A 70,805-nucleotide genomic window follows, 5' to 3' on the forward strand; every position below is an offset into this window, starting at 1 on the left:
GTTGCGAGGGGTGACACAGCCAAAGGTACGCATAACGGTCGCTGTTCAAGATGGAACTCGAATTTCCATTGTATAAGTGGCGAGTGTAATTGAATCATAGCTAATGGACCTTGAGCGCATCCTCTCGTTGGTAATCTCGTTTCGGTGTCTATTGTGGCGTGTATCGTACAGCTATAGATTGACGCGCATACTATCTCGCCGCGTCGCGACGCGTCGCATCGGTTCGATGCGCTTGCCTCGACGACTTATAAAACTAATTGACCAGGTATCGAGTCACAACTTGCAATTAACGATGTGCGTCAAACTGTTCAGCGGCAGTCTGATACGAAAGCATTTCTTTAGCGCTTACGTTACCACGATAACGTTGCGCCGATAGTAATAGCCTAGTGTTTTTTGCACTAGACAGAAATCATAGACGTTGTATGCACGTTTCATCGCGGCCAACCTTGTTACCGGTATTGGAAACGCGAATGAATTTTGAAAGAATAGCGTTGAAAGGAAAGCTTAAACAATGAGGAGCCGTTGAAAGAATTTCGTAGAATAGACGTATTATTTCATGGAACGAAAGGAACGGAACGGAATGGAACAGTCTGCCGGTCCTCCGGCATAGAACGGAACGTTTCGAAAGCTTTTTCCCTCGGCCGAGAAGCCGGTTGGTCGATCGTTCGAACAGAGGAAAAAAAAAGAGAAGAAAAAGAATATAGAAACGACGAGTATCATTAAAAGAATCGCAATTAATCTATCTACCCCTTATGCGCCTAGCCTTCGCTACTTGTACGTGCTTCGTGTAACGATCGAGTATCCTTATTACCGTTATTATCGGTCCAATTATTGTTCACGCTTTTTTTTTCAGTCCTATATTCCAAATAACAAAGTTACGAGCGCACGTACAGGAATCGGATTCGTTTCGCTGAACGTACCTGTTAATTATGGAACGATCGGACGAGTTTTTGCCATTTTCTGGAAGACGACGATATTCTTACTCGTTTGACAAGAAAACAGAGAAAAAGAATCGGTAAAAAAGATTCCCATGCTTGTGTAACAAGCAAGAATACAAGATCGTCGAAGCCTTGAATGATAGTATCGAACTCGTTGTCGGGTTACCGGTTCAACTACTTATTTGTCGCCGAAATTCTGAACGAGGATATAGAAAATGAAACGTTAACGCGCCACGTTTTAACGATGATTCTGACTCGCGAGCGTATAAAGTTTTAAGCACATATTCCCGAATCCGAACAGAGACGGGCAGCGTTAACGTGTCAGCGAGGTATAGAGGTTGCCACGGCTCGATATTAAAGTTCTTGTCGCGAACCGAACGGCTACAAAAGTTTAGCAATTCAATTTCGTGCCAGCCGCATCGGTTCGAGGTCCAACGCGTTGGGCGTTCTCAACGATTCGCGAGATTTGTGCGAAAACTCTGCGAAAAAGTTTCCTTTAATGTATGTATCCGCGATAGAGCCTCCCTTGGCCAGAAGATACGACGGCAGAAGTATCTGCGGCGATTCGCGTGCCGCTACGATGTATTTCTCTTGAAAACAATCGTATTTCTTCCCAAGAAACGCGACCGAGAGTTTCCAGCACATTTTTCCCGGGAGCGAGTTGAAACGACGCGACGGAAAATTTCACGAACGAATCTGGCAAAAATTATTTGCCACGCGATCAATCACTCTTGCACCGTCTATTTGATCCTCGCTGGTTCAATTATTTTTCCAAGCCGTTGAAAAATTAATGCGAGACTCGATGCGAAATAATCTCGATGCCTCTTCGAACGAAAGGTACTTCGACGGTACAGAAGACGACGCGTGGAGCCTCGAGAATTCGTAAAATCGTATTTTCCTTTTCTGTCGACGAGTTCAACTTTCTTCTTTCTTTCGCTTAAAAGTTCACCGTGAAGGGAAGCGAACGTTCAAGAATTGATTTTTGCCACTCCGATCTCGGATTTCTTTCGAGACTCGTATACAGGGCACGAAGAACCTTAACCCCATAACCCTTTACGAACAGAGTATTTCGAATCTCAAAATGATCGGTTCTACGAGTCGACTCGAACTTTCCACAGAAATTGTACACAACGAATATCTGCTCGGCAGATTTACGCTACGAGACTTTGGCTTGCTCTCGAAATTCTAAAGTCGAGTCTTCTCTATCGAACTCGTTTCTCGAGTCGATTGTTGAGACAAAGAAAAGACCGACAAGGACGTTTTCGACTGTTTAACAAAAAAAAAACGCATAAGCAGGATACAGGATTTACGTAAAGAGGAAAATGGTTGAAATCGGTGAAGTCGCGTGACGACCAACGTATCCTGTTTAATCGAACGAAACTCGCGAGCAACGTTCTCGTACTCTCACCGGCGATATTCAAATTTCTTTCGCGAGAGTTTTAACGAAGTCTAAGGAAAAGTTCGGGGTCGGCTTCGTCTTCGATGGAATAATAGGTGGCTTAACCGAAGTGGCTTAAACTTTGGCCCTGCCCTCGAACGTCGATTCCTCCCACGACTCTCGGCGAGAGAAGGCCGCGAATTTTAATCGGGAACCCACGCCGAGAACTTGGCCACCTCAAACTTTCGACTCTCCTTCGTCCCGCAACACTCGACTATTCCTACCTTGCGAATATATTATTTTCTCACGGCGAATCGACTCGGTTACCGAACCGTGTGATCGCTTCCGAAGTAACTCGGAACCGACGGAAACCAAAGAGCTTCGTTATCTCGGTACTCTCGTATCGAATATTTCGCGAGAAATCTTGATCGTTCAGTTTTTTCATCGATAACGATACGCGTATCGAACGCGCGCGACGCATAGATGTCTCGGTCCAACGATCGCTTCCTTTCTCGAGGACGGAGAAAACGAAATCGAGCTGTTCGCAAATAAAATTTCTCCGCGCAATTTAATCCGGGCTTCCTACCAATTATCTTCGTCCTTCTCGCAGCAATTACTTCGATAGTTTCCCTTTCCACTTTGCTTTCTTCTACTCGACTACACCCCCGTTCGACGATTACCGCGAATTTTACCGAGAAACCAAACGAATCGAACCGCTTCGAGTTCCATTTTCCTTCGTTGCTCGTCTTTCGACTTTAACTCGGAAAACAGCGATTACACGAAAGTAATCGCGATTCCTCTTTATTTCTCATCGGGACAATTCGCCGCGTCTTCAAAAACATTGCTCCCCCCTCGAGGGTAATACTCGACTTATCGAGCAGGAATCCGTTTGCCTTGACCGTGTCTCAGCCATTAAATTCTTTCCGTGCGACTCAACAACCGTATTAGTAAAATTGATCGGCGTAGTATAGGATCTGGTCGGAGTCGCGGTTGGTCGCGATCGAATCGAGTTGTTGGAACGACGAGAGTGCCGAGTCTGCGGGAGTGCTCGACTCGTGCTCGGTTCCTCTGGCAAACGCGAATAGTGGGGATAAGTGGATACGCGTACGAGTCTGGCGAAGGGAGAAGCAACAAAGTCGGATCTCGAGTAAGAGGCAGACGGAGTTTACGAACGGCTCATCGAATCCCGATGTAAACCAAGAGACGGCATTTCGAACTCGCTCGTTCTCGCACGAGGGCGGTTTTTTCTCGTTTCACGATCATCGAGGCTTCGCGATCGGTGATCACGAATCGCGCTGCTCGACATTGCATCTCGTAACGCGGTCGTCGTTCGGTCCTAACGAGTGCCTCTGTGAAATTCTCGATAGCCATGCCGTTCTTCAAGAAACTGAGAAGATTTTCAAGACACAAGAGTAAGTCTCCTCCTTTTTGGTTTATCCTTATATTTAAATAGCTATTCGATTACGCTCCGATCATCGTTGGTTGTCGTCGAAACGCGAAAGAGCACGCAACGCGCGTTCGCTTCGTCGACAAAAACCGCTACCTTAGAACGTTCCAAGAGAATTTCGTCGTTCCGGTTCGAAAGCTTGATCAGCATCCGAGAGAGGTCGAGGAAAAAAAGATTCCGCAGCTTTGTCCGGGAGGTTGAACTCGTTTCGAGAGTAATTACATTTTCGTAAGATAGCGCGTCGTTCCTGGCCGAGTTTCGCGTAATGGAATTCCAGCGACGCGGCGAGGGAAGTCTCCTGGGGAAGAAGTTGCTCGAGCTCCCGTCTCTTTCCCCGTTCCCGTTCCCGTTCCTCTTCCCATTCCCGTTCGATTCGATCTCCTTCTTAACGTAGTTTCCAACTAGTCGCGACGTCCTGTTTTCTCGACAACGAATCGGCCATCGCTTCGAGCAGCCTGCGAAACGCGATCTCCGGACAACACGATTTTCCTCCTTTTCCGGTTAAATTCGTATCTAAACCTTTCTTTCCTCCGCGAAAACCTCGCCCACTTTCCACGATCGCGTACACTATAACGAGCCAGCCTTTCTTTTTTCTCTCGTCGCGTCGCTACAGAAAGGACGATCTCGTTTTCCGAATCTCGAAGAGTAACTTTTTCGCTTCGCGTCGGTCGATCGTAACTCGTGCAGTTTTCGGCGGTACCGAAAATCAAAAATGTACGATCGCGCAACGGGGGGAATCGCGCGGAAAACAAATGACCAGAAGTAACGCCGGACTCGAGAAACTTGCAACAATCATTCGCCGTCCAACAGTTCGATCGATGTTCCTGGAAATTACTGTTTCTCGCGGTGCGGTGAATGAATTCGTCTCGCGCAAGGAAAATGTTACGACGCGACGCGTCGTAGAGGTTCGATCGGCGTTGCCAATGATGTATCGGAATGTTCGTTTCCTACGAATACTTTTCTTTCCACCTAGGTAACGCGCGTTTCTTAATTATATCTCTACCCAGCTTCGGAACCGTTTTCCTTTCACTTACGAACGCCAAGCATCATTTTCTACACCGATTATTCGATACCGACGTAATTTTTCTGTTTAATAACGAAACTACGATCACGCGAAATCGACGAGACAGAGTTAAAGGGGAGAAGTAACGAACGTAGTACGCTTAGATGAGATGGTCGTGAATTACGGATCCGCGGATGTTAAATTAAATTCGATCGATTACTTTCGTCGTAAACGGTGAAAAAGCGAGGAAGCGAGCAAAGCACCGGGTATCGTTAGCCCTTTATCCTTCGATCCGGAGGCGTGGCTCGTCGAGATAAAGCGTCAAATTTATACACCTTCTTCGAGAAGATTTTTTTTCAACCATCGAATTATACCGCTTCCTTCGAGATGTTCGCCGGTGAAATTTATTCGGCTTAAACGCGACAGTTTTCTCGATCGTCGAAGAAAAACGTTAAACTATAGGGTAGCACGGGTATAACAGCGGTAGGGTATACCAGAAGACTCGATTAAAGCTCAAGGGAATAGGCAACTCGCGTTGCGAATCTTTTCCGCTTTCTCGCCGTATCGTTTCTATATTTACGCTGTCCAGTTCTTCTTCTTCTTCGATAACGGTTTATTTCGAGAGTTGAAAGCGCACTTTGTATCCGTGTCACGGCGTTATGCAATTTATTTCGATGATTCGTATGCGCCAGTCGGTCGCGATCAGATTGATCTTTGTTCGGTTTCGTGCATCGATCGAAACGAAGCCGCGTTTACACAACGCTAAGCGAGCGAATACCGCTTTTCCGATCACGGTGTCAAGTTCAGGATAGACAAAGTCGCGTTCCGGAACAGATTACTCCGGAACGCTTCGACTCCGCGTATTTAGAATTTTCGTACCTTCGCTGCGACACCGACTGTTCGCGAATCGCTCTCGAAAATACGTTGAATTATTTTTTTCGTCGTTCGCGTTCGATTCGATTCGATGTCGTTTCGACGTCGCTTCGATTCTACTAAGGCGATATCCGATTCGATTAACGATTCGAGTAAATCGAGCATTTTTTTCGCGAAACGGTAAAAGGCGAGCGAAAGCGGAAGAAAGCGTGGGCAGAAGAGTATCGCCAAGGACGGTTTCCGCGTCGGGAAGCGAATTTAATTTACCGTCAACACGTTCGCGATGTCGAGCAGAAAATGCACGAATGAACAGCGTTGGCTCTGGCTTTTGAACAGAAAGAAATTGGATCGGCGCGTGACGATGCCGGTTCTTGCGTCGATAGCGAAAAAAGAACAGACGGAAAAAGGATTCCGAGCAACGGGAGTCGGATAGATGAACGGAAAAGGTAAATCGAGCATGTCTTCCCTGATGGATTTTCCTCTCGTGCCACGTTCGTCTTCTCGCGTTTCTTTGCTCTCCGCCTTTTCCATTAGACTTATACAAAATTAATTTCATCGATATTCTAATTCCTAACCGATCGCGGAATCCTCGACGAATTCGAATCGCTCGTTAACGCCTATCATTTATCCCCAAATCGCCGTCGCCAAAATTTCGTCGATCACGTTCCACGCGGAGGTAACAACCGGTCTCGGATTTCGTTGACGACTAACTGCTCGTTGTTCGACGACCGAAAGAAATACGAATACGACGATCGATTTGTCAGCGGGAAAAGTCGATTTACGCGCGACGTTCGTTCTTTACGCGAGGTAAATCGAAACTAGCTCGACGAATAAATATGAGGACGACGCGAGACCGCGGATATCGAATTCAGAGCGCCGGTAGCGAGCAAGAGGAATGTCAATTATGCAAATTTCACGAGAGACCCGAGCGGAATGGTAAAAAGTGGCAAAGGTTGGATCGAAGTCTTCGTCGCTGAAGAATTCCGTATTTGTTTATTTATTTTTTCGAGATGAACTTTTTGCACTCGAGCCGACCAACGAAACTTGTCATTTTCAAAAGTAGGGGAAATGCGCGAGCTCGACGGTGGAGGTAAAAAACAAAACGTTGTAATTTCAACTTAAAACGGTTGTTTTATACGAGTACCTACCCCTTATACATATAATACCGTTTCGACTTTCAACTTTTTTTTCGAATTATCCTCGACTACTGACCAACCTGGAATTTTAAGATCGAAAAAACTTGAAATTTTGCCGCTCGTACGGTGTGTCGAGTGCTCGATCGTTCGACGCGAGTTCCAACAGTGACACGATACGTAAGCCCGCGATGTCCACGAGTTTGCGGGCAACGAGTCGACGAGCATAGGCAAATACTCGATGAGTGTAGCGTGTACTCGAGGGATACGGAAATAACACTGCTGACCACGGTACGCGAACGGGTGTTCGCCGTCCCTCGAGAAATTACTCGATTTTCCTGCACTCTCCGTTCTCCGTTTTCCAGCCTTTCGCTCGCGCGTCCTTCCAGGAACAAGTATTCCTCGCTTGCCACGAGATTTACGGCCTTTTCGTGGATCAACGTAGCGAAGCTTCCGCTAGCGAAACAAAGAGGAAAAGCGTTTCCATCTCTTTTTTTTTCTTCTAAATCCGATTTTTTTTTTTTTTTTTTTTTCGTTCTAACGAAGAAGGATAGCGTTTACGCCGAACGAAGAAATCCGAATCGCGCAACGATGAACCGCCCGACAGTCCCGTGCGTCCTGTTTTCTCTCTTACGCTTTCGGTAAAATTAATTTAACGCCTCGATTCGCTATCTCGAATTACTGGCGCAACTTGAACGGTACGCTTAACGTTTCAGCTAACTCGTGACAGCGAAGAAAGAGATTAATCGCAGACGCAGCGGAGTGTCGCGATGAAAAATCGAGAGAGCGGCGCGTACGCGGCCGAACAGATAGGTAACAATCATTTTCTCGACTTCCTTCCGAGACGCGTTTCCGAGAAGGAAATACCTGCCAGAGACTCGATTCTTGCATCAGCCAAGTTCGTACTCTCGTTCAGCCCAATTACTCCCTCCGTGCGTTCCCTTTTCCCTCTTCGCTGTTGCCCAGGCGTCGCCCGTTCATCGTCCCCTTCTCGCTCTTTTCCCTCGGCGCGCCTGTAATCGGCCTTCCAGACAACACACGCCGACGACTCGTTATACTTACACACTTTCAACCCTGAATTCTTTCGCGTGCCTTTCCATCGCGAGAGACTGCATCGAACTTGCATCAGCCGGCTCGAGACAGTCGACGAATCGAGGAGACGCGATATATCCACCTGCAGCGGCCTAACGGTCGCCACTTTTTTCTTACTTTACTCCGGTCGATCGATCTCCTTCTCTCCATTCCGTTCCCTTCTTCTTTTCTCTTCGCGCGTTTGCACGATCGGTTATGAAATTCTCGAAAGTCGTCGTCGTCGGCCGTTCGCAACGGGCGTAAGTACTCGCGACTAGGCCGAACAAACGCGTACAATACGCTAAGGACAAGCGCGCGTCATGGCAATTTTCCCGAGTCTCTCTACTCGTCCTTCGCGCGTTCGAACAGTTGAAACTTTATTAGTCCCGTTTCCGTTCCCTGTCCTCGCGATCCTACGAAGCTCTTTCAGGAGGAATCGATCGTGTCGGTGTACGAACGATCAGAAAACAACTATCGAGAGGTAACGGCTTTGATCCCCGTAATTATTTTCAGTTCAGAGTTCGCTTAGGCGAATCGCTATAGAGGATCTCGATACAAACGATAGATACTCGTTTACGTCAAGCCGTCGTTCTCTTTTTCGATAGAAAAACAGATTATGTTACACGAAGGAAAAGCAGGATGGACAGTTTCGATGGCCGAAGAGTGGAGCCGATTGAAAGAAGAAACACGACAAAGAGACTTTGCCGTGGCCTCGACATCGTCGAAGGTTCGTGTCGGTGGATCGAGGTTAGCCGAAACAACTAAAAGAGACCAAAACGATCGAATCCGCAACCGGACCTGACCCACCGAGCTAAAGAACGCGAAGAGGAAAAGAGACCGGAGAAATAAGAATGACGGAAAGACGAAGAGGCTCGAACAGTCAGCGAGAAGGAAGAGAAACGATTGGATCGACAGGAACGAAATGGCCAACATCAGCAAAATAACCGGCAACGAAGAGAAGAGAAGACATGGAAAAATGACCGGTGCATCGGTCACGCAACACTTTCGACTTCGCAACCTTCCAATCTTTACAGAATAAAGCTCGAGTTGGGAAACGGTTGATACGCATCTATGACAGCTATCGTGCACGGATCCTTAATATTCCTTAAAAGTTAAAAGACTACGTCGAATCCGCAAAGACATCGTGATCCGTGTTTCGTCGACACGTAAATTTCCCATTTTTCTCTATCGCGTGTTCGACGAAAGCTTTCTACCACTAGGGAGATGTGCGTGCTTCCGCGCGATCACGCACCGTTCGTATAGTCGAAATATGTAGCCCCTCGATGTGTAGCACGATCGAAACATCTTCGATCGCTAACCGCCTCTCGATGCACTCTCGTCCGCGTCGCAGATATTTCGTCACGTTTCGAACTTTTCTACCGTTACGAATCATCGATTCGATCGACGAGTCACGATCGCAAAGAGAACGCCGGGACTCGAAAGTAATTTTTGCGCGCAATCGTCTATTTGCTCGTTCGAAAAATCGATGGTCGATCGTATACGAAGACTCTCGTACTCGGAATACTTAGCGTAATAGACGCGTAACAAACAGCGAAAACTCTTCGGTCTCTCAGGTAAAATTCAACTCATCGAGGTATCGTACTCGTTTCGAGGAGCGATCCGAGAGAAGTTCGAAACCGCGTATCGAACATTCCGTACATATCGTACACGGCAACGTTTAACCGCTCTTGATGGAATTCGTGGAACGTTTCGGTAATGCGGTACAGTCATAATCCGAAATATGTACAAGCGTATAGAGTCTAAGAAGAGTGTATCATTCCGAATAAGATGTCGCGGCCGAAGAAGATCGACCAGTGTAGATGCAATGATTTTATACATCTGTCTGAACTGTAGCGTCTACATGTAAGGTACAAGTTAAATAATAATAGCGTATAAACGCGAAACTGACCATGAGACTTTAAGGTACAAGTTTTTCGAACGAGCGCGAAGAATCGTTCATTAAAGACAGTTTGCAGGTTTTTAACTGGATGGTACTGGTCGATCGATAATTTCGTTCGCGCCTCGCGAGTTCCTTCCTCGCCGTCAACGAAATATTCTTCGAGAAACGAAAGTACAAGATCGTGGACCGCTTCGTTTTCATTTTCATCCTCGTTGCTTTCCGAGCTGAACGACCAGCTACGAATCTGGTCGGCGACCATTTCGCGAGTACGCTGACACCGAATTAAAAACCTTTCTGCCAGATATCCTTTGAATACGCGAGAAACCCTCGACGCTCGTAACAATCTGAAAGTACGCTTGGTTTCTTGTTTTGACAGAAGCGCGATGGTAACCGATAATTATTATTTTCCAGAATGTAGCTTTTCCAAAGCGCTCGTTTTCCGAAAGGAAACGCGACGAGCGTCTTTGTTCGCGCAAGTTCTATTCGAGGAACTCCGAAATGCTTTGTTCAACGCGTTTCTTTCGTCCTTCGCGACTCTTTTCAAGTAGCCCGTTTCGTTCTCGAGCGAAATCAAAACTCGACACCTAACACGTGCGATTCGTCGACATAAATCGCGACGGTGGCTATAAAGGTGGCAGTTTCGTCTAGGCGAGTTCCAAGCAAAAGACAAAAACTTGCCGCCGACTGGTGCTCGAAGAACGTTCTCGCGTCGAGTCGTAGCGGCCTCTCTTGCCGATCGTCCCGAGTCGTTCTCTTTTTACTCTCTTTCTACTCTCTTTCTACTTTCGAGCTTTTTCGTCTTCGAGAAACGAATCGTTGCTTCATCGATATTCGATACTTTCGACGCAGTCGTTTCACCGTTTTCCTGCTATTGTTTCCTCTCGATAGCGCGGTAAATTTCTTACTCCGCTAACAGTTTGGACGGTTACCCGATTCTTTTGTGCGCGATACGAAATTGGCTCGCTAAAAATTTCAACTCCGGTACGCTTGCTACCAGTCGTAAGCCCTCGTTCGATATCTGCCTAAACGAACCATTAATCACCACTCTCTGGATTAATCGTCATCCTCGAACCCTGATACTTTCTCGATCGGTAATCGATCGTTCGTTTTCGACTCGCGAATACCTGACCATCCTCTATAACGGCAAACTACTCAGTTTTCTGCCTCGACTACTTTTTCACGAATCGTTCACGCAGGACCGAGTATCGAAGAATATATTCATCATCGTACGCGAACGATTCCGTCAACTTCGAATACGTTTTACTTCCAGATAAGAGTCGCGTTTAATTCTGTTCCGCGACGGGAAGCACAAAAAAGAACACGGGAGACTGACGAAATCGCGTTACAAGTTCCAAGGAACGTTATCGTTCTCGAAGATTGGAGGAGCAAATTTGACTCTGGCAAATTTACCAAGGATATCTTGCACGAAATTAGGAGCCGGAACGCTATGTATTTGTTCCTTATACTAGCACGATTTTTGCTCGTGGATCTCGCAGCTCGTCCTGTTTCGGACAAAATCGGCTACTTTACGATTCGTGGAAACGGCTTAAAAAGTACGACGCGACGATGGAAATTTTCATCGGATTCTCGTTTTTCAATATTTACAACCGGATGATTCTGCCGGATGCGGTATAAAATCGGATTAGGAGACTAATCGCAGAGATCGGATCAGTAGAATAGTCTCCCGTAAAACGTTTAAACTCGCGAGTCACGAAATTACCAAAGCAGAATTCAAACATTTTCTTTAATCCTATCTATAACGAAGCCCAAAATTAACTGCGCCCTATTCGACGTAATCTCTATTTTATAATTTTTCTTGCGAAAAACGCAAGTTTCATTCGTCGATTTAATGACCCGTACAAAAAGATCGGTGTATTCCCGAAACGTTGCGAAAAACGTTTACGACTCGCTGCGATATCTGTTCGAAGCGAACGGTATTCGAAAAATATGTATAATTACTCGATCCGACCAACCGAAAGCGACTTTGAAAGTTAACGATACGCGAATGTTCGATGTATTATACTAACCTCCGAACCTTCAAAAAAATGTCGAATTTCGATTGCACCAGCCTTTCGACGAGTTTGATAAAAATACTGAAAGGAACGATAACGTAACGCGAACCGCGAATGCGTGAAAATAATCTTTATCCTTTCGACGAGGATCCGATTCGGAAGCGGAACCGGAATCGAGGAAGGGGCAAAGGTACTGGAACGGTAGGGTGTGGGGGAATGGGAAGGGGAAGGTGAAGGGGAAGAGGAACGGGAACGGGAGCGGGAACGGGAACGGGAATAGGAACAGGAACGGGGTTGGGAACGGGGTTGGGGATGCGCATGTACGCGACAGGGGAGCGGAATAAACTCCGTGGTGGACGCGCTCACATCGCGGCGCACGGTCTTCCCGATAACACGTTTCTACGCAGCTACCTTCTACCATCCTTTATCACCGTACCCGAATCCGTGCTTTCGTTTCCTCTTTGTCTTTGCGTGTTTTCTCCGCGTTCGAGATGTCAGCCAGCTCGATCGTTCGCCGAGATCGAAACACCGTTTCGCGACTCAAGCGGCGCAACAGCTCCTTGTGAAACTGCTCCGCGTCAGTCACATGTCATCGAGATCGAGACTCGCGTCGCGTCTCGCGAGTGAACGAGCTTGACGTCGCGTCAAATTCGCAGCCGACACGGAAAATCAAGTTTTCCGCCTAAGAGAAGATTTCGAATTTCCTCGGCTTTCTGCTAAGCTGCTTCGACAAGGATGTCGTTCTTCAGAGGATTATGGAAAAGCAGTTCGAAACACAAGAGTAAGCGCGTTCTTTTTCGATACACGTTAGATCCGCGAACAAGTAACGTTCGTTTCCTCGCTATACGTGGATATTGTGTAACAAGCGGATAAGATTACGCGGGAAATTTCTCGCGTAAATCCGAAATTCTATCTTAACGAGCGAGTTAACGAGATAAGAGGTTCTCGTTTTTCCGCGATCTTCCGCCGCGTTGCAGTTTTCTCTGATCAACTCTGATCAAAGGTGTACGATGCGAAAACTTCGCTGATAACGACGAATTAGTTTCGCGCATGCTTTTACCGATACTTCCGTCGATGATTCAGTTTTTCAGATTACTCCGTTGTTGCATTTACGCGCTCGACAACTCTCGTTGGCTGTCCAATCTCTCGTGTTCGTTTCCTACGATAAACTTTCTAATCGACGTTGAATGTAACGCAGAAACAAGGCAAAGTTCATGGTTTTCGATAAGCTCGTTATCGCGAATCGCTGTGAAAAACCGTGCGACACCATTGCAATTATATGTATCCACGGCGTAACGAATTACGAAAACAGTTGAACGTCGCCTATTAGATTCGTAGATAAGCGATCCGTCAAGATTCCCGAAAGGAAACTTCAAAGGAAAATGTTTGGCGGAACAGCTTGAAAGTTTCTTCCGGTTTCGGCGCGAGTTTCCCTCGTCGCGATAAACGCGCCGCTGAAATTCGCGAGCTACCGTTACGAGGCTGAAATCGTCCGTGAAACGCTCCTGTTAAACTGCGACGGTCGCCTCTTTCAAAGGCGAGACTATCGCCGTAATCGAAATTCCAGTCGAACGGGATCATCGGCGAAATTGCGATCTCTCCTCGAGACAGGAGAACGAGCAAGCTTATTTAGCTCGAGTCGATGATCGCTCGAAAGATTAACGATAATATCGTGCAGCTGCAAAACGTCGGCTCGGAACACGATAACGGAGACGAGTCAGCGGCACCGGTTAACGCGATTATTCCCGATTATTCGCGATTATTCGCGATTATTCGCAATAAACGGCGTAATAGAGAGACGCGTTTAAGATTATGCTAATCCGCGTTCAGTCGTTTCGCGTTAGATGCGCGATGTGACCTCCCTCCGAGCACCGATTATCGATCATCGAATTAACACGATCTCGCTAGGCGGATCACGATTCGCGACCAGCAAACGATCCCTGTTCGCTTCGGATGTTCGCTGCCTCCACGGCGACCGATTATTCGTCTTTCCACATAAAATCGAACATCTATCGAGGCCGTGTACCGTGAGCGATATCGAACACGGTACTATCGGTTAAAGTCACGAATATACGGTATCATCGCCAATGTCGAGTCGAATCTACGCGCGTAGGTGTACCGACGGTAAAAGGAGGAAGTGTCGCGTTAAACGTATATACAAGAAGACCTTGCACAGCCGGGAACGTCTAAAGCAGAATGTATTCCAACGAATATAGAGGTTCGATTCGCTTTCGATTCGAACGAACATGCTCGATTTCCACTCGAATACGCAATGTTTTTTCGTATATCGTTCGCTCCGATTCCGTGATTTTCTCGCAAAATCCTACAGAAAGTTCGCGCTCCATTACAAGATCGACGAAATAACTGAAAACCATCGTGTCGCGAAAGTAACTCTGGATGCGATCTGATTCCGTAATTATACTTTCTGTTTTAGAGGTTTCATTTTTCCGTAAATATGTCGCCGAGACCGTGACCGTTTGAATATCGTTCGTCTCTTGACTCGTTGATTCGAACCGCGATCGTCCCGAAATGGTTGCAGGTGGCAATTTAGCCGGTGTGCCAGTTCGACGTCCCCGGAAAGAAACTCTATCGCTATTGTTATCGAGATTCGTCCAGGGATTTTCGAGAATGCTCCGCTAGGATTGCGGCGCGCCGGTTGAATTTCGGAGACTGGTACTGCAGGATGTTTCGGTGATCGAGGGGACCATCGTCGCCAACGGTTCGTTTTACGTTGGCAGAAATTGAACCGTTAACGCGAAAGAATCGTGCCAGCTGCGCAACCTCTGCACGTACCAACGTGTACGAACACCTAAATACACCGATTCGCTTTAACGCCGACAAACGACAGCGATTTAGACTAACGAAGATCCTTCCGGTGATATTTACCTGTTATAAATTTGCCGAGTAAGCGAGACGAAAGGTCCTGCGAATGATAAAAGTTTATTGGATCGCTTCGTAAATTTCGTTTCGGGCTATAAATTGACCGCTTAGCGTACGCGGTGCGTGCTTACGCGAGTTTCGGAGATACGTTGAAATAGAGGCGAGTTTCGCGTACAACTAGCGGCACCGTTCGACGTCGAACTCGTATTAAGCTTAACGAATACTCGTAATAAAACGGGAATACGAGACACGCTGGAAAAGATCGTTTATCCGACGAATTTATCGCGCGATCCCATAAAGTTCTATACATTTTAATTCGACATATTTCCCCGGCGATCACGCGCAAAATTATGCATGTAACCGTCACGGCTGACGTATCACCGGAACGGTTGGAAACGCGCCATAAATTGTTGCCGAAAAACGTACAGGTAGCGTCGAAAGCGAACGAACGCTCGCAAAACTCAGGATTCAAATACGATTGTACGTTCGGAGGTAACCGGAGAATACTATTCGGCCCTCTATAAATTAAATCCACCCTTGAGAATGTTAAATTTCGAAATTTCACCAAGCATTCGTGGTAGGTAGGTATGGGATCTTAAATCTCACGAAATGCAATGCCACGAGCGAAGAAGGTTTCGCAGTCGAGACAGCGAAAGCACGGAGTAATTTTCGTCCGTCGTGGCCAACTTTTAACTCTCTACACTCTAGATTCTAGATCGTAGAAGAACGAAAGTTCTCTATGTCGAATATTCGTAACGTCCGTTAAAGTTCCGATTCCGGTTAACGCGATATCTTTTAACGCCGAGTTACGCATTTAACGGTCGAAAACGTGACAGACCCGTAATCGTAATTATAATTGGTACGAGCAAGGTTCGTTAAATTCAAGTTCAAACACTCGATCGCAACGATTCGCGAGAAATAATCGAGAACCGCGCGTTCTCTCGACGCAACGATCACGAAATATTTTTCTTCGTTGATCAAATAAACGCGTTGAAAGGTTCGGTCGGTTCATCGAACATCTATCTCGCAAATTATTCGTTCGATTACGTTCGATCGCATCGAGAAATTCTACGAAGTGATTAAACGGGGAAACGAGAATTCGACATCTGGTAGGAACGAACCGTTTTAAACTGCGCATTAGCCTTCATTAAATTTCGTTTGTCCCGCAAATTAATCCTCGTTGACATTACCTTCTCTTCGACGTTAACCCCTTACTCGCGACGAGTTTCGAACGAAGACTATTCTCGAACTTTCGTTACCACGATTTCGTTCCTCTTCAAATCATTTCTCATTTGGCTTTATCGTTAACAACGTTTAATAGTTATAATAAATAATTTTACGGATAAATACGGAGACGAAAGTTGGTCGAAAACAAAGTACGTAAGGCTAACCGACTAATCTCGAAAGATTTAAGCAGTTTTCGATATTTCGGGAGAGTTCGAAATTCCACTTAAATGCGAGTTAAAATGGCAATCTAGTGCAATTTTTCTTTATATTTCGAGCATGAAAATTCGATTTTTCGAATTCGTTCTCGCTTTCGGTTATCGCAAAACTTAACCACTGCAAAGTTATTCGCGCGTCAAAAATGTATCCCTGTTGATTAAATTAACCGTCAACCGGAACTTCGAAGAGAACGAATACGCGTTTTGGATCCTCGCCAAAGCGCCGTCTCCGTTCACTTCTTGTCAGCTTTCCGCGTTTCCGTCGCAAGCTTTCTAGTTTCTTCGACCGTTTCGCGTTGGCTAAAGCGTCCACGACGACGACGACGTTTCTGTCCCGAGGCACTTTACTCGCGAATTCGATTGTACGCTCGGAAAATTTTTTTCAGGCGCGAGCTAACTTTAAATTTCAAGCTTAAAAACGACCTCCTTTCATTTTGCGACATCGTACGATGAAAAACGAATTTGCTTTTCCCAACGCTGTACAAATACTCGCAGATTTTTCCAAGCTTCGTATTCCGGAAATTCCGTTGTAAATGATTCTATTACGTGCACTTTATTCCTCGCGAAACGATCGCTTTTCTCCGCGTTCTTTTCGTATGCAACAGTTTCTCCGCGGGGATGAAAAACTTTTCACCGAGAAACGATCTTCTCTGGAAAATCTGCGACGCGGCTACGAAGAGAGGAGCTAAATCCTGGCAAAAGAACGAACGAAAATTCCTTGGATCGCATCGACGCGTTATAGTTGGTGATTTACGATCGAAATCACGAGCGCCGCGAGTTTAATCGTTCTCGATAGAAACGAGCGCGTTGTACCAACGTTTAGTCGCGTAAAACGAAGTTAGTTTAGCCGATTAAGCGTGTTCCCTTTGTGCACGTTTCCAGCGATGCCGTGTACGTATTTAGTGCGGCTCGATTTCGCGAACGCTAGCAAAAGTTAAACATCCCCTTTGCGCGAAAATCAATGTTTCGTTCGGTGCGAATTCATCGTTCGCGTAATCTTCCACGCTTTTCGAAACGATCCGTTACGTTCGAACCTCCGTACAAGCAAACACTGAAATTTTATCGGGATCGCGGACACTCGCCGGCAGAAATATCTTTAATCGTTTCAACCGGACTAATTGAATTCGTAGCTTAATGCTGGCGGAACGATAGTTCCGAGGTTGATACATAACCGCGAAGCAACAGAAGTTGCGATTGCGAGCAAACATTTATCGGTCGAACTCTTTTACCTATAAAATATACTAGCTGCGATGTAACGGTTAGATCATTGGTCACCTAACCGTAGGTACAAGTAAAAGAATGGTAATGGTAATCGTAGCCGAGAAAGAGGAACTCGTGGCTGGTTTATATTTATCGTGCCTAACGCGAGAACACCACCGTTCGTAGAGGCGAGCTCCTGTAAATTTTCCGAATTTACCGTCTCGGTTTCGGTAAGGTACGTTCGTACGTGCAACCGCGAACAGGGAAAGTTGGATCCCACTCCGGAAGAATAACGACCGGTATAAACGTTTTTACGAGCTAACTGCTTCCACTTAAATGACGCTTTACATATCGCGTTGCGGTTTCGGTAACGTCTCGTTCGACTACTGTTCGCTTCCACCGAAATCTACTATTCTCTCGTCTAGCTTGAACATTTCTTCGGGCGAATCGAAAGCGTATAGTGCTTGGAAGGAAATTTATGGTGTAGGTTGAGACAAACCAAATGAAATTTTCATTCCAAAGCTAATTATAATAAATACCGATTATCTTGTACGCGCAATAAAATTCAAAATTTATTCGTGACAGGTTCAATTTCTGTCGCGACACGACGTCGCAAATTAGAGACGCAAAGTTTTCTCGATATCTGTTGTGCCTGGACAACGATTTACGAATGCGACACGACAACTCGTTGCCGAGAATATCTTTTCCGGAGCGAAACGTACAAAAGTTGAACGAAAAAGTGCTACGAGAATTTTTGTCCTTTCAACGGAAATAAAATGACGAGACTCGGATAGGAAGTTCCTTCCATCATATTTCGTGGAACTTGTCTGACAAATCCTTATACACCGCAACAAAACCTACCTTCCGGGCACGGTCGAGTACCGAACTATGAGATATGGACAACCACTCCAACTTGATTTTATTCGTTGAAGGAACCACGATCCTTTTCTACCTTACCTGACTGGAGCAACGTATCTCGATTCGTACGAGTCATTGTAACGAACGTAATTCTATTTCACGGACAAGAAAATCAAGTATAACAGGAGCTAAAGTTCGTCCGTTCGTTCACCATCCGTTTCGTTATCCATATTTATTGTCGCGTTACATCCGTTTCTCAATTTCTTGTCGATCGTTTTAAACTGTCGATTTTACCTGCTGATAATAATTATTATGTCGGTCGCTTCGACATCTTTTTCGTTAAAAAAAGAGGAAAATCATGTAGCGATCACAGATTTAAATAAGAGACGAAGGAAGGCAAAATAAGATGTCTTTCGTACAAAAAACAAAGATAAAGTCGTTCCACACACGACGCTTTCTGTGCGAATATTCGTAAACGCGACAAGGGACCATAAATAGTCGCAGCCACCGCGTTCGGAATTCGAATAGATCGTTTCTCGCCGCTACGTTATTACCTTTGACTATGATACCTCGAGAATAGGTCGTCGAAAACGACGCGTTCGATTTTTTCGCGATTTACATACGTTTCAAAGTTTTCCACCGAGTAAACGAGACGTCTTTCCAACCGATTCCTATCCGAAGAATGCTTCGTTGGTCTAAAGCGAAACGTTGAAAACGTTTTAATCGCAACGTACTGCAGCTCGAGAGGAACGTGTTTCCGTCGCGTTTCAAAAATTTCGTTGCTCCTTCGTGTACGAAGAAAGTGTCAATTATTCTTGCCCATTGGACAAGGAGAAGAATCTTCGAAGAGACGACTACGTGAAACGAAAAGGATAGCCACAATGCCAGTCGGTACGAAGCGATTTCTTCTTCTCGACGTTCTAAGGAGGGCAGCTGAAAGAACAGATTTTTCTCTTTCGACGGACGGAAAATCCACGATCTACATACAGATTTTTCTCCCTATGGTTCTCGTCGGATGTGAAAAGTTCATGGCCGATCGCGTTATCGGTTCTCGGTCTCGATGGAAGGGACGGAAAATTGACTGGAAGCATTAGCAGTTATTGGATCGGTGCAGTTCGATAATTAAAACTAAAACATACGGTGCTGCATCCTTTGGCCCGTTCGGCCACAAAACCGCCTATGTTCGAAATCTAATTATTCGCGGGGTAAAATGGATCTGAAAACGCAGTGGCGGCACAATGAAACTCGATTAAATCTCTCCGCGGTCTGTGGTGGTAACGCGTCGTACGGGTGGATGGAAAAGCTCCGGTGGAAAAGAGGAGCTTCACAAAGGTTCAGAAAATCGCGTCGAAAAGAGGAAAAACGACAGATTTCGTTCTTCCTTCGTCCCTTGTTTCCGCTATCCTGAATTTTATTTACATATACTTATTTCCTGTTCGGCAACTCGGCTCGCCGACTATTTAACTAAAGTGGCAAAGGCTGCCCGTCGCTTCGTCTGCTTACATATTCTTTTTAAATCTGCTGGAACTAATTTCCAATCGTCCTGATCCTCGCTGACTTCGCTTCGTCCGATTACGACGCAGAGAAATTTTCTTTTCCCAGACAAATAGAGTAATGTCTTTTGTCTAGTCGAATTTTACGTCGAGAACACGCGCTTCGACGTGTAAATTTTTCAAGAGAAAAGAAGATACGAGTCAAGAGATAACGTTCTCCAGCGAATAGCGCCTCTGAAACGATAAAAACAAAGAATTTTATTTGTAATTTGTCGCCGAAAGTGTACGCGTTTCTTCGGAGAAAGCGTCCATCGAGTTATTTCCAACTCGTTGATACGTATCTTTTAATTATTCGCGTAGCAACGAGATCGTTTGCAGGGTCCGGAGCTTAATTAGTCGGCTCTGTAACGCGACTTTTAAAATGTTGTCGGCGCGAGTACGTCGTACTCGGTGATTCGTCTTCTGTTTCTCGTTTTCTTTTGTCCCGTTCGCATAATCGAGAAAAACGTACCTCTCACACGTTCCAATTCACCGCGGAAAATCAACGCGACAAATCGTTATTCTTTCCCGCGTAATCATTTTTTACGACGTACACGGGTTCGCGTTCGCGAACGGTTAACGGCAACAGTCTTAATTAAGAAAGACAATTTTTTTCCTTTCGTTCTCGAATCGAACATTAAATCCGAACGTTTTTAAAGAAGAGAAAGAAAGAAAAGGAGGATCAGGCATAGCAAAGTTTTTATTTTGTAACTCGGAAATAGAGGAAACGAAAAGTTATGCAACTCGATGCCGGTACTTTTCGTTTCGTTTATTTTTTTCTGCTTTCCTATTATCAAGAGCGTTCATCGATCGATTATAGGTTGCCACGCGAGTAACGGGGCTTCGTACAGAAACGATTAATCATTTTTTTAATAGCAATGCATTTTTTCGCCAAAAAACACCTAACGATCTAACGTTCGCGCGTGGTTTATTTTTCCGTCGAATTTTTCAAGACGTTCGACTCGAATTAAACGGCAAGTGCAGTTCGAGAAATTTCGGTTAATAAATCGACTCGCGTGATTAGCTTTGTTCGCGTAATGTAGGGAAACTACCTGGTTACCGCGAAACAGCGGTGCAGCGTTGTTAAAAAGCAACGATGATTCTCTACTCTGAACTTTGATCGTTGGTCCCCTAATTTTCTCGACGATCGCGAACGAAAAAATGAAATTACGCGTTACCGTGAACTTAACGATTAGAGGTAAACTCGAAATTCGATCGAACTCTAAATAAAATTCGGACGCGTCGCGTACGCGCGATCAGATATTTCGAGTTTCGAGGCGAAAGGTTACATATCGTTGCGGGCGAAGTTTCGTTAAAAAATTTCGAGCTATTCGTATTCGAGCGTCGCGACAGAACAACGCGGAGAAGAGAGAAGAGAACGACGGGAACTCGTTCATAGAGCGAATCGGGTCTGAAATAAAAGAGAACTAAATCCGTTATCGAAGGGTTACGTAGGTCTCGTGGTAAAAGGCCTCGAGGAAGATTTAATTTGCGGTTCGCCACTCGATAGTCGGGTTAACGGAAAATCTCGACTCGTTATTTTTCACCTTCCTTTATTGTTTCCCCTTTTCCCGTTCGAATGTCCCGCGGCGTTCTTTTTATCAAATTTCCATCGTTTAGGAAGATTCGTCGGGAACGGTGGCTTCGCGAAAAGACTGCATCGGCGACGTTGAAAAGTATCAAAACCGATTTTCTTTCGGCTAGAGCCGCGTCGAAAGTTGCGAAAACTTTGTCGAACTTTGTCGGAACTTGTACGGTTTCCCCGAGGAATAAAAGTTGCTTTTGTTGTTCGTTAGGTCGTGCGACGGTACGATAATACCCACTTACGCGTTCTCGCTCCTCGCGCGGAAAGCCGTTACAGAACTTTTGATACGGCTCAATCTGACGTAAACGATTCTCGCACCGCGAACGCGGCAATTATCGACTGTCGAATTTTATCGAATTTTATATAGAAAAAAATATGACGATGCGCGAGGTTGATTTCGTTTCTTGGAGCGGTTTCTCGTCGGTGCCAGCAACTCCACCGCAGCCCGTATTAAAAACCAAAGAGGTCTATTCGATTTCCCCCGAACAGAATTGGCCGACGCGACGCGACGCGCGTCCGATCGATAGAAGGTGCGCCCACCGATGGGAGACGCATCAAAGGAGAGAATACCGAGAGCGCACGATACGTATGGACATCCATTATTGGCACACGTGCTACTCCTGACACGACGTCGAGAACGAGAATGGTTTACGCGGTTTCACGAACCAGCACTAATGTTTCACCCTGCTCATCTTCCATTCCGTCTACCGTGGTATTTAATCTCTGTTCAGCTGTTACGCGTTCGCGCATTGTTATCTCGAACAGAGGACACCTTATCCTTCGCTAGAAATTCCCGATTTCTTCGTAAACGATGCCATGTAATCGTTACGTTTTCGAAATCACTTTCAGGATTTTTCTCGAACGAAGGTAGCGGGACGAGTATCGATATAGCGTACTATGTTATCTTCCAGAACTGTGCGAGGAATGGGCTTTAGCGAGCAGTCGCGAATGCGTGGAAGGCGGAGTTTCCTCGAGTGGCGGGACGCAAGAAGAATCCGAGGATGCGTCGGAAGCAAGGTTCACTCTCAAATATTTGGGCAGCACCCTCGTCGAGACGCCCTCGAGCGAAGAGGCCACGGCGGAAGCCATCAAGACCGTTATTACGATGGTAGGTAAAGGTAGAAACGCGCGCGCGCGCGAGCGATCGTTACACCGAAATCCTTTCACTCTCCAGTCATTGATTCTCCGGTTAAGCAAATTATTTTCGATGCACGATCGACACTCTAAACGTCGTTCTTCGAACGATTCGAATAAATGCGAAAATCGATTAAATCGAAGAAGCCTGCGTTATTGTATGTACACACGGTATCACGGTATCGCTTCGTATAACATTATAGGTTTGTATCGGTGCACGATCGATTTAGCGCGTAACCGGAAAATGAAAGCCGTTCTTCGAGAAAAATTGCTTCGGTACGAAGCGTGATCGAGGCGTTTCCGAGAAAATAGAACGACGTCTAAAGTTGCGCATAAATCTTCGAAACGCGTAACCCCTGTCGCAGCAAACTCATTAATTTCTCGACGAAGCAAACTATCATACTAGACGAGGTTAATAAATCTTATCGTCGAATCCAACGAAGAAGAACACTCTTCGCCAACTTTTTTCCATCCCGATCAACGATATTTTTTATTTCTTTTTCTCGTTCGTAACCGACTGTTCGTGCGTTCCCGTGCAATCGGTTCCGTGAAAAGCAATTGAAACTTTTCTCGCGATGCGATTGAACGGGACCAATACATTAGCCGGATTAATTCATTTCATTCGCCACGATAGTTAACGACATTGTTAACGATGTTGATTATGCGCTCGTGTTATTCTATCCGTTAATACCATGCTGAACGTCGAACAATCATATTTTCTACAACGTTCGCGTTCCGCGCAAATTAAATTGTTCGCCGTTATTAAACGGGCATAAGAGTAACAATCGCGGAACTTCTATACGAACTAATCTTGCAAGGGAGTCGAGATTAAGGGGGCGTGGAGGGAGCTCGTGCAATCTGCGATCGAGTTCATTCGTCTAGTGGCACGTTTGGTTCGCTTACGCTTTACGCTTACGTTTACGTTACTTGCAAAAAACCTCGCGACCACCGCTACTACCCGAGATACCGGATTAACCCCCTCTCCCTCTTCCTTTCGTTCGCTTCAAATCGCCTTTCGACTAACGCGTTCGCGACGACGTACCGAACGTTTCACCCTATTTTCAATTTTACGCGTATTTCGTCGTCAACGTGGCGGAACGATCGCGGCGAGAAACTCTTCGCGACGAAGAGGACACTTCTCCGTCGGAAACGTTTTCTACCGTGCATTTACTTCCGCCTAGCTGTAAAAGCCCCGTCTCGAGAGTTCCTCGCGAGTCTCGTCGCGTCGTCTTCGAAGAATACCTATTGCGCGCGAAACATTCGATTTCTCGATATTTACGATCGACTAATGCTCGTTCTCGTTTTATGTCGCAGGCAAAGGCGAGCGGAAAGAAGTTACAAAGAGTTTCTTTGGCAGTGAGTTTGAAGGGTATCAGAATGACGGACCTAGCCACGGAAGAAGATCAGCTTCAGGTGTCTATATACAGGTAACCACGAAACCGGACAGATATCCATAAACGTATCGGAGACGTTTCCTGTTTCGAGAAACGCGTTACGTTCTACGCACGCCTGTCACCGCTGGAATCGTAATCGAACGAAACCGGATTTCTTGGCCCTGGCTCCAAGTACATTGTCCCTTCTATCGGTCGATCTAATATCCAATATTTCGGCTAAAATACTATTGCTAAATACTACGGCTAAAACGGTAATAATATCAACGAACAAACGTTGCGCGATTCGATACCGCATCGTCGCGTCGGGATGCGGAACAAAGAACGATATTCTTCCCTGATTTAAGAGAAAAAAGTTTGCCTTCGAAAGCGACTGTATCTTATTTTACGTAACGTCAATGAATTCGTTGCTACAAGTTCGAATCTGTATCGCGAAATTCTCGCTTGTTAATTATCTGCCTTTCAAGCTCTGTTTCGAGACGTCCTTCCGTGCATGTACCTCTACAGGAACCTCCTTTCCACTCGCTCCTTTGTTACTCGAGTAACGGAAATTCCGCGGACACGCCCATCCGTCGGACGAAAATAATCTACTCTCTGCTCGCTACTATTTAATCGTCTTATTAACCCTTTCGTATCGTAGCCTAAGAAAATTTGCTCGCCATGACTTTCGCTACTTATTATTCGCTTCGACCAGATCGATATCCTGTAGATATTTATCGTAGATCGATGGACCGAATTTTTTTTCCAGAATTTCGTACTGTTCGGCCGACGCGACCCACGATCACGTGTTCGCGTTTATCGCGACAAATTTGAACGAAACGATGGAATGCCACGCGTTTCTCTGTCCTAAAAGAAAAATGGCGCAAACGGTGACGCTGACGGTGGCCCAAGCCTTTAACACGGCTTACGAGGCTTGGCAACTGTCCCAGGCCGATCCTAGGATTCATCACGCTCAAGACAAGAGTCCTCCGTTAACCGACGACCGAAACGGTAAGTAAATTAATCTTCTTTTCTCGATCCTCTAACGACGCTGTACGATGCCGAATTTCCAAAACAACGCGGCACGCGTAGATTGCCTACGAACGCGGTTTACGATATAACGCGTCTCGGTTCATAATCCTCGCAATCGATTTTTAACACATTTTCTATTGAAATAGTCTACCTATCTAAAGGACGATGCGAGCGGCGAATCGAAGGCGTGAAATTTACGCGAGCGGCCGAAAGGGTAATCAATCTTTCGTGCTGGTTTGATTCGCGATACTAGTCAGCAGCGCGGTGCAATATCCACGTGGGTCGTGCACTTAACTCACGCAGAGTGCGGATATTGCGGAGTACTTCGGAGAATGTTACGAGTTAGGAGTGCAGTCGAGAAAACCGTCCGGCAATATTGGAGTCCGTACAGCGTATACCGTACAGGGTGTGCATACTCGCGCACACGCAGCAACCACGTCGCCAAATTGGAACAATTACCTACGACTCGTCCGTTTTCCTCGTTTGCGCAAACATTGTTTGGCACGTTCGTTTCAAGGAAAATTAACCGTGATTACTCGTGACGTACAGATAATTACGGGGCATACCTATTATGAAAATGTAAGAACGCCGCGATCTATCGTGAACGAGTCGACTGGTAGGAATTAGCGAGCGATCGACGCTTCGAATCTCGGACGACGGAATAATTGAAAAAAGTCTTCCCGCGTGCGGCTGTTTTCCTTTATCCCGAATCTCGTTGAATTTTTCGCTCGACTTTGCGCGTTATTCGCGCGTAAAAAATTCAGAATGAGCAGAGTGCAGTGCGCGATCCGTTAATTAACCCTTTGAATCTTCTCTATCGATCAATCGGCAACGAACGTTTCCATTACTTTTCTCGTCGTACAACCGGTTCAAATGTCAACGGCAATTTTTTACGTATCGCTCGATTAATCGATAATTAAACGTATACGATCGATACGTCGGTATAATTATTTATCCGTGAAAAGGTAATCGACGAAGCGTCGAGGGTTGTCACGGAAATTTCAATTTCTGGTAGCGGTCGCGTCGAGCGAACGTTTCAAGGCGTTTTCGATAAACGTTCGAAATGATCGTGTCAATAGATAACCGGATAATCAGAGGTACGGTGCTAATTAATGAGGCAACTTAATTTTACGTGCACGAACGTGAGCGGGACGAGACAACGTATCGACTCGACTCAACTCGAAATTGGCAAACTAGAGATCGCTATTCGCACGCGATGCTTCTGTTTCTACGTTACGGAGTTCTCGGACGCGTTGGTGTAGTACACGTGGGTCGATAACGGACGCGTATCTAGGAAACGGTATCGCACAGTTGCAACGACAGGATCGGATCCGTTTCGCGATTTACCCGAATGGAATTCGACTATCTCTGTTTCTCGACTACGCTTTCGCCTCTTAACGCTAACCAAGTTAAGAGAAGCACGCGGTTCTAATATAATTATTTCATCGATAATCGATTATTCTTATCCTTCTTCTGTTCTTCAGGAGATAACGAGAAGAAGAAAAAGAAGAAGAAAGAAGAAGAGGGAAAATCTAGCGGCAAAGAGAAGGAACAAACTGGAGACAACGTTAAACGGTATACCGGCAACGATGTACAGAAGAATCTGTTAATCGATTTATCGAACGAAGCGAAACCGGCTGGAAATTCATGGGTGAGCAACGAACGCGAATATAATTCTTTCGTTACCGTGGCTTCGGAAATGTCGAATCGTCGACTACGCACGCTATAATAGACGCGTTCGTATGAAGATATTCGAATCGTCGAAGACTTTGTTCGAAGCTCTTAGAATCGTTAGAACCGATTCGACGCGACGATTTTTGTAGGTCTGCTTCGAGGAGGAAGACGGCAAGAAAGCGCAGAGGAAGAGCAGTGCCACCAACATCCCTATGACGACTCTTAGGCACGGCGCGACTTCGACTTCGCATCACGTTGTACCGAGGCCGACGACAGGCTTCAAAATTCAGAACGCTTGGGGAGAATCGAGATCGTTCGACCTGATGTGCTCGTAGCAGGCGTAGCCCACGGCCGATAGTTTCCGAGACGTGCCATTAATCACCGGTCTCTGGAAGCACTTGTCGAACAACGGCCAACCGAACAAGATCAACCATTAGACTAATTATTATCGCCGAACCTTCGTACGTGCTCTATCGATGATCAATCGAATCCTTGATTGTTTTCGTTTGCGAGAAAACGCGGTGCTAGTCGATCGTTTCCGTACTCGCGGATTATTCCTGCGACACTTTCTCACGACGCATCGCGATCACGATATTACCTCCCCGAATGTAAGCGGCACCAGGAAAAATGCTACTTATCCGTCAGCAACGAGAGACTATTACCGCCTTTTCTCGACGAAACGTCAAGATTCGTCGACGACAGAGAACGCGGTTCGACGTACGGTGCGAGACGTCGAGCGGTGCTCGAGAAAACGGGAGAAACGCGGGAAAAAGATAAACTTTCGGTTCACGGCTAAGAAGTGGGAACAATTTTTAATAACGTTTTGTATAACGCGTGTATCCGTGCCAATTCTTTTACACACATATCGTACACGTATCGCGTATCGTGTAACTTGGCTCGCAGGCGCACGATCGCGCAAGCTTCTTACCGTTCTCGACGATATACGGAGGATGTTTTTCCTTTTCGAACGATTACGCTGAAAATGTCGGATATACTTAGAGAATGGTAGTCGAATCGTTTGCGACGAACGACGAAAGAAACTCAAAGTACTTTATCATACCTTATCGAATTTTATTCCTTCTCGAATAGCTGGGCTATTTTTCGTTCAACTTTCAAATAGCATAGATCTACGATTAAACGATAACGTTTAACGTTACAGGATGTACCGAGCGTATTTTTCGGCTTAGATCGTTTCTTACATAATCGTCGAAGAAACGCTACCGACGCGATTTACTTTGTTCTTAGAACTATAAGAAACTAGATATACGATCGATTTCTTTCAATATATTCATCGGTAGATAATGTCCGTGCAAAATGGGCTTTATCTAATTAACGAAATAGCGTGATTTCGTGTTAGAAAAATCTGTCGACGTGTACGCTGTGAATATGTATTACGCTGCGAATACCCGTGGAAATCGTCTAATTTAAACGTTGCGATTCGTAATACGATCGCGTTATGCTTAATCGCGCGTACGATTACGAATTTGAAACATCGTTGTATCGTGTATTTTTAAATCGTTGCCGTTGTGTTCGAAACTCGTCGAACAAACTGTCCTCTCGTTTTCACGAATCTTGGTACTTACGCGTTCGCGTATCTTTATCTTTCGTTCCTCCGTTCGAGGAAGAGATTTGCATAAGAAATTCCCTTCTTCGACGAACGAACAAACACCAGAATGTTTTAATCGGTGCTTCGTTGACGAAGATTAACGATAATTTTCTATGGTCCATGATACGATTACAATTTCGACGAACATAACTCACAATCGGTGTTAGAATATAAGAAGTACACGTGAAATACACATATACATATCCATACCACGTTTTACCGTTAAAATCAATTTTTTCTCCAAATCCTTATCGCCGTTCACGAATCCATCGATCTAATTTCCTGAAAACGTTCGTGCGAATTTCGACAGAACGCATTAGCTACTTTCAGGTACACCTTTTATTGATTTCGTGCTCCGTTGGAGTGCGTTCGTATTTCCATGGATACTTTCAAGATGGCGACAAATATCAGCTTCCGAAGCTACAGACTCGTTCGCTACGCGTTTCGATAAAAATTTCCAATTTATACGACGACTCTGAAGACGATACGTAGGTATCCGTAAATAATGAGAATTAGATTTTTAGCCCTTGAAGACTAACGAAATTCGCTAAGCTCGAAGGCGCGTCGATGAATTCTCGGATTATTCGTCCAACTGTTAGGAGAGAAGCTGACTAGCCGCCTCGGAGCAAGTTGATATAGAAATGTTTCGAGGTTGCTACACAGGGGACGAGCAAATGAGCGTGTTTGAAACGAGCAGAACAGGAGAAGGGCTAGAGGGCATAGCTACGAAGGCGGAGTGAGACCAGAAAAGAGGAAGGAAAGCGGAAAATGTAGGGTAAAAGTGCCGCCTCGTCGACCAAAAGAGAAAATGGGCTACTTTTCGATGCGACTATCCATCGCGAAAAGCATTCCTTGCTTTTCAGATGCCCTAAACGCGAAACTGTTTTCAGGAGATGCTTTCACGACATTCTTCTTCTCTTTTCCAGTCTTTAACACGGTAGAATACTTGTTTTTCTTTTCTTAACGGCGACGCGTTTCGATTAGCTCGAGAAAGTCTCCTCGATTTTAATCCGTAGCATTTCTTTTAAGCTGGTTGCTCGCGAAATAATATACTGTTACTACATACTACCTGATAGCGGCATGTACGTAATATATCAACGAAAAAAGATGACGACAAGCGAAGAAGAGTCGAATGGGAACGAGGATATTTCCAGAAACAGGAGTAAGCTCGATACTACCGGGAAAAACAGGATCTTCCAGGAAATTACGAGGGTGGTAACGGAGGTGGAAAAAAGGGAGGGTATAAGGGCACGCCCTGCTCTTTTAGAGGCATCGGAATAATCCTCCGACCTCGACTTCTCGTCGTTTTATTTCGCATGTTCTTTTATCGAATCAGAAGGATCGCATAAAACGTTCGGCCAAATCGTACAACTTTAATAAACGTAACGATGTGTGTGTTCGATATCGATCGGAATCGAAATGCTATAAGACTGTTTCGATTCTTTCAACGGCGCAAAGTCGACAGTCAATTTTTCGAGTAAAACAAGTTCCTGCTCGTTCCGTGAATTTTGAAGAAATTCGAATCGGAAACCTGTTCGATCGGTAAGAATAAAAATATGTAATCATTGATCGTTTCTTCGATTCTATTTTCAAAGTTTTCCCGCGGAATCGTTTCAACGACTGAACGAGTAACGCAGTCAAAGGTAAATAAATTCTATAGCCTGTTCGCTAAAGGGATTAAACTCGAACAATTTCGAAACGACGAAACGGGTCTTTATTCTCTTCTCCGTGCACCGTTTTTCCGCGAAAGAGCGAAACGAGACGAAAGGAAGCGTCGCGCGCGGTTCGAGATCCACCGAACCGTCAAATTTTTAAAGCTCTTTCGCTACCTGCCTTTCGACCAAACAAATATTATCCGAACAATATCGTAATTTTGCCGAGTACAATGTAACAGAAAGCACGCACGGATCGAATCGTCCGAAAATAAGATAGAATCTGATCGAAAAATGGAAAAATTCGATATCCCTATTTTAAATTAATCCGGCAACGAACGAAGGGAATACGAACTTCCGAAAATGAAGAGACGATCGTAGTTTCACGGACACTTGTCACTTGGTTTTTTTAAAACGTTTTTCGCGGAATTTGCGCGAATTTGCGCGAATTTGCGCGAATTTGGTCGAATTTGGTCGGTTTTTCGAAGAAAAAGTACGGTGGTGGAACAACACGGAGGCCCGAGATGAAATGCGAAGAAACGTGAACAGATGGCGCGAACAGTACGTATAATAGGAGCAGCGAAGATGGCGGCTCGGCTCAGTAATAAAGTACGTTCCCGTGATTGCTGTGCTCGTAGCGAAAAGTTACCGGCGCTACCGCGCGTAGGCGCTGTTGCTCGCGTGTCCGTCTCCGCTGGTCTCCGCGAGAGTTCTTCTCCGAGGATGTTCGCGGTAAATATCCTCGGAACCGGACAGAACCGGAGATCCGTGTCTTCCTCGGTCCTCGGAATTTCCCGCGAGGTGGTCGAGTCGTTACGGAAGCTGTTCGCCGACCAGAACACCGACCAGATTGTTAACTGCGCGTCGCCTCGCGTATTATTCCGTTAAGGACAGTGTCTGTTTTACCGTGCGATCATGCCTCCGAGAATCAGCAGAGAGAGCGTGCTCCTGCAAACGGTGCAAACTATCCGTCTACGAGCGTGACTTTCTTGTCCTCTCGGATGTTCGATATCGGTCACGCGATATCGATGCGATCACACGGTTGCTGCTTCTGCTCGTTTATCGTGCCACGGTCCGAATATAACTGACACGGTGTCAAAGCGTGCGCGAGTTAACGTCGGAATTCGATCGCTAGTGACAGAAGCGGAGGAGCTCTCGTATCCATGGGCCTGGAATCTGACGCGGATCGTGGAAGCTGTGGCTCGTTTTGCGTGCAGCAAACGGCTGCTGTCGCAACAATTTCTGCACATTCGGAATCTACAACGATCGTGAGTTTGCAAACTTTTCGACGTAACGCGTTCGAGTCGATCCGGTCTTTCGATACTTTGCTGGCTCGTACTCTCACGTGACAGTCGACTATCGCGAGCCAATTATCGACGTCTCCGAGCACGTTCCAACGTTTAAAGGACGATTCGCGACGCTTTTCTCGGAATATTCGCAAAAACGTCGGTTACGTTAGACCGTTCGATTCGTTTCCGATCGTCGATGCGCGCGAATGGGTGTTTCCAGAGGTTACGTTCGCACGCCGACAATTAAAAGATATTTGCGCGGCTGTCGAATCGGTGTTTACGAACTTTCGAATCGAGCAGCAAAGAAAGGAATACCGTACCGACACGAGGTCGCGTTGCCGTTGCGATTAACGATTTGACAGCCGGTCTATCACGCATTCGTGTCCGATACGTAGGCCCTTTGCGTCATTGCCTTTCACCTTACTCGTATTTCTGTCGTATCGCCTATTAATTAAGATTTAAACGGGATCGTTACGCGGTTAGAATCGCGTACAATTAAAAGAAACGACCAAACGGATATTTTTACCTCGAATTTATCTCGATTTCCATATTACGAGCGGAAACAAAGGTCCGTTAAACGTAGCCGTAACGAACGTTAAAAAGCACGAAAGAAACGTAATCGAAACGAAACGTAAACGCGCGTAGCACGTGTCGAAGGAAAGTTAACGAGTTCGCCGGGACAAATAATTCATTCTCTATTCTACGTATATTCTTTTATCGGTAACGCGGAGTTACGTCGCCTCGCGTGGCATGTTTTCAATGCTATCATTGTTTCAACGTCGCTATTGTATTCTTTTGCTCCGTAGAAATCGTACAATCGAACTTGTTTCGACGAGACGCATTTTCGTTCGTCGAATTGGTATTTAATTTAGCCTGTGCCGTTTTGTCGGCTCGCTCGTTACGAGCATTATTCTAATACCATTGTAGACTCCTTTAATCGAAAGAACATACTTTGAACTTTTGTTACATGCACCGTTGTTGTCCGTTCTCGAGTAGAATTCCGCAATCTGTCATCTTATATTCCTGGAAGTTCAATAGATTCTTTCGTGCAGCGAATCCCGACGAGTGGTAGACAGAAGAGGCAAACGAGCAGTACGCGCATAATTTGTGCCTTATACGTGGTACATAACGTTTCTATTATCCAGAACTTTATTCGCGACGTTGTACGGCAAACGTAGAACGAGAATCCAGTCGCAATCGTGTTTATTTAGTTTTTCATCGAATTATTTTCCGGAAACAAAAGGAAAATATATGAAAAAAACGTAGTGTGGCATCCGAAACTGCTTTATAGAAAGCTGTTTTATAGAAAAGTCAATTTCGTGGTAAATCAAGTTACCGGAAGCCAGCCGATTCGGTCCCAATGAAATTTTCTCTCTACCTGTTTTTGACCGCGAAATAATCGAAATCATTAAATCGTAAGAATATTTAGCGAGAGTTTGTCGATTTATGGGGTTCGGCCGGCGACGGTAAAACGAACGTACGCGCAGAGAGGGAAAATCCGAAACGAATTCACTAGCGGCGACGTTAAAACAATGGGGGCCGCGTGTGCGATGACCTAAATACGCGATAGACCGCTTTTAATCTGCCGAGATGGAATGCACGCATCGATAAACGACAGGCTGCCCTGACTGACAATGTGCCACAATTTTTCTACTCTTTTCCCGAGATTTTCCTTCGTTCCACGACCAAACGTCGAACGAATTAACCGACAGCGATCGGCTAAAAAACCTTCGTTCGTCGTGGATAGTTTCCTTTAGGAGGAAAACAATTTCGAACATTCGTCGAAAAAGGTGTTTTTATCTTCCGCGAGACTTTGTTCTCCGCTTTGGAAATACGCGGGTCTGAAAGAGTTACCGGATCTACGTATTTCGAAGGCAAGTGGAATTTTCTGGTTACAGCGAGCGAGCCATCGATCATCGAGTTACTTGGCTCTGCGACGACGCTTCGTGTAACGTAAAAGTCGATACGCGTACAGTTTGCTTCGTGATAAATCTCGTTATTAAAGATTCGGTTGACGTAACGCGTCTTTACCACTCGCGAGTATAAAAATGTCTCGAATTATCCAGCCGAATTAATCGAAATAAAGAGTGGAAATTCGTTAATAAAAGTAAACATAGTTCCGGGTGGCACGACTCGTCTTGCCGCGGATGTCCATCTCTACCGGCGTACAGCGAACGCGTTAATAATAATTTGTCGCGACATGCTCGTACCAGACACCGTGATCGATCTTCGCGTTTTCGCACATTCGTTTCGTTGCCTTAATCGAATAGAATCTGATAATTCCAAACGAAATAACCGCAGAAAGTTTTCGCGTACCGTGTGCTACGCGAAAGTATTTTCTGCGCGACGCGTCGTTCGTTGCGTCGAAAAAACTCTGCGAGCATTTTCTGTCGACGTCCGCGAGAATTTTCAGCGAGTGGAAAACGTGATATTAAATTATTATTGCTCGAGGCGAAAGTTGTTCGTCCCCTCGTACAATTTTTTGAGATTTAAAATTCGTTCGCGCATCCTCGAAAACGTAGGCGAATGTTTGTCCGAGAGTGATTACAGGTTATCGTTTTTGTCCGTTGGGAGAAGTTTTTCGACGAGAGATATGGCTTCGTCGTATTTCCCTTTCAGCCTGCTATAACACGTTCGGACTTTGGATCTTTCGATTCGATTCGATTCGATTCGATCATCTCGCGCTCTCGGCGATGCTACTGGGTTCAACCTAGATGCAATCACTGGCTATCGTTTCTGTCGCGATCTTTAGCCATTTTCGAAGACAAACACGCGCGATAATTACGCGAAGAAATTCCTCTTACGTTCGTTTCGTTCCCTCCAGCGATACACGCGTTTTAGTCGCTGTCGCGAAATTACAGCGTTCCTTTACTTCTCTATGTTTGTCCGCGAAACGCGAAACACGAATAACGAGAAGAAACGAAAACGCTTAGTTACGAATCACATGCGAAGAAGATACGTAACTGTTGCGTATTTGTTAGATAAACCGAGTTGTTAATTAAAGTCTGAAAATTGAAAGTAAAAGTACTTCTTTTAACTGTATCGTGTTCTCTGGGTCAACGATAACAGCGTTTCTTGGCCCCTCGTGGGCCTACGTGTTCACGTTGCGGGTCAGAAACGAGGCCAGTTCGTAACCGAGAAGCGTGAACATTGTAGAAAATTGTAGAAAATTGTAGAAAATTGTAGAAAATTGTCGCGGTTTACTCGTAGCCACCGAACAGAGTACGTTGGTGCCGTTAATAGATTATTTTGAAACGTTGTCGTTCGGACGAAGGATAGTAGTTCGTAAGGAATTAGGAAACGATGATCGAATCGATCGAGCGTCGGTTGAAGTCGAAAGGTCGAACGAGGCGAGAAAGAAGACGCGCGAGCTTAATCGCGGAGAAGAAAGAGACCGGGGCCACCGATGAGTTACGAAGCTCGTGGCTCGTTTATTATCGCAACGGCGGGGTTAATCACGCTCCGTCTAACAATTTCCTTGTTAAACTCTGCCCCGTTGCTGACGATGCCGGGATTCGTGCTATTTTGCGGTACCTTCCGCCAGTAAGCTAGCAAAGTTATCCCCGCGTTCTCGAGTTTTGCGCGTCGAATCATCCACGGAAACGGACCTAACCAGCGGAAAAAGAACAAATTGCTCTGCTATCTTTAACTCGTCGGAATAAAGGTACATATGTATATTCGATCGTCTATAACGCGAATTTTTCATCGTAATTATCGATATCCGTTCTCGTCGTTCGTTCGTCGATTATTCGAATGCCGCTAGCACTCGAAATGTTGCGTCGATCCTCGATTTCATTGTTTTCGACGTAAAAGTTGATACGTAACGAACGGTCGGAAAGAAAGCCTCGATCTTGGACGGTTTTATCGATTACGTAAGCTCTACACAACGAACGTGATCGGAAAGAAAATTTCTTCCTCGTAGCACGGCGGTTAACCGTGAAACGATAAATCGTGACTCGATTCGGTTTCGTTGCGATTTCGCAGCGTGCTCGAGCGGATCATTGATATTTTTCTATAGTTTACGACTCGCTAGCGTTTTCGACTTGTCTCGTAGGGAATAAGCACGTTAATGGTTAACTCCGCGTTACGCGCGTAACGGAGCCTTCTCCCGGCTTTTGGCAAGCGCTATATCGCCTGCTTCGAACGAGCCTGCCACTGATCGATGCGTGCTACGTGTTCCGCGTTACGACCCGCGAAAATACTTTACGCGCGTTATTTATCTTGCCGATCTGTTACTAGGTTTTTCTCGTTTAACGCGTTCGCGATTCTGATTCGATCTCCTTTCCGTTTTGATTTTCTACGAAAGATCGGCAAACGTTTACGAATTTCGGCAGAATTTATTACTCACCGATTACCGTAGCTGTTCGTACCTCTAGTCACGTTCAACTCGGATGATTAATCGCGTTTTAGCGTCTCTGTTCCGTTCGAATTTACGATTTAACGCATGCCTTTTGCCTAATTACTATTCTATTCCGAGTATCGTCCATGAGTCACGAATCACTCCCTCCTATTCGTTGTACGAAAAATTCTTCCGCTTCGGTGTTCACTTTCCGTGACGAAAGCAAGAGTAAACTTTTTTCCGACGCGAAACGAAAAAGGTAGAGTCGCAGGGATAACGATATCGATACAGTCCACCGAGGAGGGTGATGGAAAATCCTGAACATAGACCTGGCCGTTGAACGCATCGCGAAACGATTCTACATTGTTTCGAGTTCGGAGACGATAAGATACGCAAAAATTTGAAATTTTCTGAGTCATAGTTGGCAATTTCGATTATCCCCGATAACGTATTCTCTCGAACTGTCCCGTAAGGCTCCTTGATCGGTTATCGCATTTTTCGCTGACGCCGAACGAACAGCACCCGAGTTTCAATCGAAATTTTCCATGTAAAAAGTACACTGTAACTTTGCGCAATATTCTCGAACATCTGTTAGAACAGCGAAGAATAAACACCGGTAAAGATCGACGGGACGTGTACGGGGTGTTTCGCGTCGCGCGACACTTCGACACCAAATACCATCGAAACAATTATCGCGCACACGTGTCGCCTAAATTAGTTATCGTACGAGTCTATTCGAACGATCCATAAGATTACGCGTTACGGCAGCTGTAAATGGCGAGGAACGGGATGGTGTCTTCAAGGTTACGATTTACGACGTAAAAGTCGATAGGTGTCAAGATAACGCGCCTAATTTGTGCGTTTCTAATTTTACAGAGAAAACAGAGTCGGTATATACATATAAGCGTGTAACCTCCTAGCTTCGAGATAATTTGTCTCGTAATAGTCCGTAATCGTAGCGGTTAATGGCATGGCATATAACCATGTTTAAACGCAGTTATCCTAGAAACTTGCTCGGTATTTTTCAACGACCGTCTTCTTGCTTCTACAATTGGCTGATCAAATGTTTGGCGGACAAATTCTGAACGGCGATGCGACGCTTAGATAAACAACGAGACGTTGTTTCGTATTTCGTCCAAGATTTCGAAAGCAACGGTTTATTCCGCGATCGTGACGAATCGTTACGGAATAACGCTTACGCGGCTGTTAGAAAGGATAGGACCATTGCAGGACATCGTAACGCGAAGCGTTTCTACGTCGATTTGAGCGGTTGCCAAAACGCGTGGTCGTTACGCGACGATTAACGATTAGACGAAGCGCCGCGAACGAAAGCGTTCGAGGCAACTTAATTTAGCGTAAAAGCACCATTACAACTGGCGAGTAACGTTTTGCGGGTGTGTTCTTGATAAGCGTGGACTTATTTTTTCCGAACGTCTGCTTGGATCGTGAGAGAGTTCGCTCAGCACGAAAGAGGATTCATTTTCCTCTTGCGAAATAGAGATGCCGAATCGGGTTCGCCTCTTCGAGAGAGAGAGAGAAAATGGTAGAAAAGGGAACGTAACCGACGAAATACGGCGAATCTCGTGCTAAGGAGAAAGAAATTATTTCTTATCCGCCTGGCGGAAAGAACGGTAGGGTGTAAATTGGCTGGTCTCCAAGACACCTCGTCAGCGGCTGGGAGCTTAAAGGGAGCGAAAGAAAGGTATGGAAGGCTGCGAGTCGAGTAGGTATATGTATATGTATATTTTCCTTATCAGTTTTTGCACGGAGAGTCGCAGCACCGGGATCCGAGCTCTGCATTTCGCATGGCCGCTTTCTAGCGGCGCGGCGTCGCGGCATGCCACCGGAACGCGGGTCGATGGCCGAATTTGAAAGGCCGGTATTAGGCGGATCAGCGAAACGTTTTACGCGAGACCGATCGAATCGAATTCGACGGCACAGAAGCGATCGTATCCATCTGCCCGATAGTCGGGATAAGAAACTTTTTGCGAAAACACGATCGAACGGAGAGGAACAGATTATCGAAGGAGTCATCGAAGGAGTAATCGAAGGAGAGGTCTTTCGAAGCACTCGAAACGTAATTTCAATTTACCCGTTAAGTATTGGCACGACGAAAATTTGTCGACGTCGAGCGACGGAAGTAGCCGGTGCCAACAGGTCGATTCAAAATGGCGTCGGTTTTCATTGTCTTCGGGAACTTCCCTTTTCGCGCGTCTCACGCCCTCTTTTTTTCTTTTCATGCTTATTAACAAGTTGCTCGTGTACGCTATACGAAGAAGTAACGCGTTATGGCGCGCGTGACGTCGAAGAAGGTGTACCGGACGCGAAGTAACGCGCTCTTGCTTACGCGTTGACACTAACCGTGAGAACGTCGCTCTACGAACGTTCCTGCGCCAGCGCCTTAGTCTCGTTGAAATACAAACGCGAACGGTTAATCGCTTTAATTAGACCAGAAATATAATTGCGTGGAAAATAAGGAGATTCGGTACGATACAGCGGCGTTCTTCGACTCTGGGAGAAGTCGGTAGGAACACGTTTCTTCGTTGCCCGACCGATTCCGCTCACCGCCAATGATTTATCTTACGATTTACGAGGCCGGCGAGCTCGATCAATCGCTGCGATGCATTCAATAATTTAGTAATTTAGAAATCTCTGAACGAAACTCCGGCAGATGTCTGTGTAGGCGAACGCGTAAGCCTTTCGTTCGATCGAACCACGATCGAAATTTACTTTCGAAATCAACTCGTACTTTCGTTCTGTTCGTTCGTTCGTTCGTTCGCGAGTATCGTCGGTGCACAGGAAGCGTAGCGAAATTCAGCGAACCGAAGATATCGCGCACTTGGATTTTCTGTCCGTAGTCGGAAATCGTAGTTTCCGATGTGACCGAAGCGTGTTTTTTTTTCGCGGTTTAAAGCTCTTTCTCGTTCCCGTTCGCGAACCGCTCGCAGTTTCTTTCGGATTATCTCGAGGGAAACAGTTGGCCAACCATCGACCACTTTGCTCGATCAGAAAAGCTATTAAGATTAAAGCAATTACCGTAATCGATGCTCGTTAATGTCGCGCGAAACTCCATTATCCGCAACCTTGCTCGCTTTCTCGCGGATTTAATCGCTCCATAGCCTTACAACTCGATTAAAGAGCGCGTTGACTGTCGGCGGTCGACGACAACCAATCTACGACCACGAAGCTCAACGAGTTTGGCCAATCGCGCCCGTCGTCGAGAGGAGCGAACGACGACGACGACGACTACGTCGACGTTGGCGTCGACTCGCGGCCGGTTACCTCTCTTCGCCAGTTTACGCCGAGACGCTGGCTGCTTCGACTCGACCGCGGCTCGCGCGCTTCGTTCTTTCGCTAGGTTCGTTCGAAAACGTCGTTGTCGCTAAGCAGGTGTGTAGTCGAGGTAAATGTCGAGCGAACGGTGACGAGATCGAAGTACGCGACTGGGAAAGAAACCGAAGGCTTGTTCGGTAACCGGTTGTTGTGTCGAGAAGGTCAGTTAGTGAAGTGGGTGTCGGGAAACGTTGGTTCACCTGGACCGCGTTACGCTACTGGCTTCGGAAGAAGCCCGCGAAGGATAAAGTTAGCCGGTAGACACGGTGCGTTGGACAGCTGGACGAATCTCGCGTTCGAAAGGCCAAGGTCTCGCGCGTATTCTTCGCGCCGCGAACGAAAGAGGAAACGAGGGATCACGAGGGGGTGGGTTGGTGTTCGCGACACGTGGCCTACAGTTCGCGGGAATATCGAAGGGGGAAAGCGGGAAAAAGGTAAGCGACATTTAATTGTCCGTAAATATCGATTGTTCTCGATCTCGGCCGTATTAGCTTAGTAATCGAGCGAAGAATGCCCCGGCCGCTGTTCGTGCGCGCGTCGAGCGGAAATCGATCAGACAATATTTACTTGATCGTGAAAAGATCTTCACGGTTCTGTCACGGTTACGGTTGTTCGCGGCAGGGTTTCGCGTGTTCTGGTAAGCTTAATCGGCAGGCAAGCTTATCGTCAGGGAAGAGCGAGAGAAGAGTAGAGAGAAGCTGACTGTTGGAATAACGTTGCCATTGACCCGTGAACGTTGACTCGAACGATAGTAGGTCGAAAAGTCGTAAATCGTGTCACGCCCCCTAGAATTGTCGCGCTTACGACCGCGTCGTTCGATCCGCGTTCTTTCGATTTCGATCCTATTCGTTCCCGCTCGCGGAAACAATTTTTCACCGACAACCGAATTTACCTACGAGTTCGTTTCGTAACCCGAAACGTGGATTTCGTTTATTTATCCGTTCAAAGAAAGAAAAAGAAAAGAAAACAGAGAATAACGTCGCTGTCATCTATACCATACGGAACAACGAACGGAAAGCTTACGCGACGATACGGTAAGGAAATTTTCGACGCGTTTTATTTAATAATCTATTTAATAAACTATTTAATAATCGATCAAAAAAGCGACAATTTTCTTCGCGGACAATCGTTTCGATTAAAAACGAATCTTAGAAAGCGTTAAAAGCGTTGGAATCGTCGACGAAAATGATTAAATTCATGAAACGTTTGTAAATTTTCGTTGGTGCCGCCTAGCCGATCGAAACTCGAAGCGATACTTTACGCGTAGTCGAGCGTTAGCTCGGTTACGCCGCAAACGTCGAACAACGTTCTCAAGATCTACGATCATTCGCTGTAATCACCAAATTGCGCATTGTGTCCACTTATTAGCGGTGAATAAGTAAATTATCCACGCGCGAACGAGTTTCCTTGGCGTCTCCGGTGACGCACGAATCTCGAGGAAAAACCGTAGTTTAGATTTCTCGAGTACAGTGTATCGATCGAAAGGGAGATCGTAGTTCGATATCGTAACGGTTGATCGAAGTCTCTTAGACAACTCGGACACTCGGAGTCGTACGAATTTCGATGAAAGTCGTAAGATGTTAATTAAATTATGGTCGTTGGGTTTCACGTAGCGCGCTCGCACGCGCGAAAACGAATCTCTCGCGAAACACCGCGAGGACGTTCGAGAAGATTAAACGCGATAAACGTCTATTTAACGAAAACGAAAGCCTACTTAAAGCTAGACCGCTTTTTACCGCATCGTCCGAATTATCGACATCGCGACGTTCTCGTTGCTCGACCTTCTTCGATATTTACAATTCAATGTCCCCCGAACACGAAGGTAGTTGAAAATTCTACCGATCTGTTTTGCGCGTTGTGTAACAATTTGAAGAATATTTGAACGGCCGTACGCGATTGTTTCTCCAACTATTTTAAGCCCGTCCGTTTCGCGAAACGCGTAAAAAATCATGAAATCTTGCACTTCCTCGGCTATGTTCGCTCGAGATTACTCGAAGTCGGGATTAGTCGTAATCGGCTACGTTCGAAACAGGTTTTTTCCATCGCGATTCCGAAGGTTGCAGCTGGCCCCTCGTCAACGCTAATTAATAATGGATTATATCGAGAACCATTCGAATACATCGCGACGATCGTCGTTAATTTCCTGATAACCTCTCGCGCGTTCTCGCTTGCCACGTATCGAATAGGTTACACGTTGTTCGCGTTACGATACGACGCCGGTCTTCCAACTCGATCTGCTTCGGATTTTTCCGGTATTCGTCCGAAGAACGATTCATCCGAGATCTTCGACTCGACGCTTTTTAAACGATCAATTAAAATCAACTCTGTCTCGGCGCGGTTCGCTTAGAAAACGGAATGGAATAAAACGTCGAACCGTAGAAACGGAGAGATCGACGTAATTTCCTCGGTGGTATTTCACGACATCTTAACGGACGTGCCGATCGTTACTGGTCATTTATAATTCAATCGTTAATTTCTTGATACGTTTCCCGTGTCAAGTTTCAGATAATGCGCGCGCACGCGAACGAGAACGCAAACACGCCGGACAATGTCGTAGTCCGACCGAGGATCGAACAGATCCATTTATGTTCTAAGCTAATTAATCTCGAGGTTACTCTTATTAACCCCTCTACCGCGTTACCGTTTCGCGTCTACGACGATCCAGAGGCCACGGTGGAACACGTTTTCGTTCGTCGCCTCCGTTTACTCGTGAACATTCGTTCCGAACCAACTTCCATTTGCATATCTCTAACCGTCTTGTTTATTCTTTTTCGCTTTCCTTCGTGCATACGTTCTTTTGTATTCGTTATTCGGAAAATAGAACGCGCTTCCGAAAGAAAACCGTCTGATTTTTTCGGAATATTCGACCAACTCGAATCGTTGGCGTCCGTTCGATTTTTCTCTCCGATATTCGCGCAAGAAGTATTTTCCTTTTCTCTAGTCGAGGACAGATTCGTATGGAAGCTGTCCTCGATATTTCTACGATACCTACCTACTTCGTTTCATTGTCCAATAAGGCAGGCTAAGCACACGGTCGGACGTTTGAAAGGTCGATCGATTTTCGACTTGGACTTGTTCCAAATTCGAGCGACACCGTCAAATCGTTTTTATTAAAACCTCCTTTTGGTTTCCTAAGCAGTGGATTACTCGGATAGAAAATTAATCGTAAATTAATCGTTCGCTCGCGAATTCGCAGAGAATTCTAGCAGCGGATCTCTTTTTCATCGATTTCCGTAGCTCGAAGATCGTCGATTACGATGCCACACCGACCAGCCGATACATCCAGGCGATTATCGTTCAAGGTTTATCATCGATCGTTAACATTTTTTCCCGTATTATTTTTTGTACCGAGTCGACGATAATCGATGCAGAGTATCCGGTTACTCGTCCTTAATCCGCGAACGATCGAGCAACCGATTACGTTTTCCTCGCGCGCGTTCATTGGAAGAACGACAAAGCGTTTTTTTTTTTTTTCTCCTTCTCGAAAGACCGCTTCGGTACAACGCTCGTTTTCGTCGCGACCGGTCGAAATCAGATTACGGAGAAAATTAGAAACGCGTCGCGACCCGGCTAAAAAGATCGCGTCGTTTTGGAGCAACTTGATAAGAAACCGAGATGAAATTTCGATGTAACGGCAGAAAAATATTTGTTCGTTCCATTTTTGTACCGTTCTGGCACGTTGCGCACGATTTTCCGCGCGAAGGGACTTTACGGAAAAGCCTGTATTAAAGAAAGAAATAACAGCGGCTGCACCTACCTTGCTTTATTTTCCAACCTCGCAATCCTCTCTAGAATTGCTCGACAATTTTTCGAATTTTTTCTACGCATCGTTTTTCCTCCTTTCTTTCGCGTATCTACGCTATTCTCGAGTCGTTCGCGCGTCTAAAAGATTCGAAGCTGTATCGCGTTGGGAAAAATGCTAGCAAAACGCATCGTAATCGAGTTACCGTTCACCCGATAAGCATCTTTCGTATCCTCGCGAATTATATGTATCTTTCCAGTATCGTGCATTTACGATTAGACGATATTTCCGGCGACGCGTATCGACTCGATTCTCTTTTCTATCGGTTCGCGGTCGCACGTTAAAACTAGCGTACTTTCCGAACAGCCGTTTGCTCGTAAAATCGAGGATACGCGTAATTTAAGATAATATCGTTGTCTTCCGTCGCGCTTCGTGATCACGAAAGCAGAAAAGAATTCCGCGATTCACCTTTGATACGGTCGTTGCGTTATTGCCTACATCAACATTATTTTCTTATTTCGAACAGTTCGGACAAAGAATCTTCGACTTACGTGTACGTATTAGCCAGTGTACGAGCCGGATAATTCATAAATAATTGATGTCGCGAGTTTGACCGTCACGCGATCTCGATCGTGTCATCCGCTTTTCTCCGCTCGTTCGTGCTCGCGCTACGGCTCCTCGTGGTCATCGACGAATCATTCTCGCCGTTCTCCCGAACGCTATCGCCCACGAGCGGATCGCCGCGATGCAATTTCGAATTATGTACCTAGGTTATCGCGGTCTCGGTGGCATTCGCAGTGGCTTTCGATCGAGTCGAGTTCCGAGTGGTGGCTAACAAATGCAATACTGCTCGTTGTTAGGAAAGTAACTGTAAGCCTCGAGAACGGCGTGATAAATTGCGAAAGAAATTGCTTTTCCGCGAACGACTCGACCGTTATCTTTCGCTCGACGGCGTACGAGGCATCATTAGGAGAATACAGAAGTAGCAGATTGCGTATAATCATCGAAGCATAAGTCGCGTTCGACAGGGTCCGATCCGTGAAACACCGGATGCGCTCGCGCGTATCGGTATTTGGCACTTTGCCCGACACCGACAGCCTTCTGTCTTCTAGCTACGCTAGGTTACACTTAACGCGTAAACAAACTATTCTTCCAACGTTGCACCGCTAATTCGTGACCTTTTCTCCTTTTCATTCGGAATCTCTTCCGTAAAAACGGTTAACTCTTCGACCGTATAACCACCATTCTCCAACGAAACAACGTTACACGCGCGTTTCGTACTCTCGCTAATTTTCATCTTTTCGGTCCCTCGAGCCGTACGAGATAGAGCAACGTTGTTTTTTATTCCGCGTATTTTCTAACGCCGAGAATAGCCTTGCTTCATTGCGGTTTCGCTGTTTCCGTTTGGCTACGCTCGTCGAAGCGATCCGATAAAAACGCGTATGCAATCGACGCTGTAAGAACTAATCGAAACTTTTAGCGCGTTTTCGTTGCGTAACTTGGAACGGAAACGAGTTAGACAAAAAAGGTTGAACGACTATGAAAGCGGTCGCGAAATCGCCAGAAAAATGAACGCGAGCCGTTCTTGTGCTCGGTCTCCGTGTATCCACAATCGCGTTTCAACGGTAACCAGTCTTACAGCGTCCACTCTCTCGTTGTTCGGTTTACGCGCGAATTTCAACGCGAAACTCTTTGCTTCGTGCTACGTACACGCGTATTTGTTCTTAAAGATCCGAACGCGATGTTACCAGCACGCCGTATTTGAGAAGCAGCAATCGAAACGTGGCATGGAACGGCAGAAGATATTTTTCCACAGCTGTTGGTACGCTCGGGCGTACGCCCCGTTCGATGGAACCGTGTTTTATCGTTGTAACGAGATATTTATTACGCGCGCTGTCCCTTTTCTGTTATCTTATTTTTATACGCCCACTAATCTGTTCGTAATTGCCGACACTCGTATACGGATTTGGCGTATCGCTGTTACGTTTCGAGTAATATTTCGTCCCGATCCAAATAGATAGCGGGAACCCCTTCGGAAGAACGAACGAACAGCGAAATTATCGACATCTACAACGAAACGAAGTGACGAGTTTACGTTTAGATACAGGGTTTCGGAACGAAGCGAGGAATCTAATCGATACGAATGCCAAATAAGTACGATTGAAAATTAACACGGTTCGTTTCGCTCCGTTCGTACACGATGTAGACGGTAGTATCTTTACGGACGTAACTCTGGTCTCTATATTCGAATCATGGATGCAAGATAGAGGAGCATAGTTTCCACGCAGGTTACCTAACCACGGAAGATTTATTAATAGTATCTTCGGATGAGATCACAAGGTTCGGTAAGGTATTTTGGCTTTTCCCAGAACAGGTTATGTCACCTCGATCTTCTGCACGGAAAATTATATTTATAGGAATGATCCGGAAAAATGAAACTCGATTAAATTAAACTCGACGAGATTAAACTGTAGGTATCGTAGATGCTTGTATACGCGAGACGAGATGTCGATATTTCGAAGAAGGCCCGTTTTATAAGTAGCCGTAGGTGTATAACCCTTAGCGTAGAACGGGGTGGAAAGCCAGTAGGAATGCAAATTACTGGAAAGGAAACGGGACGAGAGAGAGAGAGAGAGAGAGAGAGAGAGAGAGAGAGGACTGGTCGGGATGGGACAAGGTCTTTTCAGCGAGCTTCCCTTTTCAAGCCTGTCGCTTTTCGAGCTCGAGCGATCCGAGATTCGTGCGTCGGAGTTCGCAGGAAAAGGCAGCAGCTCGAAGAAAGGGTTGCGGTTGGCAGCGGGGCCAGGAGGACGGATGAAACTAACTCACCTGAGGAGCAAGAGGAGTTGGAGGGAACGTCGCGCATTTTAATTCGAGCCTCTTCGAGTTCCCTTCTCCTCGTTTTCAGCGTTAGTCTGGCCCTTCTATGGCATACCGTGTGTCCCCTTTAGGTTTCCTGCCCTTCGGGAAAGGTTTACAAAACGAGTAAGCCCCTCGAGCATTCGCTCTCTTTGCCGTACTTTTCTCCGCGGAGCTGTCTCTTCTTCGAATATCGCGGAACAAAAAGGTTCTTTCGATCAATGGACACATCTCGTTCGAGAAGTCGCGATAAAATTAACGAAATACTTTCTATCTACGATCTTTTTCGTCGACGATGGAAATCGTTGGTTCGTTAATGTGACACAATTTTTTCTCTCGGTCTACTTTCGCGTCGCGCGAACGATATTCCGAAAAAATTTGCAACGGTCACTCGTTTTTAACCGTTCACCTCGTTTCGCTGCGGCAGCTCGTGTTTTCTTCTGGGAGAAGAAAAAAAAGCTTATCCTTGCTACCCTATTTCACCGGACAGAAAAGGAAAGCCATAATGGAAAGAAAAATTACGCCCGAGAAAAATAAGTCCTCTCCCTGTCTCTTTTTACTGTCCTATTTTTCTCGTCGTTCTCTTCTCTTTCATTGAAAGTCGAATAAAAGCGTCTCTCTAAAATTAAAGGAAGTTAATTACGCTCGGCAAATTCGTTACGGCAAACGTCGTTTCCCTAAAAATCGTTCGACGAACGATCGAGAGTAGATTAATACGAATACGAAAAGTTTTCGTGAAAACATGTATATTTTGACCGTTGTTCGAGAGGAACGCGATATAATCACCCGACATTTCGATCGTTATAACCGGTCATTTTTAAGAAGAAACTCTCTTCGAATTAAAAGTTCGCTTCTCGATTCGTAGCGATGAGCCACGAGTATCGTTTCAACGAATGCGTCGCGTCCCTGAAAAATCGCAGAAATTTGCTCGTTTCCCAACGGTGTAAAACGATCGCGAATCCACTAAATTTATGCCATTCGACGTCGCAATTTCACCCGTGTCTCTGTCTTCTGTAAAGCGTGAAATTGCTAAACGTCTCGCCTTCGAGTTCTCGCGGTAACTTTATCTCGATACGAATCGTTGTTCGTGCAGCGGCTCGCGCTTTACGGCTACGACGGCGCACGGTTCGTCGTCGAAAAGTAATTTAATCGTTTTAACGTTCGCGCGTACCAAGGTCGTGAACCGATAATTCGGGATCATCGAGTCGGTATTCGTTGCTGAATCGCGAATTTCGAACGCGTCGTGTTCGCGATCGAATTACCCTGATTGTTCAGAATTTCAAAATACCAATTTCTCCGCTATCGAAATAAAGTTAATCGTGTATGTATAAGCTTCGTAGCATCTCTTCGAACGACCGAGCGTTAACGATCCGAGGAAAAGGAAGCGCGCCGCCTCGTTGAAAAATTCGATGAAATTTTCAAGCTCGGAACTCGATGCAGCCTGGAAACGATTTCCGCTGCTCCGCTAAACGCAAACTTCTCGATTTCGTGAAAGTCTTCCCGTAACCCGCTCCTTTTCAAATCTCTTTTCGAAAAGTTCTTCAACTACATTCTTCTCTCCTCATGAATTTAAAGAGGTCTCGACCGCGTTTGAAAGACGCTATATAACGCTATACGTATACCTAGTTGCCTCGTAGGCGATTCGAGCGAACCAACTCCGGGTTGGGAACGTTCCAAGCCAGTGCTCTTTCTTCTTTTCTCCGTTTTTCTCGCGTGTGCTCGCCAAATTTTCTCCCGCCTAGTTTTCATTTCGAAATTAATCGTTCGAACTTTTAAACGCGATATCTATCGGCACGACGCGACGTCGCGGTGCTTACTCCTAGACCGCGAGTTTCTAGCTACCTCGAGATCTTGTTCGTCGAAATAGTCCAAGTGGACGGCGTTGCTGGACCGTGGACCGTACAGTATGGAAACAGCGCGTTCCGTTAACGGTATTCGTGGCTACGATAGTTATCCAACACGAATAACTTGGACGCATCTTCCAAGACGTTTAATTAAAACCACGCGTCTCTTTTCTCTTTACCGTTCCAGCCGAATTGACCGTCTCGTAAACTTTGCGCAGTTCACCGGTGCTTCGTGCTTTTAAATTACTCGGTTTATCGTAACTCTAGCTTCGTAACTCTAGCTGGTTTATCTAACGGGCCAGCGAAGCGTTCGATCGCGTCTTCTGAAACGACTTTATTCGATGTTGTTGTTGACCATCGATTCTTATCGATTCTCGAATCGTTCGGAATTTTCGACGATTCGAGAAGCCGATGGGAAACGCGCGGAGAAGGAAGGACAGAGAAAAGACTAGTCGATGCTATGGTCGCCATGACGATGGCTATCGATCCCTCTCGTTTCGCAACCGCTGCATCCACCTTTCCTCTTTCGTCCTCTTCGTCTTCGTTTCTCTGCTTTCTTCTCGGTCTTGTCCGTTTCTCGCTTTCTCGAAAGTCGACGAACATCGAACAGCGGATCACAATTTATTCGCGTTTTGACGCGATCCAAGCAGAAACATCGAAGATATACTCGTTTCGGTCGCGTTAATCGTTTGCATCGTATTTTTCCGAACGAAGTGACGTCTAACGTTACGCGGAACGAAACGATCGATTTTCCTCTCCGATGCGGTGCGCGTTTTCTCGGATGCTCGAATATTCTGGAAATTTCGTTCGTTAAAACGTTGGAAGTTTCCGCTTCGAGCATCGCGAGTTACCGCGTCGACAGACGCGAACGACGAGGTCTTTCGAAGGGAAATTAAACGAAATATCGCGTTCGCGGACTTTGCGTATCAAAATTACGTCCTTTGTCTCGTGCTCGGTGGGTTTAATCGAATCTCGCGGGTCGAGCCGCGAGGTACGTACGTAGACTTCGGGGATCGGGAAAACGTCTCGTAAGCATACGATGACGCTCTGTTTAAAAAAAGAGAAGAAACGCGATGGTACATTTTTGCATTTCGAATTGGCCGGATGCACGATCCAGCTTATTTGTTTATACGAGCTCATGAATGATTCATTCCGCGCGATACGTTGCACACGCGCGAAACGTCAAGAAAGAGAAATGAAAGAAAATGGGTGAAAAAAATCACGCGCTAACCGTAAAATCCTGTTACAAGCCCGGCGGAAAAGAGAAACAAACTGGATCCGCAACGTTGTATGTTTGAAATTTCAAGGTTCGTTAGACCGTTTCTTCCCGAAGAAGAATTATATTCTCCAAGAAGAAGAATATTTCCATAAATACTGCGGGAAAGTTGCTCGTTTATCTTCGAACGGGGAAAAAGCGTGGATCGAAATTTCCATAACGAGACAATCCGTAAAGAAACGATCGTCGCGAATCTCGAATTCGATTCGAATCGTTTCCCTCGATAACAAAAATTATCGGCTATTCGAAAAATACCGTTTGCTTGCCGATTATCGATTATCGATTATCGATTATCGATTCCCGAGCGTCCGATAATCGGCCAAAAGCCACGGTCGATATAGCCCGAGGCCAGTTTCCGCGAAAGACAAACGGAGCAAAGAACGGGTACATTCAGCTTCGAAGGTGAACGATCGAAGCGCCTTTAAACGGTATCTGAAAACGTTGCCGATGTAACGAAGGGAATTATGTCCAGGGCGGCACGATATTTGCTGTTTAGAGTTAAAAAGCGAATAGGGTAAAAACGAATGCCGACGGGAAAGAGGCGGAACAGCCGCCGCGATGGCAGAATGTTCCCGGGGAAGCAACCGCAATTTATTCATCCGTAGTCGGCGATGAACGTGCTCTCGTAGTTACGTGCAGACGCGAACCAACCTACCGAGCACCAGAAGCTCGTTTAATCCCGTATCGTCGCTACGACGCCGTGCGCGGAGACACTAACGAGCTCCACCGGGACAAATACCGAGTTCGCGAACCTTAAACGGGTTAAAAAGATATTCAAAGGTTCGCGCGAGCGATCCACGAATTTGCCCTTCCGCGGCTTTCGACTCGGCGTCGAGAGCGTAATTCGATTTGCCACGTTTCAAAGACCTATGCGACCACGATATTACCGGACGTAGGACACTTATTTCTTCTATTTAGTAATTAAATCTTATCGCTATCGGTGGTTTTGTGCTCAACTGTGCATTTACGAAAGCTAAAAAATACGTATAGTTCGATTCGTATTTATTTCCAAGTTCTCGAACCTCGAGTACGAACCGGTGGAAAGCAATGCGAAACGACAGCGTTTCCCTTTTGCGTCGATGAGAACGCGTATATGTACGGTATCGGTAGGTCTCGTTCAGCGCGCGCGGTCCACCGAACGCTCTTTAGGTTTGTCCTTTGAAACTCTCTCGAGCGACGAGCGTCAAACGTCGAGCGTCCAGCGAGATCCCGAGACGAAACGAATCTCGGGAAAAAGATGGAAACCCTTGAAACGCCGCATCGATCCGAATATGTTTATCGGGTTATCGAGTTTAGCGAACGGTCCGTTTTCAGTTGTCGCGCCAGTCTACCGAGAACAACACGAATACGATCCGCTCGGTGGCTACGAATCGAGATTTAGGTCACGAATATAAGGAAGAGAAAAATTACGTTTTCGAGCAACTACGCGTTGCTTCGCGTATCGTTTAGCGGCGAACGCGATCGCTACCGTACCGAAAACGATTCGACGATCGCGAATTCGATCGATCGGTTTGAAATTCGAGTCACGTTTCCCTAGAACGAAGAAGCTTGCCCGATTAACGAATACGCGATGGCTGCTGCTAACAGGATAGTAAACGTAACTCGGATACGAACGCTCGAATAGGAAGTTTCAGTGGAATCGCGTTTTAAGCAACGTTTCGTCTTTGAATCGTAACCGTAATTTATTCGCGACGCGTCCGAGATAAAGAGTGGCGCGAGATGTAAAAAGGTCGGAAAAAGAAGAAGGAGCAGAGCTTCGAAAGACCTTGACAGATTTGCCGCTCGTTGACGCGATGCTGGCAAACGAGCCGGAATTAAAGTTCTCTTTCGAGTCCGAAATCGAAGCTCCTGTTTGCTGCATTGCGACGCAAATCGGACGAACGTAGCCAGAATTCGGAAGATTCCGGCCAACGGAAACGGATAATAACGATACCGAAAATTTTCTCTACGCTTTGTTTGTTGCGCGCGCGCGCTCGAGACGCGCGAACGTGGCGACGAAAGACCGCGACGCAACGTTCTATCTAAGAGTTTTCTTCGGAAGAGTTCGCGACATCCTCTTCTTTTCTTCGAGTATTCCGGCCACGCGACGCAATCCGTGCAGCGACGAGAAAATCGATAGCAGCGGCCACGCGCTGGAAATTATTCAGCGCCAGCGAGAAAATACCGAATACGTTTTCGAGAAGAATTTCGCGGTGACGCAACGGTTCGCGCGAACTGCAGTGCTCGCGGGTGCTCGCGCGTTTTCTCGACAATTCCGATCCGACGAACGCCGCGAAGGCCGACGATGTCGAAACACGGAGAGCCTTCTTTCCACGCTCGAAACGAACGCGTGTTGCTCTCTCGCGTACCCGGAAATCCAGACATCGTTATCGCTTTCGTTTTCTCGATGCGCGATCATCGTATGCCAATCAAATTTTCGTATCGAAAATTTCGCGTTCGATTCGCTGGAATTATTATTATTCTTACTAATTGATATAATCCGGATCGTATACGAAGGAAAATTCGAAACGTATCGAAAGATCGCGCGTAGACCTATAAACGAATCAGACCTTTGAAAACATCGTTAAAAGCAACGTATTCCGATAAAATCCGTATCAATTGGATAAACGTAATCTAATTTGGCTCTGACACGCGAACAGAAAGAACGGCGGAATTCCAGCGAATAGACGAAACGCTGCGAAACAATTAGGCGATCGTCGCGGATACTCGACGCGACAGTGACGCGATAACCATCACGATCGTAGATTTTACGGTAAATTACACGAGCTCCGATGCGAGCCCTTTCCACGCGCATGCGCGACCACGTTAATCGCGCCGATCCGTTTATCCGGTAAAAACGTTACAAATATACGATCGATTTTTTGTATTTTGTACAATGCCGAAAAGAGGAGCCACTTTGCCGTACGATCGAATCGTACGGGTTAGAACCGAATCGGTCGAACGTAATATCTGACCAGGAATTAAACGAATCGTTCGACGACGAAAAGAACGCGTCGTCCCTATTTTCGAGCCACCCTGCACGCGCGTTGTACACGAGAGCCTTTCACTGGGCCCGTTTCAGCTTTCGAGCTTCGTTTCATCTACTGATTACGCGTTATCATCGTTCGTCAGAGATTTCCGAAATTTCCATGCCCGCAACGTTGAAAAAGCGGATGCTTTATCTAATCTCTCCTTCGACCACTCGTCGCGTTTTCTACAGGATACTTTGTTTCAAGTTCAGTTCCGACGTTCCGTTTCGTTGAATGACATAATTGAAAAGCCAGAATTTTTTCTGTCGTCCATACCGGTATCCGAGAATCGGCAAAGAAACGAATGTAATTATTTTAGAGACGAAGAAAGATCGAAAAGAGCACCGGAGACGCGGTAACTTTGGTGTCGAGCCGAGAACCGAATAAAGAGAAACGCGCGAATTTCACGACTGTGTTTTTTATTCGTTTTAGGATAGCAAAGGTGAGCGCAGCGTAGCCAGCAGAAGGTAATGCGTCTGGTGACCGGAAGCGAGAAGCCTCCGGCGGTATTTTCTTGGTTCGCTCGTTGGCGCTGTTCTCTCGGGTTTCGGTGCGCGATTTCCCGTTACCGATCGACCGGTTCTAAGGAAGGAGAAATAACTCTTGGTCCCGGAGGTATAGAAGCGTCAGGAACGGAAAGCGTACAGACGGAGAGAGCACGACAACGACGAGGATAACGGCTACGACAACGACGTCAGCCTGCAGGGAGCGCCTCGTCCAGTACGGCGCTCTTCTAACGGCGATACGAAGGAGTTATGGTGTCTCGCAAATGCGATGACTGCGGCCGCAGCCGTGGCACCGTGGCATCGTGCCCACTTTTACAAGGCGATCGTCTGCGTCGTCCTCGCCCTGATTGCCATTCAGTATTTACTTAGCGGCGTTATCGATCGTCGATCCATCGAGACCATTTTCACGATTAACGCTACCAGGTACGTCTCTCGTTTGCCCCGATTTCGCCGACACGATTCTTTAACTCGCAACGAATCGTTCGCTCGAAGGATTAGAAATTGAATTTGCAGGTTTCTCGTCCGCGAAACACCGGACGAATTTCGAGCAATTACGCGATAAATAACGGGGTAAAAGAAGAAGCTCGCGGAAACCGAGGAGACACAAGCCTGAAACGTGGATTGTCCTCGAAGAAAAGCTTTAATCTGTTCTTTTCGCGCGGAACTAGCGGGCTAACGAAAACCGAAGCGAAGAAAAAGCTCCGGACGGGAACGTCGCGGTTATAAATCGTCGAGCCGAAGCATCGTACTTCGTACAAATCGAGCCTTTTAACGGTACTCGTGCGCGACGCTGGTCCGTCGCGGTCATCCTTCGCGCGATCGCAACCGGTCAGCTACGATACGACGCGACGTATCATCGAGAGACGCCCCTTCTTCTATCGAATCGATAGTCGAGTACGATTTCGAACTGTCCGCGCACGAACCAAGTATTTATAGTTTATTTTTCGCTTTACCGCGAAGAAACGCGCAAGCTATTGGACAATCGGGTCGCCAGGGATAAGATTAAAAAGTGAAAAATATCTTCCATCGCGTCGAAATCATCTCCTAAATAATATTCGCCGATTCGTTTGCACGTAAACGCGAAATTACGATAAATGTCCGCGCTCTTTAAATTAAACGCGAGTATATGTAAAATAATATCGCAACGTCCAAACATACCATACGAAATTACCGGCAGTAGATTTACGCTTTTGAGAAGCAACGTACCGCTAGTATCGCTTCGGGAGCAGAATTATCGAGCGTTTCGTGACGAGCACAGGTGTACGAACAACGAACATGCATATGCATAAAGATATCCGTTGGTGCTAATCTCTCGACGAACGCCGTCTAAAAAGATTTCCGTGCAACGTACGAAACTCGCCGATGTACGTGGTAGTCGTTCTTAGTGGTCCGTTTCTGTAATCGTATAATCTTTTGTTGCCGCGGTAACGAGTTTAAACTGGAAGTTATTATTTTTTCGACGCGCTGTACGAACGTTAACGAGTAAGATCCCGCGATTCGGCCCGATCATCGATCAGTCGGTTTTTAGTCGAGAAATTAGCGAAACGATTAGACTCTATTAGATTAGATAGATCGGTTGGGCGATCGTAGCGGAACAGCGCGAATCGTCCGAACACGATATTAATCGATGCTCGACACTCGATTTCGCGTGGTCGATAGGTGTTCGTAATTGGACGGACGTAATTCGCGGACGGAACGAAGAACGACACTAGAAACGAACTTCGATCAGCCGAGTGTGACGCGTCTTTAATTAGAACGAAACCGCGATAGAAGGTTCGCGCCGAAACGGACGCAACCGAGACTAAATCGGATCGTAGGACGATCGCTAAAGATAGTACCTGTTTCGGAGGGGCGGTGGTCGTGTTCGAAGTTGGAACGCGATAAATTTCGATCGATGTTTGCCCGTAGGTACGCGGATCGTACGTACAGGCACCATCCTCGTGGACTGATCATTTACGGCCCCGTTACGGTATCGAGCATACCCGCTAGCAGTAATGCGACTGCCTCGACTTTCTTATGGGCTGGCAAAGCTAATTCCAACAACGTCTCGAAACTGGACACCGGTTTTCCCACTCGAAACGCGTACATCGTTGGAAGCTCGCTAGAATCCTCGACCGCGAATTCGACGAACGGCACCGCGATGCAACAATGCCCGCTCATTCCTCCGAATCTGGGTAAGTCCGCGCGACCCTCCGACACTTTTTTTCTCTCTTTCGATACGCGTTCCTCGGCCAAACGAGTACATACACGTCGGACCGATCTCGATGATTCGCAGTTGGACCGCTGGCGGTTAGCAAGTCACCGCCGGAAATGTCGCAGATGGAAAAGCAGTTCTCCGAGGTGAAACCGGGCGGCAGAGGTTACCCGAGCGATTGCCTCGCGAGGTATCGCGTTGCCATTATCGTTCCGTTTCGAGATCGACCGCAGCATCTTCAGGCGTTGCTCTACAACCTCCACCCGATGTTGCTGCGTCAGCAGATCGACTATCAAATATTCATAGTCGAACAAAAAGGTAAGGCACGTATATCCGGATCGCGAACGAATTTGCCGCTTTTACGCGTCCGCCTCGGTTACGAGCGGTATCGACATATATTCCTGCGTATAACCTATTGTATCAGCGACGAGCTCGGAATCTGATCTACGTTCGAATTTCGTGTACGAACGGAAACGTTTTATCGATGTTTCAGGCAGCGAAGCCTTTAATCGCGCGATGTTGATGAACGTGGGATACGTGGAAGCCTTGAAGGAACGGCCTTTCGACTGCTTCATTTTTCACGACGTTGACCTGCTTCCGGAGGACGATAGAAATCTGTACACGTGTCCGGAGCAACCGAGGCACATGTCGGTCGCGGTGGACAAGTTCAAATACAGGTATCGCGAGAAAGCGGATAGTTTTCTCTCGAGAGTTCGATTAACGCCGCGTGTATTTTGCTACCGTAGGCTACCGTACGCCGATTTGTTCGGCGGCGTGTCGGCGATGTCGCGCGACCACTTTCGTCTGGTGAACGGGTTCAGTAACGTGTATTGGGGTTGGGGCGGCGAAGACGACGATATGGCGAACCGTATCAAAGCGCACGGGCTTCATATATCGCGGTATCCCGCCAACGTGGCGCGCTACAAGATGCTCACGCACAAGAAGGAAAAGGCTAATCCAAAGAGGTGAGAACTGCCTAAAAAGGTAGCGATGCGGAAAGTGGCTGGTAACCGAGCATCTCGTTTAATTTACAGGTACGAGTACCTGAAGACGGGAAAGAAGAGATTTACCACGGACGGACTGAGCAATCTCCAATACGAGCTGGTCGACAAGCAAAAGCCGAAATTGTACACGTGGTTGCTGGTAAAGTTAACGCCTCCTCAGCCCAGCTGATGGCTATCCTGGATCGGATAACGACACGTAGAAGTCGATCGTCCGATCGGCACGCGCGCCGCTCCGGAACCGAGCGGCGAATCGATTCGTTCGCTCGATCTACCACGGCGTACCAACGGAATTAATCGCGTTCCATCGACGCCGTTCGATAACTAAACTCGCACCTTTCCAGTCGCTTCTCGAGAAAGAGACCTCGAATGCCCGATCGGTCAACAACGGGGCAAGATAAACGCGAACGAGACGAGTCGTTTCTCCGACGATCATCGACGCGGTATATAACGATCGAGAGAAACGTTGTTACGTGATATATTTTTATTCCTTGTATTTTTTTATCGCAACGATAGGCTAGAGAGAGAGAGAGAGTGAGTGTGTGTGCGTGCAGGTAGAACGTAGCGTACGAGCTGACGTGCCAAAGGTGAACGCCGCGTGTGCGCGAGAAATAAACGGAGCGGAGAAGAGTCCTTTCCCCGTGACCGGTCTCCGCGACGCGCGCGCGTATGTACATACATGTAATTGATAAAAAAATAGTTGGAGGCTTCCTTGATCGCGTTGCGCGAAACCCCGCGGATCTTCGCTTTCGCCGATAAGCGAATCGAACAGGGAAACGTTACTTTTGCTTTCAGATTTTTACGTCGCGATACAGTTTCGGCTTAACCTCGCTGACTTTTCGTTACGCGAACCGAACGATCACGAATTTCACTGACGTAAACTCGCGCGTATGATACTCGACGAGATGAACTTTATTTTTGTAACGCGTCGAATAATAAGTCCGGTTAATTGTGCGGTAAAAAGTTTATTTCTGTAGCGAAGGGTTGCGCGACCGTCCAAGACGATCGTATAACGTATACAACGGAAATGGTACTTAAGCGTGTAACGTGAACCGAAACCAACCAAGGAAATAATCCCCGAGTATTCGGGGACGCTCGTCGTAAACGTTTTATACGCATATTCGCGCGCTTAGCGCGACCTCCGATTGCGATTTATCCTATCGACGAGAAATCGAGATCGCCCTTTCGCCGGCGATATCCTCCAATCGATCGCCTACTATACACTTTACGCTGGTATTTTAATCGTTTTCGGTCACGAGACGCGATTTTACCGTTTCAACCTTTCGAGAGTCGTCGTCGTCGTCGTCGCGATCGAAATTTTCTCGTTCGTATTATAAACGCGTAAGCTGCTATCGACGCTGCGCGAAAACGTCGAACGGTCTCCGACCGCGTCCGACTAGAAACGACGCGTAATAACGCGAGAAATACGGCAAATTTTTTCGTACCGATTCGATTAACGGTCGATTTCCGTTCAACGATAACGTTTCGACGACTATCGGACGCAAGTCGGTTTAACGTTGCGTTACGCGATACGCGGTGTGTTCGAGCGACTCGAATCCTATGAAAATTCGACGTAGCGTTAGACGGGTGTTTCGAAGGTTTAATCGATGGTGCACGCGATCGTTGTTCGCGCGGCGAGAAGGGCCGCGTAATCGAAGCGCGGTTTCAGCACGCCGTATGACAGCTTCGAAAGCAACATTCCGGGGGTCGAGCGCGCGGCAACAATTTCCAAGCGTACAAGTCGAGCACGAGGTGAACGAGACGCGGAAACATATCAGGCGTATTGGTAAAACGCGTTGCCGAGTCGCCTTTGATCGTTCGGAATCGATACTTAAATCGTTAAGGGTGTGAGCGTACGGGCTGTGAATAACTCGCTTTTCTTGCAGCGACGGAACAGAAATCTCGAGCACGTGCGCGACGATTCGGCCGTAATATTTCGCTTTAGTTCGCGAAACAGCCACTCGCTCGAGAAGAAATCGTCGTTTTCCGGTCGTTCGCGACGATATCGACGCTCGTTCGGTCTGCCGCGCGATTTCTCGGCGCGCGCACGTCGAGGAAACGCCGATGGAAGAGCGTCGAGTCGGCGATCTCGCGCGAACAAGCAGTAATTTCATGTACTCTAAGAAACACACACGCTGTACCGTTATACTACGAATATCGAATAATCGATAATATCTTAGGCCATTAATACGAAGTAAGCGCGAGCGACAAGTTTGGAGATGTTGGGAACTTTTCCTCGGTTTATAGGGTTCAGGTTTAATCTCGGGATGTCGGAAGACGTCGAAAGAAACCACGTTTATTTTGATTTCGTCGATGCAACGAAGAAGCAACGTCGACCTTCCTCCTCGCGGGCGAGCATTATTCGCCAAAGGCGTAACAGTAATCGTAAACGTTCCATGGAAAACGACTAAAACGCGTAGTTTAAGGATACATCCGTAAGCGTTTGTACCGAGAGTAATCGATAGCGTACGCCGACGGAAACGAACGCGCCACTTCACTTTTTTCGTCTAGAGCGAACGTGAAAGGCGAAAATAAAGAAAAAAAAAAGAAAAGAAAACGCGAACCGAGGTATCTTCGCAATTTACCCGGAACGTTAGAATTTTTCACGAGTCACGCGTCGGCGATGTATCGAAACAATAAAGGCTATTGAAACTCTTATATCCTGAAATATATTCCTTTCAACGCTCCTCTCTCTACTAGCGTCGAATCGGTCGGTCGGTCGATCGATCGAACGTTACGTTCGTTCGCCGGCTCGCAAGATTTTTTTAACCGTGTCCCCGATATTCTTGACGGTGAAATTGCTGACGCTGTTCAACAAGCGCTTCATAAACTCGTGATTCAACAGTCGATGCGCCAACGCGACGTTCTTCCGCTCGTTCAAGTGTTCGTCCCTCAACTCCTCGTACACGGCGGACAAGCGATCGCGAAGATTGCTATGGTTTCCGAAGATCTCCGGTCGCAACGCATGCCAGGGGAGGGTCGCGGCCAGCACCGTCTGAAAGCCGCAATTGTTAGCTACAGAGGGAGAAGAAAAGCGACTTAGAGGGCGATTCTTACGAGGCAAAGGTCCAGGGAAAGCCAGTAAACGATCGCTTCCTTGTCCCGTTCGGCGCTCGTCGACGATTCGACGAACGAGATCGCTTCGCCCTCGAACTCGATGTTCGAAAAGTACGAGGACGCGAGCGATGCGCGAGATACCTTTGCCGATTCGTCCTCCGATTCGTTCTCCGAGAGCGACGTCGTCGCTCGATCGACCAATCGATCGAGAATCCGTCTCGCCACCTGAAAGCAACGCGTTTTATTTTATCGCCTTTCGTTGCGGTTTAAAAGCCGTTTATCCCCGATGTTCGATTACCTCGAGAGCTTCGCTACGGGAGACCGTTTGCCAAGACAGACCGAGACGCTTCCGCTCGTAAATTTCTTGAACGTATCTCTCGCCTTCCTCCTCGTCGGTGCACACTCTGTTTCCCAGCGCCAGCGTGACCGCCTTCCCGAAACCTTCTCTGGGATCGTCGTCTTTGCAAAAGACCAACAACAACGCGGTGTAGTTGATCGTGCGTCGATCGACCGCGTACATGCGACAGAGCAGCTCTTTGGCGAACGTTCGCCTGAACATTTCGTCCTCGAAGATGGACGGCAATCTCGCGTCGTAACCCGAGCCCTTCCCGAGCTTCGAGATCATCGAATCGCCGTCGTCCCGACACGAACGATACGGCTCCTCCTCGTCCGGCCGATCGACGGTCCATTGGAAATCGTCCTGAAGAAGGTCGTGGTGATGCTCGGTGTCCGTTAGCGCGCGGTCCAGAAACCACAGAGCCGTCCGATGATACTGAGCGCGAGTCACCGTTTCCCTCGACTCGGGATCCTGAGCACGGAACCGATCTCTGGCGATCAACAGATCTTGCTGGCTCGGCCAAGGAAGTTCCATCGCGTAAACGATCAATTGTCGCCAATCGATGTGATCGACGTCGCCGAACAGGCAATGGACCAACTCGGAAACTTGGCTGCCTCGAAGCTGATACCACGAGCAAGGAAGCAGCATCGATTCTCCTTCCTCGCGGCCGTGGCCGACCAGGTCCTGCAGAATGTAGACGAACGCGCGCTCCGACACGGTTCCGTAGGGCGCGACTCTCTGGAAGATCTCGGTCAGTCGAGCGAGATCGATCACGCGAAACCGCCAACTGGACATCGGTTCCCTCGCGGCGACGCTCTGCCGCTTCGTCGGTACGACCTTGGTCACGAACACGTTCGACCTAACCACGAATTCGCCGTCCTCCAACAGTATCTCGTTCTCGATTATTCTGCCCTCCTCGATCGCGAAACGGAACACGGTTCCCATCTCGGCCACGCTATTCGCCTCTCGTTGATACCTGCGAACGCGAACGGGTCAGCGATCTTTGGCCGGACACTCGTTACCGATTCCGGCGAAAGAACGCGCGCAACCTGCCCACGATGGCGTCGTGAATATCGCCGAAAGTCCGCTGCGCGGTGTCCAACAGAAAGAGCAAGTCGATTCGGGCCACGCCGATCACGGAGTCGAGCATCGAACGAACCCGATTCGTCTCGAACGCGACCGCGTACTTCCATTCCGAGAGGAGATCTTCGCCCCTCGTGGCCATCCTCGCGACGATCGAATCGTCCGAATCGGTGAGCGTATGTTTGCCTAGTCGCTCCCTCTTTACGAGTTCGTTCGCCGTCGCGGACAACGCGTCGACGACGCTTCTCGCGTAACGCGCGTTCTCCAAGATCCCCCGGAACGCGCAACAGTCCTCCGCCTCTCGAAATCGATTCTTTTCGTCGATCAACGCGTCGTCGATCTGCCGGCGAAGAAGCTCGCGGTCGACGGCAGGCGGCGGTGCCTCGATCGTCGTCGTCGTCTTCCTTCCGGATCGTTCGCTCTTTCGATCGATTCGCTCGATATTCTCTCGGGACCCTTCTGGCGCGGGTCGTTCCTCGAATCGCAGCGGTTCGCTCGGGTCCGCCTCTATCCTGTTCAAGACGTGCTTCGGGCTCGTGGTATCCGCCAGCGGTTTCTTCAGCATACCCAAGTAATAATCCTCCACGAAGCGCATCGTGTCGACGAAACGATCCAGTTCGGCCTGTACGAGACCCACGAAAACGTTGTGCAGAATCGAGGCCTCGAGGACGGTCCAGCCATCGTCGATCAACCGCCTTCTTTCCGTTTCCGCTTCTCGTTTCCTCTCGTCGCAAATGTCCCAGAGCGTCGCTTGAAAATCGGCCACGCGTCGATGCAGCTCGCACTTGACGTCCGCGTCGTGACGAGCGTCCGGGTCGATGGCGTTGAAAGCTTTGTGAAAATCGTACAACAGATCCTGCTTTTTGTCCGGTCGTCTAACGAAATCGTTCATGTTTCTGCCGACGATGTCTCGATACGGAACGATTCGCGCCACGCGAACGCTCTTCAGGTACAGCATCTCCCTGACGCTCTCCGTATACGCGATTTCCATCTTCTCCCATACGTTGGCCAAATTTTCCAAGAGACCGGCGGCCAACGGAAAATCGACCCACTGCCAGTTAGGATCACCGGGTCTAGCTTCGCCTGGCTCGATCGTCCAGTCCGGTCGGAAATAGTCCATCGAGAGCCGTTCGTCCTCGTAATCCGCCTCGAGCGCATCGGCCTCGTCCAAAAGACGTCGAACCACCGGCGCCCTGGAAACGCCGACCGTCCGCTGTCCCGTATCGGTCTCTAGCTCTTTCAACGCGTCGCCGAACAACTCCTCGGACGGTTTTCCTTGCAGCGGTTCGCCGATCACTAACCGTGCCAGTCTCTTCAGCGCGTCCGAGTCCAAGCTCGAATAATAGAGCGCGTACGCGTTCGCGCGTTTGCGAGAAGCGTAAAACCTATCGATCGACGACGCGCTCTTACTCACCGATTCGTACGAACAATCCGGTCGGAAATTCTTCGGTTTCGCCGCCACTCTGACAAACAAGTCGACGAACGTGGACTTGGCGACGTTGCTCGTGTCTCGGTTAACCACCGGATCGGGCACCAGTTTCGATCGTCTGGAAAATTCAACGCGGCGTTATTCGAACAGCGGTCGAAATCGGTATCGATCGAATCGTGCCTTTTCGGCGCGAACGGATCTTCCTCGTCCTCGAAAACGATCCTCTTTGGCACCGACTCGATCTCCTCGATCGTCACGTCCCGGAAATCGAGCTGCTTCGGGTCGGGTGGCGGCGCTACGCCCGTCAGGGCCGCTTCCAACAAAGACATTTGCTCGTACGTGTTCGGATAATCGATCAGGGCCCAGCGTTTCGCGTCCGTCACGCTCTTCAGATACTCGACGAGAACCTTGGTGAGCAGTTGGTCGCTGATCGGTTCGCCCAACGCGAGAAACTCGTACACCCACTTACCTACGCGATGCGATTACGTACGCGATTACGTACGCGATTACGTACGCGATATAAGCCTATGCAGAATAAACCTACCGATATAAGCGGCGTCGGTGAGCACCGGATGCAGATCGTCGTACGGTAACTCTCGCGGCGTTTGCGTCTCCTTGTCCTGTCGCGTTCTCGATTCCTTCTCGTCCGTCCGTGTTCGCGATGATCCGCTTTTCGCCTTCGAGGTCGTCGACATTCGGTCCGAGAGGTACTCGCGAAACTTTCTCGCTGCCTCGCCGGTCGCGGCGATCACCCTCGAATCGATGTACTCTACGTCCGACATCTCGTCCTTGTACCTGCCGAGACAGTAGTTGATCGCGTCCTCGATCCGCACCAAGTGAACACCGTTCCTCTCGAGCAGCGTTCGAATCGATCGATGCAGCTCCGAGTCGGCGACGCCGAGCAGAATCGCGGCGCTTTTAAATTTCGAGAGCAAATGTTGCGCGCGGTTCGGCGGCCGAGGGTAGAGAGCGTTCAAGAGACGATGCACCGCGTAACCGAGTACCACGCGACCGAGCTCGTACGTTTCGCGTTCCTCCTCGTCGAGCATCAGGCTGAACTCCCTCCACGGCGGATTCACCTGCAGATAATCCTCGAGAAGGATGTCGCGAAGCGCCTCGGCTCTCTCGATGCTCGCGCACCATTCTCGATACTCCGAATCTCGGTCTTCCTCCGATTCGTCGAGCTTCTCGAACGTCTCGTCGACGATCGGCTGTTGCTCGACAAACATCTTTTTCCATTCGTCGAGAAGCGACTGCGAGACGTTCCCGTCGTTCACTCGTCGATACTCGCCGACGTTCAACGCGACGCTCATCAGATCTTGTACCACTCGGAGACACATAACGTAGTGATTCGTCTTTATCTTTCGAATCTTCTCCTCGACGAGCCTTCGTCGAAGCTCGCACATCCTCTCGCACTCGATCTCCGCGTCCTTTTGCCTCTTGGACGCGACGTCCTTCTCCAGCTCTATACTAGCCCGATGCTCGAGTTCGCTCGCCTTCAGCGTCATGTGCTCGACGATCCTTCGATTTTCAGCCATCGCGTTCTTTTGCTCGCGCACCTCGCACAACTTGCTCACCATCTGCTTCTCGTATCGCGATTGATCCAAGCTGCGTCTCGCGATCGCTTCGTCGAACGCCCGATCCTGCTTTTTTTCCATTCGTTCCCAAAGCTCCCGCAAGAACGTCTTTTGCGTACGCGTCTCGAGAGCGGCAACGGTCGCCGCGCGTTTCGCCCGATTTTTCAACCGTTCCACGTACGCTTGCCCCGTACGCGGATCTTCCCCGTCCTCCATCAGTCTCTCCAACTCCGACGCGAACCTGTTTCTCTCCTCCGTCAACGCACGCTCCTCTTCCTCGAACGTCTCGAACCTTTTTACTCGCACGCGTCGCGCGCGAGCGAATCGATCCAGTTCCTCGATCTGCTTCTTCCAGCTATCGTCCGACGGCTGAGATGTCTGCGAACCGGTATCGACCCTTAATACCGTATCTCTCGCTGCTATTCAGCGCGTCGCGTCGGAGATATACCTCGCATTGCTCGACCGGTCGAACGAGCGAGTACGATTTCCAAGGCTCCTCCGGTATCTCCCGTTTCCGGCGGAGCTTCCGAAGCAACGAGGGAGCCTCGAACCTTCGCGTCTCGTCTATTCCTCTGCAGAGCTTAGCGCACAACGGATGATCCGGAGGCTCGTACGGGGGAGGGTCCTCGCACACGGTGGTCACCTCGAATTTCTTCGACGTGGGCACAAACTTTTCCCTCTCCTTCTGCAGCGTGATAAAATGCAACCTGTCTTTGCCCTCGAGACACAGGTAGAGCTTGTAGAAGAGTCGCAACGACGTCGCACCCTTGCCGCAAGAGATCTCCGCGATGCTCTCGTCGTCGCAGTCGATGCCCAAGAACCGCAGCCAAAACTTTAGATGTTTCAGATTCACTCTGCACAGAGCCGGATCCTGCGTGTGCGCGATCGTTTCCAACTGGTCGCGGTTTATTATGTCGTAGCTGTGCAGAATTTGCGCCAAAAGCGTGCCGTCTCTGGTGTAATGACCGAACATGTCCGGCGACAGATCGATCATCGCTCCCAACCTCGCCTGTATCCAATTCTTCATGATTTCGCCCATTTCTGATCGCTCTTTCGTCGCTCGATTCGACGTTTGCATGTTCCGTCGACCAGTCCCCGTTGGCGCTCGATTCGCCGTGAAATCGGCCGCGACTCGGATCGCGATTATCGCATCGCCTTCTCGATCGTTCGCTGAAAAATGGATTAGCAAGAGAGAAAGAAGACACGCGCGTGTTAAAAAGTTGTGTACTCTTTATTCCCTTTATACTCCACTGCACATACACGACGTTACAGGCCTACATAGGTACAGACGGGTAAAGAAAACCTTGGTTTCTCAGCTTCTCTTTTATTCACTTTAAACCAACAGCGTCGCTTGAGCATTGCTTCGATTCTGCCACGAAACAAAGACAAGGATGATCGTTTGCGTTTAAAAAGGTGGCAATTCCGGCAAAGTCCGGCTCTACGAGTAACGCGTGCGCGACGTATCCCTTTCGCTCTCTTTCGTTTTCTCTCGCACTTTCTCTCGCTCTCGTTCTTTCTCTCGAAACTTTCGCTAAATGCTAAATGCTCGATCGCGTCGCGTCGCCTCGTCTATGCCCCGGCTCGCGCCCGGTCGCGCTTTTCGTCCGTTCGCCGTTTCGCGAGATCCATCCACCAAGAGAAGAAAAAGTTCGGTAAAAGAGACGTAATCGAAAGCCGATTCGAAAGACGATTCGCGAGGTGGCGCGATCGCGATTCCTCCGCTTCGATCGAATCGTCGCGTCGTTCGGACAATTTAACCCTTTAAGTTAGGAACCCCTTTTTCTCGTCTCGATCCGCCCATCAAATTCTCCCTATACCTTTCGTTCTTGCGCGTCTCCGTTCTCCGCGTTCCACGATGCTCGCCTAATAACGTAATAGTGATCATCGTCGTAATAATAATCGCGATAGTAATAATAATAACCACATGCCGGTCACAGTTCGATCGACGTAAGAAACCGTGACGATGAGAATAACGGTAATAATACAACAGCAAACGTTTAAAAAAAAATTCGATCCCGTCGCGCAAACCTATTTATTCGCGCAATAACGTTTAGAATCGCGTGCTCGATAATCCTTACTGCGCCCATAGACGCGTTAACATTTCTAACCGACGATGTTCTCTTCCTTTTTCGATTAGTCGTTATTCCTTTTTCCTATCTTTCTCTATTCGATCGTTTGCTTACTCTCTCGATTTGCCCAGAAAAGAGATCAACGACGAAAGGATCGTCCTCGAAGAGTACAAAATGAAGTATCTGTTCGTCTAATGTCCTCTAATACTCGTCTATACCGGTCCGTCGAGTAACACGATTTAAGTCCACGAGTACGTTGGCGATCGAATCGATACGGACGCGTAAGTCGTTGACCGAAACGATTAGTTCGTTAAAAATTCGTTGTCGCGTAACATTGTTCGCGCGTACAACAACGTTTCTAGAAGTCGCGCCGTTCGAGATCCAATGCACTCGCGACTCGATCCGCGATCATGCACGAGATTTTATTTTATTGCTGTGGGCACTGCTATATTATTCTCTCTCTCTTTCTCGCTCTCTCTCCCTCTCTCTTTTCCTCGGTCCGTGCTCCTTGTTCGAAAAGAAAGCACCAACGGACGACAGGCGCTTCTTTTTCGACGAGTAAACGAAAGGAAAAGTTCGCCGTTGGATACATCTAGTCACTAGATAAGGTCGCTTGTCCTCGTTCGGAGGCGCGTCGAGCGATCTGTAGGGCTAATATAGTAGGGTCCGCGTCGCGCAAGACGTCCAACGAAAGGTATGCGCGCCTAGTAACCGGAGGAGAACTCTGTCAGCGGGCCTGTGCGATATTGGACGTCTCGCGTCACGCTGACAACGCGTAATGTACGAAGGAACGAGTTCGACGACTCCACCTAAAAATCTACGTCCTAACGTTAATCTACTTTCTATTATGCGCGTCTTTCGGTGTGCCGGTGCGCGTCTTTCTTCCTTTCCGCCTCTAATCTCTCGCTTCGCGCGTAATCGCTACCGTAAACTAACGCTTCTCTCGCTACGCGATAAACTACTTTGCCGCTACAGTTTAGAGCAACATGGACAATTAATATTTTTTCCCTTCCGTCATCGTCCTACCGTCTCTCGATCTCGAGTCGTTCGAAATTATTCGCTAATCGCCTCTCTCTCGCCGTCGCGCGTAAACAAACAGTGGATTATCTCGATTAACCGACCATCCCTACGATCCTTTTTAAGCCGCTTCGCAACCTCGTTCGTCCACCATCGAGAAATTGATCGACCTCGCGTTGCCAGGTTTCGCGATTTCTCCTCGCGGTTAGCTTTTAATCTCGAGTCTCGAAACGCGCGAAATCGACGAACACGCGTCATGCTTCGCACGCTCTCAAAGGCACGTCACTTTGTAGGTACCCGGTTTTTATTTATTTTTTTTTTTTCTTTTACTTATTCTTCGTTTTCTTCTCGCGACAAACAATGGACACGCGCGATTTCTCTCGATACCGATATTTCGTTATTAATTTGACCGTGATCGGTAGTGTTTAGCGGTATCGCTAGCGTCGCCGCTCTCGATAATATCGATGCTATAACATTACTATTAGCGTTAACTTTATCGTCATCATTCATTCATTTACTTGATCTTTCAGTATTATTATTACTATTATTATTATTATTATTATCGTTATCGTTATCGTTATCGTTATCGTTATCGTTATCGTTAGATTACAAGTATTATTGTTGTTATTGTTATTATAATTACTACTACTATTATTATCGTTAGTTATTACAATTTTCCGTTGTCGAGTGTTATTCCGATTCGACTTGTTTCGTTTAGCGGTGTTGCTGTCGATATCGCGCGTTACGAGAGTTCGCGATTCGCCACCGTGATGGTCGCTGTTCGCGTTCACGAAACGATTGATCGCGAGGAAACAAATTCCCTCGACTGCCCGCGGACGACCGCGCAAACTATTGTCGTCGCGTATTTTCTACAGCCTATCGCGTTATCGTCGTTACGTCTACGCCGCTATTGCTCTATCGTATCGTTATTGTTATCGTAAAGTATCGTTATCGGTACTATCGGATAGGATGAAAGAAGGAAACTCTTTGTTCTACTTCCGACGAGAGAAAGCCTCGTGGCCAATACGCGACCGCGCGAAAACCTTTTCTCCGAAACCTGGCAATCTCGTTCCCGTTCCTTCACGTCGCTGTACATTTTTACTCTCTTCCCACCGAGCGTGTGTTTCGATATCTCTACAACCGAAGAGGAAATACGCGAATTCGTAACTCTTCGGACGTCGTTTGCGTCCAAACGAATTAACGAGAAGCAAAACAACGCGATCTCGTTTCCGATCCACGTCGTGGTACGCATCGTGCTCGTCATCGCTCGAGGAATTGGACGAGGTTAGTAATAATCGTCGCGGTTTCCCGCAACTGGGTCGTCGCGGTGCCGACGTAGCTTGGCGGAAAGCGTGGAGAAACGGCGAGAAAAGCTAAAGCCAAGGAGAGCTCGAACGACTTCGCGTCTCGATCGGACACGAAAAGAAGAAAAGAAAAGAACGAGACGGTCGACGAACGATCTCGCGCGAATTCGTTAACAATATTTGTCGCGCTCTTTCGCTCGTCTTTCATTCGGAAGCGCACGCACGCTCGCATCCATGCACGCACTCATCTACTCGTGTCCACGAACACACCATCCAATTATGCCAATTACCGTGTGCGATACAATTACGCGATTAGCAGTATCACCGTTACTTTATTATAATTAGTGTTACAAAAGCTTGATTATTTGGATCGGACTGTAGCAATATATTCACATAACTATCGTCGTTGGAAAATAAAAATTCAACGTTTACATTACAATTGTTCATCGTCTTCTCGACCGTCGACAACTCGATTCGTTACGAATCGCAATAAATACGGTATGTTTTATAGTGTTCAGTAATAATAATAATAATAATAATAATAAAAATAATATACAAATAAAATATAATAATAATAATAATAATAATAATCATAATAGTAGTAGCAGTAGTAGTAGTAGTAGTAGTAGTAGTAGTAATAGTAATAGTAGTAGCAGTTGTAGTAATAATAGTAGTAAAAATAAAAATAATAATGATAATAAGAATAACAATAATAATACTAGTAGCAGTAGTAGCAGTAATAGTACTAGTTGTAATATTAATAATCACCAGTGTAATCGTAGTTGTTACCTTTGTCCTTGTCTATCGTCATCGTGTCGTCGCCGTCACCGTCGTCGTCGTAACTACCGTAGCGATGGTTGTCAGTGAAATCGTCAAAAAACGAACATCGATCAGTCTCGTAACACGATTCGACTACTGTACAGATATTGCCACAAACACGTCGCTTTGGAATAACGCGCATTCCACTTGTTCGAGCTTAACCCTAGAATGTACGTTCTTTGCGAAACAGGCAACGCTCGTGGTTCTTCTACTAAAGTATGCAATAACGTTTAAAGTGTAAGGGTTACTGCTGGGCGGAGCATCGTCATCGGTCGAGGTTCACCGTGTTGTGTCGCGTTGCGTTGCGTTCCGTCGCATCACAGCGAAGTCGGTTCCTCGAGCGATGAACAAGCAAACGAAGGAACGCCGAAACAAATCGTATCGTTATCCGCGCATCGCGCGCGAATGATCGTCGTCGAAACATTAGCTTCGCCAATTATTGCCGTTTTATTCGTCAACAGCGAAATTCCAAGAAATACGGTATAGCGTTTCTCGTGTATACAATATAATATATATGTATATATATATTATATATATATATATTCATCATTATCATCATTATTATTCTTATTAATGTTGCTGTTGATGTAATTATTATTATTATTATTATTGTTATTATTATTATTACTATTATTATTATTAATATTATTATTATTATTATATATTATATAGGTATAATCTAAGTATCGCGTCGGCATTCGTCGTCGTGCAATGGCACGACGATCGCACGATTGCACAAAGAAAACGAGTTACCTAAGGAACTAACTAGCTAAAGACATTCGACAAGTATAACCGCGAATCGCGTCGTCGTAATACTCGAGGATTAATCGCCGCGACATTGCACCGTTAACGTATTTCGAAAGATTCACGGATTCGATCGCGAATTCCGTGTTGCTCGACGATCTTTTCTCTACGATGGTTCTCGGTAAATTCCTCCGCCTTGCCGCGTTCGATGGCCGCTGTTTCGTTCGCTTCGTTCGCTACTTTAGTCGCGTTTCCCCTCGCCACCCAGGGAGGGAAAGCGTTTAATTTAGAAACGGTACGGTCGTACAAAGTTGACGATACAAAATATCGGTGGCGTACGAGCGCGCGAAAACGATGAGACAAAAGCACGCGTTTGGAGTGTGGCCGCATATAAAAATACACAATTGATTTCGTTCGACGATTAAACGCGTAATCGAAACTCGTACTCTGAAAGGGGAACGCTCAAGCTTTTCTTTTATTCGCGACACCCTGTACACGTCGGACGCATTCGGAATTACGTAGAAAATTGCGTTACGATCGACGATATCTTATTTTACGCTCTTACGATATACGCTTCCGTCACGCTCCTTGCACAACCAGCTCGTTTACGCGCCTCCGACGCCGCGAACGGATCGACGAGTCGCTCGTCGAATCGTCTCGTTCCGAACGGCGAACCGATCGCGAAAACGAATCGGTCGACGTATCGATAACGCAACGACGGTAACGACGAATAGCGAGTCTCGTTCCTTCGTATCGCGTGCATCGAAACGACGTAGCAGGAAAGAAACGAAGGAGCGGCAAAGACGAAAGGACAGTAGACGAGGAAACGAAACGGACGCAAAGTTACAGGCAGGAGCGATAGATTTGTTTCTGTGTCGCGTTCGCGACGGAGTCGGACAGGTGGCGCGAACGGATACGCGAGGAAAGTGGGCTTTTTCTCTTTCTCTGCCTCTCTTTCACTTTCTCTCTTTCTCTTTCTCACCCTCTCTCTCTCCCCCCCTCTCTCTCATACATACACACACACTCTCTCTCTCTCTCTCTCGCGCGCGCGCTCACTCTCGCTCCGTGTACGTGTATGTGTGTGTATGCGTGCGTGTACGTGTTTACGAGCGAAGTCGATCGACGACGCGTTGCAAATTTCTATTAAGCTCGATCGTGTGTAAGCGGGGAACGTTCGTTGCGAACGAATGCGCGTTTCCTGTACGGAGGAAAAACATTTCGGAAGGAGGAGCAAGAAGACCGAGCGAAAACAACGACGAACATCGCGGTACCGCGTCTGTCTGTGCTTTGGTTACGGGGATACAGCAGCGTAGGTTTTCGTAACGCGCGCTCGTTATGCCTCGTACGCACGCGTTTAGACGGCATCTTCGGAGCGAGGTATTCTTCCAAGCGTGGCTCGCGTACTCCCTCGATGTCGGTTTCTCCGCTTCTCGAAAAAAAAAAAAAAAAAAAGAAAAATCAACGGAACGGCGCCACCTCCTCTCTTTCTCATTCTGTCTTTCGTACTCTCTCTCATCGACATTCTCTTATTTCGCCCTCCATCTCTCGCACTCTCTCGCTCTCGCTCTGTTTCGAATCAATCTCCTATTCTTATATCATTTTCCGATTCTCTCTAATTTCAGTCGTTTCGCGGTCCTCTCGTCTGCCTCGCCCATCTTCGTCTCGAACGAAAACGGCGCTTCGTCTAACGTACGTCTCTCCCATGGACGTGAACGGTTTCTATTCGTCGGTTTTTCCCTCCTTTGCATCGCGGATACGGGTGTACGAGAAATCGGACAGTTTAGGTACGTCCTCGAGGAGAATGCTGGCAAGGTTACTCCGTGTCTACCGAGAGCCGCCGCTCTCGGACGTCTGTGCCACCGTCGCGGGATTGTGACTCGTCTCGTACTCCATCACCTCCTGATAGATCAGCTCCTTCCACTGGTCCACCGTGTGTTCCCTCTCGTCCACGCTGTGGTCGTACGGACCCGGTGCAGGCTGTAAGAAATTCCAGTTGGCCGTTACATCGACGTTGTCACGCCGCGGCACGGCGAGCGTCGGAGACAAGAGACGACAAAGAAAGAGAACGATCACGAGATTAACCCGTTAATCGTCGCGTCGATTTCGAGGGTTCTCGGTTTATCGTTGGTCGCGGGGGAGGCGTGACCGCGTGTCGAGAAGATCGCTCATTTTTTCGATCGACGAACAACACGGTTAACGGGTTAACGACGGATCGTCCGCACTTACGGCATTCACTTCGCCCTCGTCGTACCACACGT

At 47.2% G+C, this 70,805-nt stretch overlaps 4 protein-coding genes and 1 long non-coding RNA gene across 8 annotated transcripts in view; 3 read left to right on the forward strand and 2 right to left on the reverse strand.

Annotated features, from left to right (window-relative positions):
* The first annotated feature begins 3,305 nt into the window (after positions 1-3,305).
* On the forward strand, positions 3,306-28,277 carry LOC100883753 (uncharacterized). Of its 3 annotated transcripts, none has more exons than XM_012296903.2 (6): positions 3,306-3,728; positions 22,164-22,360; positions 23,701-23,813; positions 24,526-24,767; positions 26,273-26,439; positions 26,612-28,277. In XM_012296903.2, exons 1-6 carry the CDS (start codon positions 3,686-3,688, stop codon positions 26,795-26,797), a joined length of 948 nt encoding a protein of 315 aa, XP_012152293.1. In that variant the 5' UTR covers positions 3,306-3,685; the 3' UTR covers positions 26,798-28,277. The 3 variants fall into 3 exon arrangements, with proteins under 3 accessions (XP_012152293.1, XP_012152294.1, XP_003708166.1); XM_012296904.2 differs by lacking the exon at positions 3,306-3,728 and adding an exon at positions 12,117-12,536 and having other exon boundaries at positions 24,631-24,767; XM_003708118.3 differs by lacking the exon at positions 3,306-3,728 and adding an exon at positions 12,118-12,536.
* LOC143264306 (uncharacterized) lies at positions 3,747-10,032 on the forward strand. The gene is made up of 2 exons (XR_013037925.1): positions 3,747-8,324; positions 8,449-10,032. It is a non-coding gene; the product is annotated as an uncharacterized LOC143264306 (long non-coding RNA).
* A 23,907-nt stretch (positions 28,278-52,184) lies between the features above and the next one.
* On the forward strand, positions 52,185-57,769 carry LOC100883641 (beta-1,4-N-acetylgalactosaminyltransferase bre-4). Its single transcript, XM_076530916.1, has 6 exons — positions 52,185-52,339; positions 53,825-54,090; positions 54,192-54,428; positions 54,604-54,787; positions 54,857-55,075; positions 55,145-57,769. Exons 1-6 carry the CDS (start codon positions 52,185-52,187, stop codon positions 55,281-55,283), a joined length of 1,200 nt encoding a protein of 399 aa, XP_076387031.1. The 3' UTR covers positions 55,284-57,769.
* LOC105664050 (sperm flagellar protein 2) lies at positions 57,605-63,694 on the reverse strand. The gene is made up of 7 exons (XM_012296874.2): positions 63,043-63,694; positions 61,562-62,972; positions 61,198-61,486; positions 59,555-61,135; positions 58,467-59,481; positions 58,169-58,393; positions 57,605-58,106 (listed from the first exon to the last, which is right to left on the reverse strand). The coding sequence occupies exons 1-7, from the start codon at positions 63,670-63,672 to the stop codon at positions 57,846-57,848; spliced, it is 5,412 nt and encodes a 1,803-aa protein (XP_012152264.2). The 5' UTR covers positions 63,673-63,694; the 3' UTR covers positions 57,605-57,845.
* Positions 63,695-67,296: 3,602 nt separating this feature from the next.
* The window catches only part of bsk (mitogen-activated protein kinase dJNK), a 31,195-nt gene continuing 27,686 nt past the window's right edge, over positions 67,297-70,805 (reverse strand). For both annotated transcript variants that reach the window (XM_076530919.1, XM_076530920.1), the window contains 2 exons: positions 70,774-70,805; positions 67,297-70,524 (listed from right to left, as the gene is read on the reverse strand). The exon at positions 70,774-70,805 is cut by the window's right edge and continues 93 nt beyond it. In XM_076530919.1, the coding sequence (XP_076387034.1) occupies positions 70,372-70,524; positions 70,774-70,805 (185 nt within the window). In that variant the 3' untranslated portion in view covers positions 67,297-70,371. The remainder of the gene's footprint in view (positions 70,525-70,773) is intronic.

This window comes from Megachile rotundata, chromosome 4 (genome assembly GCF_050947335.1).
Source record: "Megachile rotundata isolate GNS110a chromosome 4, iyMegRotu1, whole genome shotgun sequence".
In the NCBI taxonomy this organism is placed as follows: Eukaryota; Metazoa; Arthropoda; class Insecta; order Hymenoptera; family Megachilidae; genus Megachile; species Megachile rotundata.

Coding starts and splice junctions, on each gene's coding strand:
- LOC100883753 (XM_003708118.3), top strand. CDS start 12,491: ATGTCGTTCTTCAGAGGATTATGGAAAAGCAGTTCGAAACACAAGA. Junction 12,537..22,163: donor AAGCAGTTCGAAACACAAGA/GTAAGCGCGTTC, acceptor GTTATCTTCCAG/AACTGTGCGAGGAATGGGCT. Junction 26,440..26,611: donor AACCGGCTGGAAATTCATGG/GTGAGCAACGAA, acceptor CGATTTTTGTAG/GTCTGCTTCGAGGAGGAAGA.
- LOC100883641 (XM_076530916.1), top strand. CDS start 52,185: ATGACTGCGGCCGCAGCCGTGGCACCGTGGCATCGTGCCCACTTTTAC. Junction 54,091..54,191: donor GCTCATTCCTCCGAATCTGG/GTAAGTCCGCGC, acceptor GATGATTCGCAG/TTGGACCGCTGGCGGTTAGC. Junction 54,429..54,603: donor ATTCATAGTCGAACAAAAAG/GTAAGGCACGTA, acceptor TCGATGTTTCAG/GCAGCGAAGCCTTTAATCGC.
- LOC105664050 (XM_012296874.2), bottom strand. CDS start 63,672: ATGCAAACGTCGAATCGAGCGACGAAAGAGCGATCAGAAATGGGCGAA. Junction 62,973..63,042: donor GACCGGTCGAGCAATGCGAG/GTATATCTCCGA, acceptor ACCGGTTCGCAG/ACATCTCAGCCGTCGGACGA. Junction 59,482..59,554: donor CACGACGCCATCGTGGGCAG/GTTGCGCGCGTT, acceptor TCGCGTTCGCAG/GTATCAACGAGAGGCGAATA.